Raw genomic sequence first — 60,948 nt, 5'->3', positions numbered from 1 at the left:
AGGGTTTTGAGACATGGTATTAATAAGAATCTGAGTTATTAATGTGTTGTCCCATTATCATGCCTCATTACAGGGGAATTGTGAGGTCTTCTTCGAACTGTGGAATTTAGACAACACCCAATCTGTGAAAAACTTGAAAGTCAACATCACAGCTGAAGTGAAATAGGGGGGGGGGGGGGGGGGGGTGCATGTTAGTGGACATTCTCATCATTTTGTTAGAGTAGTGTAAAATAGGTATAGTTAAGTTTGCATCCAGCTAAGCTTTTTAAATACTACTTCTTTACAATGTATGCTATTCCTGATCAGACATAACTAAGACAAAGTAACTCAAGCTTTCAAAGTTTCTAATTTGGCAAATCCAACCTAACATGCCAGCAAACGTCATATACTTGTGTCAGGATATTAAGTCACAAATGTTTGTGATGACTAAATCCACTAGGGTGCACTGTAAGTCCAGTAAAAGGAGTGAAAATAGAAACAAGCCAGTGTGGTATCCCATAGTCATGAAACAAATAACAAAATATCTTATAGGACTATGTAGCTATGGAATTAGTCATTCAGGAAATGTCATCTTGTTAATAAAAAAATGCCTTTTACTGTTTGGACAAATCGTGGACATACAGTGCCTTCAGAAAGTATTCATACCCCTTTTTTTCTCACCCATCTACACACAATACCCCATAATGACAAAGTGAAAACATGTTTTTAGACATTTTTGCAAATTTATTGAAAATTAAATACAGAAAGTATTCACAACCCTGAGTCAATACATGTTAGAATCACCTTTGGCAGCAATTACAGCTGTGAGTCTTACTGGGTAAGTCTCTAAGCTTTGCATACCTGGATTGTACAATATTTGCACATTATTCTTAAAAAATTTATTCGAGCTCTGTCAAGTTGGTTGTTGATTTGCTAAATAGACATTTTCAAGTCTTGCCATAGATTTTCAAACTGATTTAAGTCAAAATTGTAACTAAGCCACTCAGGAACATTCAATGTTGTCTTAGTAAGCAACTCCAGTATATAGTTGGACTTGTGTTTTAGGTTATTGTCATGCTGAAAGGTGAATTCATCTCCCAGTGTCTGGTGGAAAGCAGACTGAACCAGGTTTCCCTCTAGGATTTTGCCTGTGCTTTGCGCCATTCCGTTTCTTTTTTATCCTGAAAAACTCCCCAGTCCTTAAAGATTACAAGCATACCCATAACATGATGCAGCCACCACTATGCTTGAACATATGGAGTGTGGTGTTCAGTAATGTATTGTATTAGATTTGCCCCAAACATAACACTTTATAAAAGTGAATTGCTTTGCCACATTTTTTGCAGTATTACTTTACTGCCTTGTTGCAAACAGGATGCATGTGTTGGAATATTTGTATTCTGTACAGGCGTCCTTCTTTTCACTCTGTCAATTAGGTTAGTATTGTGGAGTAACTACAAAGTTGTTGATCCATCCTCAGTCTTCTCCTATCACAGCCATTCAACTCTGTAACTGTTTGAAAGTCACCATTGGCCTCATGTTGAAATCCCTGAGCGGTTTCCTTCCTCTCTGAAAACTGAGATAGGAAGGACACATGTATCTTTGTAGTGGCTGGGTGTATTGATTCACCATCCAAAGTGTAATTAATAACTTCACCATGCTTAAAGTAATATTATATGTCTGCTTTTTTTTATTTTCACCCATCTACCAATAGGTGCCCTTTGGAAAACCTCCCTGGTCTTTGTGGTTTAATCTGTGTTTAAAATTCACTGCTCGACTGAGGGACCTTACAGATAATTGTATGTGTGGGGTACAGAGATGAGGTAGCCATTAAAAAATATGTGGAAAAAGTCAAGGGATGTGAATACTTTCTGAAGGCACTGTATTTTCAGCCTGTGAGGATCAGCCAGAAAGGAAAGCCCTGAGACACTACCTCCTCCCTAACTACTCACCCAAGCCTACCAGCCGAACATTTTGGTCCTCCGCTGTGACTCATGGGGATGCACATTATCAGCTGCTGAGTATTGTCATTCATTGAGGAACTGACCTGATACAGATCTGATTTCTGTATGCACTGCTCTAACCAAACATGAAAGGATGGAGCAATATTCAGATATAAAAAACTCCAGGACACACTACTGTCTGGGACCTTTTTGATATAATTGTAATGATCAGTTAAATTGGCTGTGTATATGTTACTGCAAATGTTTGGTATGTTGTGTGTGATTGCTAGGGAACATTGCCACAAATGTTTGGGTCATTGATTTAATTCAACAATGTTTTTGAGATCTAATTTAAGGGCTAACATATCTCTGCTCTTGTCGTATGACATGATTTGAATTAAGCAGTAGCTGCAGCTCCTTCCTCTTGTTAGTAACAATGATAATGATATTCAGCCTGTGTTTATTTAATTGCAATGCTAGAGCCCTTGCCTGCCAGGTGAAACCATATGTAACTGAATGACGTACTTGGTTGTGGCAATCCAACAAGGTGGTCTATATATAAGTGGGCCTTGGCTGTGAGGAACTTGACAGTCTAGCTGGGTTTGAAGTGGCAGCAAACAGCCCGCAGGCAGCCGTTGGGTGGGTGCAATGTTGCGCTGCTGACGGGGAAGAGCAGGTGCCACTGGGCGGACAGGACGACCTCAGAGCGCTGACCCCCTCAATTTAGCTCTATTACACCTGTAATACATGTATTACAGGTGTAACGGCTGCCCTTTTGACCAGGGCATAGTAGATGCAACTTTTTCCGAGCATGGAACACATTCAACTAATGAATACATGTGAAATGTGTGTGTTGATATTCATTTATTTACTTTTAATATGATTTTAAGGTATATATTAACTTGAAATATGAGTGTGTGTATAGTTGGAGATGATTGGGATTTGACACTGTCTCCCATTCACATGCCAGCAACTGTAACCAACACTGTTTATCCTTGTCTATTCCCACAAAAATATATCTGAAATTGCGCACGGACTATACATTTACGACTATACATTACGAGACCTCAGTCGAGACCAAATATCTGATGAGCGCAGTACTATCAAGTAGATTCATTAAGAGATTGTTGGTTGGAAGTGCATTTGGGAAAAATATAACACCTGCATAGGATTTATTGTCTGAAACAGGTCTCCTTCCAACAAAGTGTAAGTGCAATATGCAATTCTGTTCTGGCATAAGTTAATTGATGCAATGCCAGAATCAGCTAGAATCCTACTTGTTTTTTTCCAGTTTCCATGTGTATTTTCACATTCTAACGTGTTCCTTGTGGTTAGTGTATGCACAAATGTATTTTTAATAATACTCCTGTTGTGATATCAGTATGGTCTACCAGTCCAGGCTTATGCTTGGAGTAATGGCGTAATAACTGTTGAGAAAATTGAAGACATAATTGAAAAAAATTGAAAATTAGAATACTATTCTTAAGTGGGAAACGTTGTAGTGCTTCAAAAGCTAATGGACTCTCAGTAGGCTCTCTCCCCTAGAGGAACAGTATGAGTTGCCATGGCTGCAATACATTCATTATTTGGGGCCATTTCCTCTGAACCACTGTCCCTTACAGAGGTTGTCTGGAAACACAAATAGAATGGAACAAAAACAATTTGTCAGTGACGTTCCTTCTATTCACTCATACACACTGCGATGTGAGCAGAGTACATACAGAAAGAAATCCACAACCTCTTATAGGGCTTTCAAATGTGACACTCTACCAGCAGCAGCTGTTGTACACTATTTTAGTCTCAGGATAACTGCAGAAATCCCTCAGACAAGGGACAATTTTTACACTCAGGGAGGTTAGACTGCTCTTAATTTAAATAGTATGCCTGCTGCTATGGCAAATCAATGTAAGCAAATGGGAATTCCCCCTTTCCTCTGACCACCAGTGTTAATAAGAAGTTTAATCATTTGAAGTATTACATCAGTATGCTTGAGTGAAAACAAGAGACAATTCAAAGTGTTATGTCAGGGTGTTGGAGTGAGAACTATAAAACATACAACGTCAGCAACTGACTGGAATATCATTGTCGTTTGAGTATTAACACCTTTAGATCTATGGTCAAATCTGATGTGTCTCTTTTCAGATAACCTCCTTACCTTCACTGATCCAACTTCTGATAAAGAACAGAAAAAACCTGGCCACCACTCACACAAGATCACACAGAAAATCGGACAGAGACAACTGCCCCAAAATTCATTAAAGTCATTGTGGTCAGAAGATCATAAATATCAAAACAAATTGTCCAATATAGCTTAATGTTGTTTATTTTGTATTCAGTTACATTCTTTGTAAGCCTGGCAGCAGTTCACAAATATTGAATTGATATTAAAATCACAAATTAAAAATATCTATCAAATTGTAAGTTACATTTTCCAAAAGTGTACAGGCTGGTTTTCCAATATATAGTTTAGAACATTTTAGAAAAATACAATCATACATAAATAGACTGTTACTTTGCCTTTAAACAGTAATAACAGCTCAGAATTTTGGGCAAAAAATGTATGTAGCATCAGGTACAATTAGTAGAAAATAGCCTTATACATAGCTGTGTGCAAATACAGTTTAGACAAGAAAAATAAATGATTGATCATTCATCGTGGTTATTTCAACTTTGAACTTTGCCTGTGCTCTTTAAAGGGCAACTCCACCCACTTTTCAAGCTCATTTTCATTATCTCCAGCACAATACCAGTGTCTACAGATGTGGAAACGGCACATTTCTATATTTAGTAGAAAAAAATATGAAGTAAAAAGTTCCACCTGATGACATCAAAAGTTAAGACATTTTAAAAACAGTGATTTTCAAACACTATGAGATTTGTTTTGACGTTGGGAGCAAGAAAATACCCTCCCTCTGGCTACAAACTCGTTACAAGTTTTGAAAATCACAGTTTTTCTTACTTTTAGTCCTACCCGGTGATGTCACAGAGAAGCATTTTTTAGGTATTTCCTCTTTTTAAACACGGATCATAGAAATGCACCGTTTTCATATATGTAGACACTGCCCACTGGGCACACAGTGGTTGAATCAACGTTGTTTCCATGTCATTTCAATGAAATTACGTTGAACCAACGTGGAAAAGACGTTGACTTGACATCTGTGCCCAGTGGGTGGTATGGTGCAAGTGATCATGAATATGAGGTGGAAAAGTGACGGAATTGCCCTTTAACTCTGTGCTCTAAATGTTCTTTATTACTTTACATTCAGAAAAGTAGTAATAAACATATCTGGAGCCATTTCCCCTTCTGATGCTTTCTTCTTCCAATCTCACATACTCTCTGTGGCAGTCTGTCTGACCAAACCTCTGTAAAACATCTCAATGTTACTGCCCTGAAATCCAACTGATGCATCCTTCACATCCTCCTCATACCATACTCTCAGCATTGTTGCAATGGAAATGTTACCATAACCAGTGAAAATGCATCTCCTACACCTATCAAACAGTTTACCAAAATGTACAGTTTTATAAATATAATACATTTCATTCTATTTTAACTGAGCAAACAGAACATATTTATTATTCAAAAAATAAAACCGAATATGCATGCTTAGCTAACTAGTCACAACAAAAATAAAATAATATATTGATGACATTGAATACAGTAATTAGACTTTCACATATTTAAGACAATGACTCTCTACTGTCTTATCCAAAGTAAACTGGAACGTCATGCTAATGTTATGACATTTAGCCAACCATTTACTCTACCTGAATGTATTCAACACACATAACAAGGTGTTATTGCGGAGTAGGTTTCGAGCATTGGGCTGCTTTCACAACCGTGCAAGTTAGTAAGTATGAGGTCCAGTGTTGGTAGGCTAGCTGTGGTGTTGGCTTGGCCAAATTAAAGACGCCAAACTATTAAGGAAACAATTTGACATGCATCAACCAACCAACCCGTGCACACAGTTTTAAAAAAATCTAACAATTCCTCAACATTATTCTACCAGATGCAACTGCATATTTTCTAATTAAATTCAAACCAAACAAATCACTTTATTCTTATGTATTCTCTTCATGTGCCAATCTACTGTGTATGTTATATTCATGTGGCAATAAATCAATGTTGGACGCCATATTTCCTACAAAATAGGAAAAAAAATAAGAATTTGGAAAGTCATATGCTTCCATTTGAAAATGAACCATTATGCCTTTATTTCACAAAACACTTTAGACTAAAAAATGTTTGCACATTGATCCTTGATTGCACAAGAAAAACTGGCAAAATCTATCTGCAAGTGCAAACCACTCCCAAAACTACAGTCCTTTGCCTTAAAATCAATCAAATTACAAGCAACCAATTTGGTGCAATATACTGTAGGGTCAGTGTGCATAAAGTACACTGTGTGAATGACTAGCCATGTTAACTAACTTTATCACTGGCTGTATAGATAGATAGATAGATAGATAGATAGATAGATAGATAGATAGATAGATAGATAGATAGATAGATAGATAGATAGATAGATAGATAGATAGATAGATAGATAGATAGATAGATAGATAGATAGATAGATAGATAGATAGATAGATAGATAGATAGATAGATAGATAGATAGATAGATAGTTTTATTGAATCAGTCGGAAAGTGATTCAATATCCCAAATTTAGCTCTAAATTACTAAAATCTTCAAATGAAGTCTACTTTTTTATCACAGTGTTGGTTAACTATGTCATCTCATAAGTTTGTGTTATATGTAGCCAGCCTCCAGCCAATAGCTGGTTAGTCAAAAACATCTGTGCCTGTATATTGCTAAGATACTTCAATTGCATATAAATTACTCTCAAATTTGACTATTTAGAAATATGTCCTCACAATAACTGGAATTAAATGTTGCAATTTCTTTCAAATGAACTGCTTTGTGTAACATAGGCTTTATGGAAATTCCTTTGAATTTGAAGGATCTTCAAAAAGTTTGAGAAATGCATGGACTAGACTTAAATAAATACTATCTTATCTTAATCATTTGTAATACCTAAGGATAAACAGACAAAGGGAAAAAAATGATGAAAACCTAACAGTTACTAACTAATACATAAAACAGATGCACTTGAAACAGCCCCATGCACAAGCATCTTCTAACATGAGAAGTTAGACAAGGCTTTAGCAGTGGGGAATGGAATAAGACTGGTGAGTGCCACTTCGAAACATGTATGATTTCTTATCGACCAAGTGAATAATATAGTGAACACTGAGACACACCGAGACGCACTCCCAAGGCAGCAAAGTCTGCCGAAACACATTCCTCTGGCAGCCTTGTGCACTGCATCTCCCCACTAAAACGTCAGATGGTAAAATAGTAAGGCAGCTGTTAGCTTCTGTCAACTAAAAGTGCATCTCTGAACATATCCCCCCCACCCACCCCCCTCCACATCCCCCCTGTCAGGGCATATGAAGTGGCAACGCACTTGACTGGTAACAGCTTGGATCAGCAGATTGTTTTTTTGTTGCTTTCCCAACGACTGCTTGCATCAGCTTTCACAGAACCAATGCGAGTCACAAATCATCGCCAGCGAAACTGGGCAGCGTCTAGGCCGAATGGTCCTGGTCTCATCTTTCTCCAATGTTTCACTCTATTTACAGTCCTCCTTTGCCTGTGTCTGTGCTTGACCGGCGCCATTTTTAAAGGCCGTTGACGCAAATGCAGAGAGTTAGGGACCTATGCCACTAGTTTTGATGAGTTCACTGAAGGGTCAAAACAGTTAGAGGGTTAATAGTTATGTTGAATCACATTCAGGCTTATCTGTATCTTAATATGTCATGTAAAACTTGCAATTTACACTTTAAAATGTAATGTGAAAAAAACAACTGTATCACAATGCTCTACAATTCATAACATCTGAATAGATGTTATTAAGCTGACTCTTACCTCAGTTCAGATTCCGTCAGGTTAAAAAATGGACAAAAATTATTGCTAGACCAATATTCAACAGCATTACAAGGGCAACCAGTATTGAGTTAGGACCCTGTGAAGTAGGAAAGACAAAGCTTCAGGAGAACATTTCAATAACAGCATTTGAAAGTTAGCTAGGCATTATCACAGAAAATATGAGACTACCTTTGATGTTTCATACGTTGTTCTGAAATGACACCTTTCTTTCTCTTTGCTTCAGTTTTCCCATTTTCATCATCATACAGTATGAGTTACTTACTGACTCTTCCTCTACGAAATCCGTGGTGATCTCCAAGCTGGCTTGTTTCCTAGTTTCTGCTAGGCTTTTTGGCTTATACGAATCTTGTTTCTTAAGTGTTAGCTCAGGTTTGCTTTCTTTGGCTGCTGACTTTGGCGCTCCAGGTTTTGGGGTGGGTGTCCTGTATTGCGCCATAGGTTTTGCGGGCTGTGGCATCTGGGCGAAGGTCGACGGGGTAACATGCTCCTCCTCTACTCCCTCAGGTTCATCTGGGGGGATCTTCACGTCTGCCTTCATGTAGTAGCCGTGGTACTCAGTGTCAGTGTGCAGCTGTCCATTGCCAGGGCTGACGGGGACCGACTCCGCCATCTTGAACGTTTTCGGTTGAGGAGGCACTTCTTGTCTTACTTCCTGTTTCAACGATGTCTTAGACACTGCCTTTGTGATTACCGGGGCCTGGCTCTCTGCTGAAGGGGTTTTGTTCTCTTTCCCTGGCTTGGGGGTGAGCTTGCTGAATAAGCTCTTCTTGGGCTCTGGGGCTGGCGCTGGTGGGGGTGTTGGTGGGGGAGAGGGCTGGGGAGTCGCAGTGGGAGAGTGGTCTGGGGTTGTGCCTTTACGGTAGAAATGAGGGCTACTTGAGGGGGACTTCTCTTTCTTCTCCTCTTGGACAATAGGTTCAATAGGCTCATTGAACCTCTGCTTTATATAATCAGGGCCTAGAAAATGGAAGGACATTATTATCATACAGTCTTTAGCTATACTAAGTCCATGTAAACAGTGATCTAATATATCACAATGTTTGAATTAATGCCATGTGTTTATATCACAATCAACACAAATTCGTTTTTTCCCCCCTCAACAAGCACTTAGGGCTGAATCCCAATTTCAGATACGGATATAAACATACACCTAAATATTATTTTGTGTTGCTTTTGGTAAATCATAAATTCACATTTATTCACTGTGAGTTATATCATGGTTAGGATGCCTTTTCTGCGTCCATGATTTAACATATGGAGTATTTGTTCCTTAATAAGGATCTGACCCTTTTTTTCAATTTCTGCCTAGAATGACATACCCAAATCTAACTGCCTGTAGCTCAGGACCTGAAGCAAGGATATGCATATTCTTGATACCATTTCAAAGGAAACACTTTGGAGTTTGTGGAAATGTGAAATTAATGTAGGAGAATATAACACATTAGATCTGGTTAAAGATAATACAAAGAAAAAAACATGCGTTTTTTGGAGGTTTTTTTTGTACCATCATCTTTGAAATGCAAGGGAAAGGCCATAATGTATTATTCCAGCCCAGGCGCAATTTAGATTTTGTCCACTAGATGGCAGCAGTGTATGTTTCATGGTTCATAATATTTATTATACTATTAATAGCATCAAAGTGCTATGATCCCTTACTAAATCTCTACAAACTCAGCAGTTGGTCATGAAAAGCCAATCAAATCACAAATATAAATCATTGTTAATAAGACATTTATATGGCATTAACAAACAGTACTAAGAAATTATTTAAATAAAAGAGAACAGCGCACATAAAAAAATACTATAGTAGGAATGCTATAGTATTCACTGTAGTGTTTTTTGCTGGCTTTACTGTAGTAGTCACTGTAGTGTTACAGAATACTATAGTATAAATACTGTAGCAAAAAAAATAGCAGTATATAATATAGTAATTTCTGTAGTGTTTTCTGGACTGTAATATACTGTAGTTTTTACTGTTCTGTTTTTGTGGACTGTAGTATTTACTGTAGTGTTTTGGGGGACATTACTGTATTTACTAAAGTGTTTTTGTTTGATCATCTTTGACATAGAAGTGGGGGGCTTTCTCCTTGAGGAAACCTACTGGAGAAATACTAAAGGAGCACATTTTGTAGGTAGGTAGGACTAGAGTCTGAACGGAGAGTTTTCTACAACCATAGGGAACACAACATGTGGTGTATACTTGGCATGTAAGTTTCTCACTTATGGGTAGCACAAGTTGGGATATGGGGGAGGGAAAAGGGCAGGGTATATGCAAAGGAAATACTGTACTATTTACTACAGTAAAAAAAACAGTGTAGTGCTTTTGCTGATATTTCATTAATATTTACTACAGTTTTTCTGAGGGGGATAATACTGTAGTATTTACTATAGTATTCTACAGTATACTACAAAATGCTATACTAAATATTACACATGATCGAGGGATACTACAGTGTGTAGTATAGTATTCAACAGTATAGTACAGTTTACTACAGAATTCTATAGTAAGTACTGTAGTATGCTATAGTAAACTGTGAGCTTGCAAGCTGGCTGGCTATGGAACATGTTGGCTGGTTATGGAACATGATTATTAATAGTCGGTGATATACACTATCCTGGTGTCAGGTCAAGTGTATAAGGTTTAAAGAGCCTATATGGTCCAGACCTGAGCAAGACCATGTGGTAAAAAGAGGAATGCCCAACGATGACATAAGACCACAGACCTACATGCATACAGGAGTTAAACATGCATGAGACCATAACACGAACACTACAGTCTCTGATCACACTGAAGAACCACCCTCTTACAAAACTAAGCAGGCTGACAAAAGCTGAAAAAATATTTTACATTTGTACAAGAATATGCTGTGCCGTACGATGTAGACATTCAGCCAGATCCAAAATGATTGGCACCCTTGATGAATATGAACATTTAGAAATGATATTATTTTATTTTACAATTGCTCAGAGAAATAGATTTGTTTAACAAGTAATTTAAAAAGCTTTAAAAGATAGGGGTCAAAATTATTGGCATCCCTGTTTTCAATACCCTCACCTTGTGAGGATAGCTACACTGAGCCTTTTTCTTAAATATTTTATGAGATTGGAGAACACACTGGGAGGGATCTTAGACCATTCCTCCATATATAATCTCTCCAGATCCTTGATATCCTTCATCTGTGCTTATGGACTGCCCTGTTCAATTCAAACCACAGGTTTTCAATGGGTTTCAAGTCCGGAGACTGAGATGCAAAATGTTGATTTTGTAGTCAGTTAACAATTTTGATTTGTGCTTGGGGTTATTGTCTTGCTGGAAGTACCACTTGTGGCCAAGTTTCAGCCTCCTGGCAGAGGCAACCAGGTTTTTGGTTAAAATTTCCTGGTACTTGGTAAAGTTCATGACCCCGTTGACCTTAACATGGGCCCCGAGATCAGAGGCAGCAAAATAGCTCAATAACATCAAAGATCTACCACCATATTTTACCGTAGGTATAAGGTATTTTACTGCATATGCTTCTGTTTTTCAACACCAAACACACCACTGGTATGTGTGGCCAAAGAGCTCTATTTTCATGTCATCTGAGCATTGCACCAGTTCCAATACAAGTGCCATGCAGTTTAACTCCAGGCGGTGCTATGGTCAGATGACATAAAAATAGAGCTCTTTGGCCACACACACCAGTGGTGGATTTGGGTATATCAAGGATCTGGAAAGATTCTGTATGGAGGAATGGTCTGAGATCACTCCCAATGTGTTCTCCAATCTAATAAAAACATTTTTTAGAGAAAGGCTCAGTGTTATCCTTGCAGGGGGAGGGTGCTGGAGTATTGAAAACAGAGGTGCCAATCATTGTTAACCCTATCTTTTGTAGATTTTAAAAAATTCCCTTGAAACAAAATCTCTTTCTCTGAGTAATTGTATGAGTATAAAATTATATAATTTCCCCTTTTCTTATACAGTACATCATAGTTCAGTATTTGTATTATTTATTTTATACAGTCTTTTTTAGTATTTTTTGCACAAGGGTGACAATAATTATGGACCTGACTGTACATCGATGCCGCAGAAACATGTTCACTGTAATATAAAATATTGTACTCATAAATATGTGACACTTGTTATCCCAAAAAACACTGACCTTGTATTTTTCTGAGGATGAAAAAGACCCCAAGGTAAATTATGCTAATTATATTCCTCCCTAAACAGATTTTCATTTACATTTGGTACATTTGCATATACATCTGCCCCAGACGGAAAATAAAGAAAAACACACAACCCAGACACAAAAGGCATTGGACAAAGGCGATTATAACAAGGGGCTGTGAGATAAATAGATGCTGGGGTCTGGTTGGGTAGGTTGGGTATGTTGGTTTACCTGGCTGATGGAAGTTGGGAGACAGTTCCCTGGCCACTGCCCTGGCGATGTCTGAGTCCTGACTGGCTGACTGACCGGCCTGGTCAGCAGCATCACCTTTAGTCCTGGCGTGAGCCGTTCTGGATGAAGGCAAAGCAGAATTAGAGCCGGTTAGACTTGGAAGGGTACATACCTGGGTTCAAATACAATTTGTTTACTTTTAAATACTTTTAGCATTTGTTTGAGCATGTTGTTTGAGAGTCCAAGAGCGACAGAGTTTGCACTTTTGGGACTGTTCCATTGGTTTTATTTCTCCAGACAAGCCCAATCAGACACAGCTAAATTATACAAAATATTTCAAATACTACTTGAAGCCAGGTCTGGGAGGGTGAAGAATGACCTACATGGCTCTGGGCCTTCCAGATAGACACTGTCTTTAGTGTCTTATAGGGTTGAGACTGGAGAGATCAGTGATGCTACAGTGTTCCCAATAAATATTGTTGGAGCCAAAGGTTTTGCCAACATGAAATAATATTAGAAGTAGAGAATGAAATAATAAAATAGTATGGTTATCGTGCAGTTTCATGCTCTTAGCAGTAAAAGGCATGTTGCAAACATTAAATGGCTTGACATGCATATCCACTGTGTGATATTCAATAGCAGGCATTGTGTCATTCATCACAACCATCATTTTTGTAATTTCTGATTAAACTTTTTTTCAAGTTAGATATTTCTGTTGCATTTACATCCTTTCGCTCAAGTAAAATTGTTTTCAAAACAAACTATTTACATGCATTAACATACAGAATACTTTGATATACATCTTTATACTTATCAAGATGTACAGTATTTCAATGGTACAAGATTAATTCAATAGTGTTTCTTTATAAACAGTTCAATAAGAGGTAGTTGGTTATACAACTGTCTGTATGAGTGTCATCCAGAGCCTCTGAATACAGAGGAGTACAGGAGGATTTACATGGTGTCTCTTGAACTGAATGTATCCTTTCAACAACTTTGAGAAAGTCTTAACTTTTCAAATGAAGGTGGATAAAAATGAGTATTTGAAACCGATTAAGCTGACAAGGGCAAAAAATGTGGTCCTTGTCTGCAACTGAATAAAACGTATGCTTTTTTAACCTTAATTTGAAGTGTGGACGTTCTCTTTTTTTCAACTACTGACTATGCAGTTGCATTTTAACAACTTTAGGGGGCACATGACTACAGAAGCTTACATTGTGCATTGAGGAAAGTCTTTATTATGTGCAATTGGCTTTGTCTCATGTAGACATCTGACAGTTTCGCAGTCAGTGAATCACTGTGAACCATGTGAACTCCATATGCATATAGTGCAGATGTGCTGTTGAATGAATCATGCCATTAATCTGTTATAGAGAGAATTTGACAAATATTTGATTGAGTCATCGTGCACTAACCCGCCCATGGGCTCACATAGCTACAGTACTGTACAATGAGGAGTACAACAAGTTATACTTATATCATCATACGATTTCATGTAGGCTTCCTGAAAGCTTTCAAACCTGGGGCCATAGGCTACACCAAATCACATGGCTCGGGGAGAAAAGAGAGCGAGCGAGGGCACATTCGAAAAATGCGACTTGAACCAAGTTTAAGAAGCTTAAATGGGAGCTTGTTAGCAAGTCTAGGAGAGCTCGGAGGGAAGATGAGCAATAAACCACCTACCCAACACCTATTCCCAGCCAGATAGACTGACTGGGTAATCCAACAGATGATAGTGGATGGTGGGACAGAGAAGGGCTACAGTATCAGCTCAGCTGCTGCTGCTAGGCTGTATTCCTGTCAGGTGTTGATAAGTCCTGCCTTGCCTTATTTAGTCAGAGCTCAGTGCTGACTGACACACTAGAGGCTGCTGGCTTTACATGTGAGGAGAGCAGAGCTAGCACACACCGTCCGGTCTGGTCTAGGAACTGCTTGCCCTCCTTCGTCTCTCCCTCTTTCTCTCTCACCCCCTCCCTCTCTCATTCGCTCCCCTGGGCTTCCACCCAGATGACGGGAAAAATGACGCAAGCCGAACCCGGTCCGCACGTTCCAAAGCTCTTACCACACTTATCAACTCAGCCACATAACAGTCTTCAAAGGCAGAGACATTCATTTTAGACATTCTGCCGCTGCAGGGACATATTTCTATCTCATGACAGGAGGAGTTGCTGTGATGGTGAGCCTAGATATGAGAGCCCTCATTAAAATGTATACAGATGCCAGAAAATCAGGATAAAGAACATGCTAATGATGGATTCTCATCCAAGAAGATTACAAGGAAAGGGGGATGGGTGGGCATGATACGGCAATGAAGTGACTATTTTGATACTGTAAAGAGATAGGGGGTGGGTGTTTCACATGGTAGTATATCTCTGTGCATTGCATTCAAAGGACAATAGCGCAGTTTAATTAATAGTATTGTTTAATGAAGCATTGAAAGAAGTGATAGCCTACTAACAATATGGTTGCAATTTCTTCTCTCTTGAGTCTTTATTTCTGATTCAACTTTAACTTTATTTGGAATAATTCTAAGTCCAACCCATGTCATAAGGACTTCATAGACCATGACTTTGTACTTCATATTAGCTATCTCACATGTTCTAACATGAACCAGAGATATTACTTGGCTGGCTCAAGTTGATGTGGGTGTCTAAGAGAACTACCACTTCAAAAGTTCAACAGCTTTCTCCTTGCTATTCCATGCCCTGGCAAATTACTCATTGCCACCCCTTGCTTTTGAAAAGGCAGTAGGCACAGAATGTAGGCCTAAGACGAGGAGAACAATATTTTCTATGTAGTTTTCCAGCAAAGAACTCGACTTCGTCCAACAAGCAGCTGTGTATGGTTTCGGTGTTCCACCTGATCGCAATCAAATGTATTTCAGACGAGCCAGATTTCCATGCTTATAATACACACTCAGTATTCTGGTCTGAGAGATCTTTTTTAAGACTGAGCTATCTCTGAGATTTATGTCTTGAATATGTTTAAACAAGAGCATGTGGCTCAATCAACTATGAACACTGATTAATAACCTAATTCTTTATAGAACTCTTGCAATTGTTGACAGTCTCTCACCTGCCAATATTCACAATTGCATGTGTCACAGGGTCACACCCTCACAATGATGTGAACAATATGGTTGTACCATGATTTGTCTTGATTTGATCCTCACTATTTGGATCACTACAGTGTGTTTCAAATTGTTCCATTGTGTCATTGGGCCACTGTCTGAATTTACCATGTACTGAAGTTCATCATCTGAACTTTAAGTCTGTAACATGTGTTACGTGTGCCACATGTATGTGCAAAACATGCTTTACTGTGTGTGTGTGTGTGTGTGTGTGTGTGTGTGTGTGTGTGTGTGTGTGTGTGTGTGTGTGTGTGTGTGTGTGTGTGTGTGTGTGTGTGTGTGTGTGTGTGTGTGTGAGAGAAAGTGAAAGATGGAGAGAGCGTTGGAGAAAGTTGGAGAATGTTGGAGAGAGGTAGGATAAGGTGACACCAATAAAAACCTGACCCTAGTTGAGAATCCCAACCTGTCAGCCATTCAACCTAACCCAATCAGCAGACCTGACCTGGAAGCCCACGCAGCAGTAGGGTCCATCACCACCAACACCACCACCACAACATGTGCTGCGTCCGAAATGGCACCCTATTCCGAAAATAGTGCACTACTTTTTAACAGGGCTCTTGAAGCTCTGGTCAAAAGTAGTCCACTGCATAGGAAATAGGGTGTCATTTCAGACGCAAGCATGCACATTGAGAAAATGATTACCTTGAAGTGGCTATTTCTACTTTTGTTTTGGCAATAGCTGCTGCCCGTATGGCTCCTTCCACAGCCCGATCCACTTTCTGTTTAGTTTTGGTGTTTTTGAGAGGAATGAGCTGTTTCTTGATGCCTCGCGCCAACACATTGTTTTTATATTTCCCCTCTTCTTTGGTGCCGTCTGGGAACATTGTGCATCCGTAGCCGTGGCGTTTGTTGTTCATCCACTCTCCCTCATACTTCATCCCATTGGTGCGCTCGCTGACACCAAAGCCATTCCGCTTGTCGTTTTTCCACTCCCCCATGTAGGACTCAGTGGTGGTGGCGTCTACATTGTCCTCCAGGGTCATGTACTCATCAACTCCATCTCCAAAGCTGATGGTGGAATTGGCATCGCTGGAGCTGATTCGGCTGATGGAGCTGGCGGCATCGCTGCGGGCAGAGCTGCGTTTGCTTGATATGGATGACCTGGAGTCAGACTTTCTGAGGTTTCTGAGGCTGCCGAACAGGGACCCTCTTCTGAACAGGCCCTTTTTCTTCTCACCTTCGCCTTCGCTGTGGAAGTTGAGAACAAAGCCTCCTCTGGTGCCGGCAAGGCTGTCTGACAGGTCGAGGTTGGCATGGAGGACGGTGCCGTTGCTCTGTTCGCTGCGGAGCGAGGCCAGCGAGGTTCGAAGAGGCGAGCGAATAACCGTAGCCATCCCGTAAGGTACACTTTGCCGCACACCATATCCGTGTCGCATTCCTCCTGTCCACTGCCCCTGGTACGTACCTGTTAGGACAACAAGAAATTGCAAAAATTAATACAAAGGTTAAAAAAAGCCTGAACACACATTTTTGTCATGATCACAAAATAACCATTTGGGGAACAAAATTAGAATATTACAGTTGTTTAGAATCTCTTTACACTAGACCAATGTCAATTCAAGCAATTGAAGTGGAAACATCTTTAAAAGTACATAATATCCTTATTATATTGGAAACTTTCATTGAATGGGTTGAAATCATATACAATACCTAATTTTACCCAGGTAAGGTGATTCTGCTGTCAGTCAGACAGACCTGTATGTATTTCAAACCACATTCAAGATACCACGTCCATGACGTGATTCATATTTCAGTATTTGTTTGTATCGTGATTTACTATCACTTCATCATTTGCTATTCATATACTCTTGGCGTTATGCCAAACCAGACAGTCTTTATGGCAGTAGACATACTCGAAAAGCATAGGCTACCTGTCACGCCCTGACCTTAGAGAGCCTTTTTATTTCTCTTTTTGGTTAGGTCGGGGTGTGATTTGGGTGGGCAATCTAGGTGTTCTATTTCTTTGTTGGCCGGTTATGGTTCCCAATTGGAGGCAGCTGATTATCGTTGTCTCTGATTGGGGATCATACTTAGGCAGCCTGTTTTCCACCTGAGTTTGTGGGATCTTGTCTTTGTATAGTTGCTGTTTAGCGCTACAGAGCTTTACGTTTGTTTTGTGTTTTGTTGTTTTTTGTTGTCATTTTAAAAAATAAAGTAAAATGTACGCCTACCACGCTGCACCTTGGTCTCATTCCAACGACGGACGTAACAGAAGATCCCACCACCAAAGGACCAAGCAGCGTGGCCAGGAGGAGCAGAAATCCTGGACATGGGAGGATATATTAGACGATAAAGGATCCTGGATGTGGGAGGAGATCCAGGCCGGAAAGGATCGCCTTCCATGGGAGCAGGTGGAGGCAGCGAGAGAGGAACGGCAACGAAACCAGGAATCAAGGACACGACGCAAGCACGAGAGGAAGTCCCAAAAACATTTTTTGGGGGGGGGGGCACACGGAGTGGTCGGCGGAGCCGAGGGGTGAACCAGCCAGTCAGGGAGTTGAGTGAGGAACTCGACGAAAGATTCCGGAGAGAGGTGTTGGCGTTGAGAGCGCTGCAGAGCGGGCGTGCTGAGGAGCGTGACACCAGTCCGGTGTCATATGCACCAGTTTCACGCATCTGGCCTCCAGTGCGCCAACCCAGTCCGGTAAGTCCTGTGTCTCCTTCACGCACTCGCTTTAAGGAGCATGTGACCGTTCAGGCACCATGTTATGCGGTTCTACGCACCGTGTTTCCAGTGCGCCTTCACAGCCCAGTGCGTCCTGTGCCAGCGCACCGCACTTGCCGGGCTAAAGTGAGCATCCAGCCAGGACGGGTTGTGCCAGCTCTACGCTCCAGACCTCCAGTGCGCCTCCACAGTCCAGTACGTCCTATGCCTCCTCCCCGCACTCGCCCTGAGGTGCGTGTCATCAGCCCGGTGCCACCTGTACTGGTCCCACGCATCAGGCCTCCAGTGCGCCTCTACAGTCCAGTACGTCCTGTGCCTCCTCCCCGCACTCGCCCTGAGGTGCGTGTCATCAGCCCGGTGCCACCTGTACCGGTCCCACGCATCAGGCCTCCCGAGCGCCTTCATAGTTCAGAGCTTCCGGCGACAGTTCCCAGTCCAGAGCTTCTGGCGACAGTTCCCAGTCCAGAGCTTCCGGCGACAGTTTCCAGTCCAGAGCTTCCGGCGACAGTTTCCAGTCCGGAGCTTCCGGCGACAGTTCCCAGTCCGGAGCTTCCGGCGACAGTTCCCAGTCCGGAGCTTCCGGCGACAGTTCCCAGTCCGGAGCTTCCGGCGACAGTTCCCAGTCCGGAGCTTCCGGCGACAGTTCCCAGTCCGGAGCTTCCGGCGACAGTTCCCAGTCCGGAGCTTCCGGCGACAGGTCCCAGTCTGGAGCTTTCGGCAACAGTTCCCAGTCCGGAGCTTCCGGCGATGTTTCACAGTCCGGAACCTCCAACGACGTTTCACAGTCCGGAACCTCCTGAGACGGTCCACGGTCCGGAACCTCCTGAGACGGACCGCGGTCCGGAACCTCCAGCGACGGTCCGCGGTCCGGAGCCTCCAGCGACGGTCTGCGGTCCGGAGCCTCCAGCGACGGTCTGCTGTCCGGAGTCTACAGCAACGGTCTGCAGTCCAGAGCCGCCTGCGAGGGTCCCCAGTCCGGAGCCGCCTGCGAGGGTCCCCAGTTCGGAGCCTCCAGCGACAGTCCCCAGTGCGACGATCTACGGTCCGGAGTCCGTGACGATCCACGGTCCGGTTCCTCCGGCGACGATCCACGGTCCGGTTCCTCCGGTGACAATCTACGGTCCGGAGTCCGTGACGATCCACGGTCCGGTTCCTCCGGCGACGATCTACGGTCCGGTTCCTCTGGTGACGATCCACGGTCCGGTTCCACGGAAGCGGAGGGATCAGCGAGCAGAGAGGGGTCTACGTCCCGAACCGGAGCCGCCACCGAGGCTAGATGCCCACCCGGACCCCCCCCCCCCCCCCCCATGGAGTCAGGTTTTGCGGCCGGAGTCCGCACCTTTGGGGGGGGGGGGGGTACTGTCACGCCCTGACTCCATGGGGATCTTGTCTTTGTATACTTGCTGTTTAGCGCTACAGAGCTTTACGTTCGTTTTGTGTTTTGTTGTTTTTTGGTGTCATTTTAAAAATAAAGTAAAATGTACGCCTACCACGCTGCACATTGGTCTCATTCCAACGACGGACGTAACACTACCACTGGTACATAATTAAAGTTAGTGGCCTTCTCTTGTCATTGTAAAGACATGTGCTCCAATGTTTGTTTAGGTTTTGGAAAGTTGGCAAGGATCAGGGCCGGCCCTAGCCTTTTGGGGGCCCTAAGCGAGGTTTGTTTGGGAATTACGATTTTGCCATTTTAAAGCTAATTTCATGCAATTTTACACATTGCCATGACTTCCCACTGGTCACAGACATCAGTTCAACGTCTAGTTTTTAATTTCCATTTGTTGAGTTGTCAACTAATGTGAATTCAATGTGTAATCAACAACGAATGCCACCATGTCATTGGATTTAGGGTAAAAGTTGGGTGAAAAAAATATGAAATGCCCTTATGTTGATGACTTTTTGCAAGTACAATCAGTTTTCCACGTTGATTCAACGTCATCACATAGATTTTTGGGGGTTGAAATTATGTGGAAATAACATTGATTCAAACAGTTGGTTATGGCATGTTAATATGATATCTGAGTGAGAATGACAAAATCAAGGGGGACATATTTCATTTTTGTGGTCGTGGGCCCCCTAGCGGCCGGAGGCCCTAAGCGACTGCTTATGTCGCTTATAGCTGAAGCAGGCCCTGGCAAGGATGAAGGCATTACTATGGAGTATCCTTATCTATGATTAGATAGGGCCAAGTGAGGTTACAACAAGTGCAGTGGTCCAAATCTGTTAGCCTACTTTTCAAAGATGAGCTCCCACCCAGTAACAACCTGTCCTGAAACAGGCTGTGGCATGAAGGAGGGCCTGGGAACTTTAGGCTATGGCCACTCATTCTACGGCCCAATCCCAAATTAACCACTAGACCCTATGCCCTATGCACTTGTGGAGATCTGATACACTTTGATTGGTATAAGCAATAGAGTGAAATTTCCACCTAGCCTATCAGAGGGAAAGTTAGACCTATTATCATATCGCTTACACCTTTCAAATCCTCTCAGATCTCCACAAGTGCATAGGGCATTGGGGTTAATTTGGCTTTCCTTATGCTCCTGCACACAAGATCCATTGGAAAGCCTGCAGTTTGGCAAAAGTCGCTAATTTCAAACCACGAAAAGGTGGAAGTTAATTCTAAAAGAAAACAATCCTGCGACACTCTAACAGTAATGTTGAATCCCACAGTAACACTGACTGACCTTACATTATCACAACTTCAGTTGACACTCCAACTGTGTTTTTGTCATTCAGATATTTGCTTGAAGGGGGAAGCGCAAAATGCCAAGAAACCACACATCACAAGCCTTCCCACCATTTCAGCAGCTACAGGGGGTCTACATTTCTAAATACATACTGCATTCTGGTGTGCACTCAAGGCGATATGCCACTCTGTCCATCATTATTGCTTCCAAAGAGAAGAATGTGCTATTTTAAAGAGGTAAGTAACTTGAGACATTGGGAAGTTTGTCAGTCAAGCCAAACATAACTCCATCTGTCTTAATATGTGAAATAAATCAGCCTTAACACAATTAAGTTACTGAACAAAATCCATCTTAACACATTAGGAGGATAGATTAGGGCACTTTTGAAAGGCAGTGACTAGTATTTATATTTTGTTGAGTGACACTGTCCCACTGATTCCTAAACTGACTGATCCTATTATGACTCGAGTACCTTTTAATTGCCTGCCTACCTTAACTCCTTGCTCCTGCCAAACGCTACGCCACGCCCACAAACGTTAGTTTTCTCCGCAATGAAGTACAGCATGTAGCAAAGGATAAAGCAGCTAAATTATTCAGTTTGAGTCGTCAGGCAAACCTTTCACTGCTTCAGATTGTCTGATTCACAGACTGTGTTTTTTTGCTTTATAAATTGAACCAGTGAGTGATATGAGAGTACTAGACAACTCCAAGCACAAAAGAAAGCACTCGAAGCCATGCTTGCTCAGGGGGAACCGGCTAATACCGTTTGCGCAGGTTTTGTTGGATCTGGCCCTCAGACAATGCTCACTTTATCTTCTGCAAATCTAATTATTATGTTGTTATTTGTGTATTATGCTACCGTATCTATTGACTATCACACTGCATGAAGTAAGATATTGTGGTGTGTTTAATTATCTACTAATGTCTATTGACTTTCCTACAATCCATTATTGCTTTCACCTGTAATCAATATATAAAACCCTATCAATCGATGCTATGAATCAGCAAAAAGTAGATTTCTCTCTCTGGAATAGATATAACCTACAAGTTATATGCAACTGTGTGTGTATGACTATGCTTGTGTGCCCTGGCACAGCCTGGTCTCAAAGACTAGACTTAACATAGTAGATGTAAATCTAGAACACAGTCAAATTACTATGATAATGTACATTTGGTATGGTTACTTAGTAGGGTGATTGGTTGTTTGGGGTGGATGGGTGGCTGTATAATGTGAACAAGTTCAAATCTCATCACGGACAATTTTTGCTAATTAGCAACTTTTTAACTACTTACTACTTTTTAGCTACTTTGCAACTACTTAGCATGTAGCTAATCCTTCCCCTAACCTTAACCCTTTTAGCTAATCCTATCCTAACCCTAACACTTTAACCTAAGTCCTAAACTTAACCTTAACTCTAACCCCTAGCCTAGCTAGAGTTAGCCAGCTAGCTAACGTTAGCCACCGAGCTTGAATTCGTGACATATACATCTAGCAAATGTATAACATGTAATGAATTTTGCAAATTCGTAACATATTGTATGTTTTGCAAATCAAAACATTTAATACAAATTGTAATTCGTAACATATCATACGAAATGAGGTGTCTCGGATTTTAAGTACAGAATAATATGAAATGCTCTGAGACCAGGTTGCCTGACATTACAACTTCATGACCACCTGCGCCTCCAACACAATCTTTGAAAACAACAACAACCACAACTCTAAAACGACTTTCTATAGAAACTACTGTACACTAAATTCCATACTGCAACAAATGAACAAAGATCAATAGTTGTCTATAGATCTGTGATTAATAGTTGTCTATAGATCTGTCCTGGGTAAAAAGCACTTTGATTTTCAAGTGTGTCTGAGTGATATTTCTATTTTTAGCCATGACCTCTATGGGAGTATGCCTTCAACGTTAGGTTATGGAAGAGCTCAGCGCTGACTGAACAGTACAGTCCTATATCAATAGAGTTCAGTGGTGTGGCACTGGCTATAGTTCAGGCAGGCTTCTCTACTCTAATCTTTTGCAATTAATGGAAATAGTGAACTCTTATACTACAACTGTACTATAAACATACAACGAAACACTTGTGGAAACATGTGCCCCCTGCTACACTGTAACAAGTGAGACTGCCTTACATGTAGCCTACTAACCACAAACTGTTACTGGCACGCTTACCTCCATCACCATACGTTTCAACTCCATATCCATCTTGCAGACCGTTACTCCATGTCCCATCGTATCTGGCAGGCGTGTGGAGACTTTGCCGGACCCCATATCGACCTTTAAATCCATGAGTCCATTCACCACGATAAATCCACCTTCCCTTCGATTCCACACCGAATCCGTGTCGTTTCCCCTGTGCCCAGTAACCCTGATACACGTTTCCACTGGGCCAGGTGTACACCCCCACTACCTCAAAACCATTGTTCCAGGACCCGGAGTATTCGCCTTGGCCCTTGGGCCCGGTACAGACGCCATGCCCATGGGCTTTTCCATCCTCCCAGCCACCGCAATATGTGCCACCATCGTCAAAATCGAACCGTCCGCCCGTCATTCAGATTATGAGGGGAGAAGAACGAGTCGTGGTAGCCCCCGGATATTGTGCTGTCCCTCGCTAATCCAGAGCGTATTTCAAACGAAAAGTAGTAGCACTGAAGCGAGAGTCCGGTAGACAGTGTGGTGTGGTGTTGTGGTTGCAAGCAGAGATTAATTATTGTCACTGTGTGGATTTGTGGTGGTCGGCTAAAACGGTATGTGGGAAGAAGAGAGAGAGCGCCACTACCGCTGCCAGAATCGCTCCTGGTTTATTTTATGATGATCTCCTCTCCTCCCTCTCTCACAACAGAGAGATAGAGAGAGAGAGATAGAGAGAGTGGTTGGGGGGGTAATGACATGAAATGCCATGACGTTATGTAATTCAAAAATATAAATGATATCTGCTCTTATATTGGTTTCAAAGTTAAATCGATTATAATTATAACCCTGCTTGATATGTCCGTATTGCTTATAGTATTGGTATCTTTAGGTAGGCTAATCAAAAATAACATAAGGTTTTCTGTGTGTAAACTCTATCAGAGTGTTAAACCCATAGAAATAGAATCACTCATTATAGTTCTGTGGTTACTGGTTAGACTCATAATAATTCAGTTTAGGGTGTGGAATCAGTGTTCATTGACTATTATTAGATGACAATATGATTATATTAATCTCAACAGTCAAATAACGATGTTGAACTCGCCAGTTGTGTTGGTGGCAAACATGAATTAAAAGCTAGGACTTTTATCAGCACAGAGATGAAACTCATGTACTGACAGATTTCAAGAGAGCAGGGACATCTACTGAGCACTGCTAATATCCTGCAGCATTATACATGAATCAGGACATTGATGGGTGTTGGACTAATGTTTCTGGGTCAGAAGAAGACATAGACTAAATCATTATTTAAAAAAAATCTCAAATACACTATTAATAGGTTACAATACCTGCTATAATTTTTGAAGGAGATTGTAGCCTAGAAACTACAGGACATGGCAACAGGCAGCCTCTAGGTCTTACCACTGGGTGTCAGTGTGCACATAATTCATCTGCATTGCAAAGACAGTAGATTTTCAATAGAAAATAAAAATTGGACCATACATATGCCACTGGGTAGAGATTAAGGGGACTTTTCTTACCAGCATCCCATTGACAGGTTAACCCTAACCTTAACCAAATCCTTATATTTCCCTTTGCATGTCAACCATATCCCCTTTTTTCCCCTGCCACAGTCTACAATATATACAGTTGAAGTCGGAAGTTTACATACACTTAGGTTGGAGTCATTAAAACTCGTTTTACAACCACTCCACTAAATTCTTGTTAACAAACTATAGTTTTGGCAAGTCGGTTAGGACATCTACTTTGTGCATGACACAAGTCATTTTTCCAACAATTGTTTACAGACAGATTATTTCACTTATAATTCACTGTATCACAATTCCAGTGGGTCAGAAGTTTACATACACTAAGTTGACTGTGCCTTTAAACAGCTTGGAAAATTCAAGAAAATTATGTTATGGCTTTAGAAGCTTCTGATAGGCTAATTGACATCATTTGAGTCAGTTGGATGTGTACCTGTGGATGTATTTCAAGGCCTACCTTCAAACTCTGTGCATCTTTGCTTGACATAATGGGAAAATCAAAAGAAATCAGCCAAGACCTCAGAAAAATAATTGTAGAACTCCACAAGTCTGGTTCATCCTTGGGAGCAATTTCACAATGCCTGAAGGTACCATGTTCATCTGTACAAACAATAGTACACAAGTATAAACACCACGGGACCATGCAGCCGCCATACCGCTCAGGAAGGAGACGCGTTCTGTCTCTTAGAGATGAACGTACTTTGGTACGAAAGTGCAAATCAATCCCAGAACAACAGCAAAGGACCTCGTGAAGATGCTGGAGGAAACAGGTACAAAAGTACCTACATCCACAGTAAAACGAGTCCTATATTGACATAACCTGAAAGGCCGCTCAGCAAGGAATAAGCCACTGCTCCAAAATCTCCATAAAAAAGCCAGACTACAGTTTGCAACTCCACATGGGGACAAAGATCGTACTTTTTTGAGAAATGTCCTCTGGTCTGATGAAACAAAAATTGAACTGTTTGGCCATAATGACCATCGTTGTGTTTGGAGGAAAAAGGGGGAAGCTTGCAAGCCATAGAACACCTTCTCAACGGTGAAGCACGGGGGTGGTAAGCTCATGTTGAGGGGGTGCTTTGCTGCAGGAGGGACTGGTGCACTTCACAAAATAGATGGCATCATGAGGATGGAAAATGATGTTGCTATATTGAAGCAACATCTCAAGACATCAGTCAGGAAGTTATCGCAAATGGGTCTTCCAAATGAACAATGACCCCAAGCATACTTCCAAAGTTGCAGCAAAATAGCTTAAGGACAACAAAGTCAAGGTATTGGAGTGGCCATCACAAAGCCCTGACCTCAATCCTATAGAAAATGTGTGGGTATAACTGAAAAAGCATGTGCAAGCAAGGAGGCCTACAAACCTGACTCAGTTACACCAGCTCTGTCAGGAGGAATGGGCCAAAATTCACCCAACTTATTGTGGGAAGCTTGTGGAAGGATACCCGAAACTAGTGACCCAAGTTAAACAATTTAAAGGCAATGCTACCAAATACTAATTGAGTGTGTGTAAACTTCTGACCCACTGGGAATGTGATGACAGAAATAAAAGCTGAAATAAATCATTCTCTCTACTATTATTCTGACATTGTAACGGTTTCTCTCCTCCTCTTCGTCTGAAGAGGAGGAGTAGGGATCAGACCAAAACGCAGCGTTGTATGAAGACATGATGAATATTTATTAAAGCAAAGAGGAAACGTAAAACACCTGTCCCTGATTGAGAACCATATCAGGCCAATAGACAATTAACCTAAACATAGAAACACATAACATAGAATGCCCACCCCAACTCACGCCCTGACCAACTAAACACATACAAAAACAAGGAAAACAGGTCAGGAACGTGACAGACATTTCACATTCTTTAAATAAAGTGGTGATCCTAACTGACCTAAGACAGGGAATTTTTACTAGGATCAAATGTCAGGAATTGTGAAAAACTGAGTTTAAATGTATTTGGCCAAGGTGTATGCAAACTTCCGACTTCAACTGTAACATGTGAAATGGCATGAGACACAAGCTTTACAGATCCAATCAGTATTGTACATTACAACAATAATATTTTATATAATATTATTCTGTGTAAAATATCACAAAGAATACTCTAGTAATATACATACAAATTGATTGAATTATCAAAACATTTACTGTGGTGTCCATTTAGCAAAACAAACCTTTTTCACTTTCTTCAGTGGTGTTGGCTTTAGTTACATCATGAGAATTGAATCCAGACTACTTTGTAGGGTCTACAGACCCCTACAGACCGTAGTACAGAGTGCAGCTCTCTACATCAGGAGGTGAAGACATGCTGGCCAAAAATAACACCAGCTGAGCGATTATGAGAAAATGACAAACTCTGTGTAACTGATATGAGCTTGGCAGAACAACGTTATTATTATTATCTTTATGGTTGGATTAATGGTCTAAGAACATATAGAAATGAACTCCTTATATCAGCATAAAGAGTGTCATCTATAGTATAGGCTGTTTGACAATTCAAAACAAAGTTTATTGGTCGCATACACAGTTTATTTATTTGGGACTCCTGTGTGGTGCAGCAGTCTAAGGCACTGCATCTCAGCACAAGCGGTGTCACTGCAGTCCCTGGTTCAAATCCAGGCTGTATCACATCTGGCCGTGATTGGGAGTCTCATAGGGTGGCGCACAATTGGCCCAGTGTCGTCCAGGTTTGGCTGTCATTGTAAATAAGAATTTGTTCTGAACTGACTTTCCTAGTTAAATATATATATTTAAGGTTTATTTGGAATTGTTCACATTTGCAGCTAAAAGCTGAATTGCAGTGTACATAAGCCCAACGTAAGTAAATAACAAATATGAGATGTAGTATACAATATTACAGTTCAGCAGCATGAAGCAGTCTCACAAACTATGGCATAGGGCTGTTGTAGAACCTGTCAGTCAGAGTAGGGGGAGGGTTCAGTTTGTGAATGGATCGGGCAGATCTGCCACATCTGCCACTGACATGGCCTCTCGTCTGAGGCAGCCATTTGTTGTAATCCTGGAACTTTGCAACCTTCTGGGCAAAGGATCTGCAGAGGTGGGTGCGGCGGGACTGCAAGCCCAAGTCATTGCATGCAGAGGTGTAGATGGGGCGCGTGATGATTTTGGCTGCATGTCGTTGGATCTTCTCAAGATGGTTGTGTTGGTGGGCTGTGGGGACCTGGGTGCCATACTGGAGCGGCGTAGGCTACTCGAGCACTGGACGGACAAAGCAGGTGTAGAGTGTCAGAATGTTTAGCAGATGTTAAACAAAAATGTCAAACAAGTACACAACATTATCAAAAACAATCTAGTTAACAACCCAAATCACACTTTATCACTAATCCAAATGCAATCTAGGTGTATATACATTAAAAATATATACTTAGAATGATATGTATAGCAGTAGATTTGACACTCATCATATTAGTATCAGCTGATACCAGATCAAAATTTCACACTGTTATTATTACTACGTAGTTATGGGTTTTTGTGTGATTTAATGTAAAATTGGACTGAGCAGGTACTAAGTCTCCATTCTGTAGCTCTCTAATTATTCAGATTATTATGACACATAACTTTATAAGTATATACACTGATTGTACAAAACATTAGGAACACCTTCCTAATATTCCATTGCACCCCCTTCTGCCCACAGAACAGCCTCAATCATTAGGGCATGGACTCTACAAGGTGTCGAAAGCGTTCCATAGGGATTCTGGCCCATGTTGATTCCAACGCTTTTTCAAATTCAAATCAAATCAAATTGTGTTACTTACAAGCCCTTAACCAACAATGCAGTTCAAGAAATAGAGTTAAGAAAATATTTACTAAATAAACTAAAGTACAGGTTAGTCGAGATCATTTGTACATGTAGGTAGGGGTAAAGTGACTATGCATAGATAATAAACAGTGAGTAGCAGCCGTGTGAAAACAAAGGGGGGAGGGGGGTCAATGTAAATAGACCGGGTGGCCATTTGATTAATTGTTCGGCAGTCTTATGGCTTGGGGATAGAAGCTGTTAAGGAGCCTTTTGGTCCTAGACTTGGCGCTCCGGTACCGATTGCCGTGTGGTAGTAAAGAGAACAGTCTATGACTTGGGTGACTGGAGTCTTTGACAATTTTTTGGGCCTTCCTCTGATATCGCCTAGTACATAGGTCCTGGATGGCAGGAAGCTTGGCCCCCGTGATGTACTGGGCCATACGCACTACCCTCTGTAGCGCCTTACAGTCAGATGCAGAGCAGTTGCCATACCAGGCGGTGATGCAACCAGTCAGGATGCTCTCGAGGGTGCAGCTGTAGATCTTTTTGAGGATCTGGGGACCCATGACAAATCTTTTCAGTCTCCTGACAGAGAAAAGGTGCTGTCGTGCCCTCTTCACAACTGTTTTGGTGTGTTTGATAGTTCGTTGATGATGTGGACACCAAGGAACTTGAAACTCTCGACCAGCTCCACTACACCCCTGTTGATGTTAAATCCAGTTCAGTCAGTGTAGATGAAGGTAGGACAAAGGTTAAAGAAGGATTTTTAAGCCTTGAGACAACTGAGACATGGATCGTGTATAAGTGCCATTCAGAGGGTGAATGGGTAAGACAAAATATTTAATCACCTTTGAACAGAGTATGGTAGGTGCCAGGCGCACCAGTTTGAGTGTCAAGAACTGCTGGAAAAAGCTTTTATAGGAGTGATTAAGAATATCTTCATAACAATCACCATGCAGTTGAGACTACAAATGTGTCATTATCCTTAAATGTTTTAATTTCATGCCTATTTCATTGCCCGAGATCTTGGAAGAACATGTGTAGTACTGTATGTAGGAGGCAATTGAACTATCGCCCCGTAGCACTCACTTCTGTAATCATTTAACACAAGATTTTTGTATGATTTTTCAATTGTTCAGTTACAAAAAGTATGCGGATAGCAGTTCCTGGAGAATGTTACTGGATATTATTCAATCCATAACGTCATTCACAAAATGCAAAATTCCCTGTATGAAGTGGATAGATACAGCTGGAATAGGTGATTTGCTCTTACTGATACATTTACACAACTCACATGTATCCTATTCTATCAGATAATAGAGCTAAGGCTAAGCTACTGCTGGCTCTCTTTGAGGGACATGGAGTTTTTGTACCCATAAGTGTTGCCATTCTTTTCCTGCCAACGCCAACCAAAGACTGATGGATGTTTTAGGCTGATTTTGGAGAGCAAAGGGATGCCAGATTCTCATGCCTCTATTTGGTAGCCCAAATGTAAAATATCATATTTATTCATAATTAGATCAAATCAGCCATGTTTGACAAATTATCCCAACATTCTAAGGATTCAGTAAAACTTCAGGAATGACATGCATGGAATAATGTTAGAGTGAAGTTAGCTACCAACAAATATATTTTTTTTATATTGCAATATCGCATATTGCAATGCAATTTCTATATCGCATATTGCAATGCAATTTCTACTGTACCTGTATGGTCTTCAAACTGCCTACTTAATAGAAAGTGTATGAGTACTTCCTCTGCCAACAATCCTTACTGACAAAGCAATGCAAAGGTTATGCTGGGACAGCACTGCATTCCAAGTCCAGCTTCAGGCCAAACCAAATTAACTACTGTGAGATAAAACAAGCAATAAATCGATTCTTATGAGTGTGCAGAGGATGTAGTGCAGTGTTTAAACTTTCATTACTTTGACTGTAATTACTGTATCACAAAACCATGAGAACAAGAGCAAAACATTTGTCAAACTCTTCAACACTCCCAAGTTGTCGATATGGATATCTGTCTCTCCAAAATCACCTACTGTACTGTATTTAAAACTATGGTCAAAGAAATGAATAGAGATCTAAAAGAAATGCAATTAACTTTTATGGCTAATGTAAGCTCAGGCTGCGAACTCAGGAGGCTCGGAGCCAGAGCACGCTGCTTCTCCCACTGCTCTAAGGCAGTTTCCAATATTATCGCAAGCACTAAGAATACTATGAATACTGATGATACATATGCCCGTCGTTTTTAATTATTTTGTTTTAAGCCTTCCCTAAACCATAGCACTAATCAAATTAATGCCTAAAATGTTCACCTTTGAGTTGTTTCTGTTTTAATCACGTGGAATTAATGCGTCAAAAATAGACAGTCATCCATGGGAGTAGATGTGTTTTTTCATTAGGGAAAATCCGTTTTTTTTTAGTTTAATTGCTTTACTATGTTGAAGACAAGGAATAGGCACTATAAGTTATTGGTTTACTCAGTGCCTGTGTGGTCCAGTGCTGACAGCCACTGATCTCAGCACACATATTCCAGAGTCGGCATATGCTCGAATCCGGCCCTTTGACTCATGGACAGTGGCGATTTTAGCATGTAATTCTTGGTGGGGAAAACAAACAAAAAAATTGAGATGCATGCCAACAAAGCCACTACACAACACAGCACTAAACAATACATGAATTGCACTATAACGGTGACAAACGGTGCCCACAAATTGTTAGGGCCTATATGAAGCTGTCCCAACAGCAGAGCTTTCTTTTCAGCACCTGGCTATCAGCGGAGCCTTGTCTGGCAGCGGAACAGTTCATTGAGCCTCATTTACTGCCTTTTTAAAAAACATAGCTGACCTGCTTAAATAAATTTGGTTCTACTGACAATTCAAATGTACATACTATGGCATAAGGGAACGATGAGCAGATGAGAGGCAATCCATAATTTTGATTAAAAATGAGAGAGCTAAGACAGATGTAGTCAATATAACTATTAGTTCAGCACTTTTGAAATGTACAGCTACAGAATTCGGAACATAAGACGTTCTTACAGTATTCTCCCTGTACACTGTGATAGAAAAATTACATATTTACCTGATTTGTTTGATATTAATAGTTAGCAATTAATACTTAACAAAACTGAGGATATTTCTGTGCTGTTAGTGTCTGTGTTTTTATGGTCTCCACTCTAGTTCCCTGCAGCTAATCTGGGCGTATGGTCACCAGAGATGGCTTGAGCTGACAAATGAGTTAAAGACTGCATTACAGAGACAATAATGTTTTACTAGAGATAGCTTAGGAGTAGAACAATCTCTCATTATCTCAAAATCATCCTTGCATCTGGGAAACTAAGCCAGGGTGGGGTTAAGACAACAACCCATGTGCAGATAAGACAGGATGAACCCAGAGTGGATTATGATGCTCCTTGGTCTGTATGAGGGGGGTTGAACCAACCATGACTGAGCATTGTTAGTGTCAGCTATATATAGTACTCTGCATTTGTGTAAAGGTTAGGTTACTCTGTCCAACACTCAAGGGTGGGGGGTCAACCAGCCTCATTATTGCAATAGTTAATCAATGTTAAATAAGATGATTGTTTGAAGAAATTACCAAATCTCTCTGAGTACTGAATTTCCACGACAACACCAAGTCAGAACCATAGGATAAATAAAGGGGATAAACAGTGCATTCGGAAAGGATTCAGACGCCTTGACTTTTTCCTAATTTTGTTACGTTACAGCCTTATTCTAAAATGTATTAAATCATTTTTTTCTCTCATCAATCTACACACAATACCCCATAATGACAAAGCATAAACAGGTTTTAGAAATATTTGCTAATTTATAAAAAATAAAGGCTGAAATATCCCATTTAGTATTCAGACCCTTTACTCAGTACTTTGTTGAAGCATCATTGGCAGCGATTACAGCTTTGAGTCTTCTTTAATATGACGCTACAAGCTTGGCACACCTGTATTTGGGAGGTTTCTCCTATTTTTCTCTGCAGATCCTCTCAAGCTCTGTCAAGTTGGATGGGGAGCATCACTGCACAGCTATTTTCAGGTCTCTCCAGAGATGTTTGATCGGGTTCAAGTCCGGGCTCTGGCTGGGCCACTCAAGGACATTCAGAGACTTGTCCCCAAGCCACTGCTGCGTTGTCTTGGCTGTGTACTTAGGGTCGTTGTCCTGTTGGAAGGTGAACCTTCGCTCCAGTCTGAGGTCCTGAGCGCTCTGGAGCAGGGTTTCATCAAGGATCTCTCTTTACTTTGCACCGTTCATTTTTCCCTTGATCCTGACTAGTCTCCCAGTCCCTGCCGCTGAAAACATCCCCACGGCATGATTCTGCCACCACCATGCTTCACCGTATGGATGGTGCCAGGTTTCCTCCATACGTGACGTTTGGCATTCAGGCCAAGGAGTTCAATCTTCATTTCATCAGACCTGTTTCTCATGGTCTGAGGGTCTTAAGGGGCCTTTTGGCAAACTCCAAGTGGCTTGTCATGTGCCTTTTACTAAGGAGTGGCTTCTGCCTGGCCACTCTACCATAGAGGCCTGACTGGTGGAGTGCTGCATAGATGGTCATCCTTCTGGAATGTTCTCCCATCTCTTCAGAGGAACTCTGGAGTTCTGTCAGAGTGACCATCGGGTTCTTGGTCACCTCCCTGACCAAGGCCCTTCTCCCCCGATTCGTCAGTTTGGCCGGGCGGCCAGCTCTAGGAAGAGTCTTGGTGGTTCCAAACTTCTTCCATTTCAGAATGATGGAGGCCACTGTGTTCTTGGGGACCTTCAATGCTGCAGATATTTTTGGTACCCTTCTGTCTCGACACAATCCTGTCTCAGAGCTCTACGGACAATTCCTTCGAGCTCATGGCTTCATTTTTGCTCTGACATGCACTGTCTACTGTGGGACCTTATATAGACAAATCATATCCAATCAATTGAATTTACCACAGGTGGACTCCAATCAAGTTGTAGAAACCTCTCAAGGATGATCAATGGAAACAGGATGCACCTGAGCTCAATTTCGAGTCTCATAGCAAAGGGTCTGAATACTTAAGTTCATTTAAAAAATATATATTTAACCTTTATTTAACTAGGCAAGTCAGTTAAAAACAAATTCTTATTTACAATGACGGCCTATACTGGCCAAACCTGGACGACACTGGGCCAATTATGTGCCGCCCTATGGGACTCCCAATCACGGCCGGTTATGATAGAGCCTGGATTCGAACCAGGGTGTCTGTAGTGACGCCTCTAGCACTGAGATGCCGTGCCTTAGACCGCTGCGCCACTTGGGAGCCCAAATAAGGTATTTCTGTTTTTTATTTGTCATACATTTGCAAAACTTTCTAAAAACCTGTTTTCGCTTTGTAATTATGGGGTTTTGTGTTTAGATTGATGATGATTTTTTTATTTAATCAATTTTAGAGTAAGACTGTAACGTAATAAAATGTGGAAAAAGTCAAGGGGTCTGAATACTTTCAGAATACACTGTAAGCAGACAATGAAATCTCTTACAATATTCTTACAATGTCACACCCTGATCAGTTTCACCTGTCCTCGTTATTGTCTCCACCCCCCCAGGTGTCGCTTGTTTTCCACAGTGTATTTATCCCTGTGTTTCCTGTCTCTCTGTGCCAGTTCGTCTTGTAAGTTCCAAGTCAACCAGCGTTTTTCCCGTACTCCTGCCTTTGCTATTCTCTTTTTTCTACTCCTCCCGGTTTTGACCCTTGCCTGTTCTGGAATCTGTACCTGCCTGCCTGACCATTCTGCCTGCCTTGACCACGAGTCTTTCTGCCACTCTGTACCTCCTGGACTGATCTGGTTTTGACCTTTTGCCTGACCACGACTATTCTCTTACCTACTCCTTTTGCATTATTAAACATTGTAAGACCCCAACCATCTGCCTCCTGTGTCTGCACCTGGGTCTTGCCTTGTGTCATGATATACAATATGATGACATTTCTCTAAAACAAGCTATCGGCTAAATGTACACCAACAAATCAGAACAGTAGGCTAAGTTATGAGGGGGAAAGGGACCAAATTATTATGGTGAGGCACATGGGCTACTAACAGTTTACTACACAACATACACTTAGTATAATTTTCTTAGCTACAGTATTGTCACGCCCTGACCTTAGAGCGCCGTTTTATTTCTCTATTTGGTTAGGTCAGGGTGTGATGTAGGGTGGGCATTCTAGTTTCTTTATTTCTATGTTTTCTATTTCTTTGTTTTTGGCCGAGTGTGGTTCCCAATCAGAGGCACCTGTCTATCGTTGTCTGATTGGGAATCATACTTAGGCAGTCCTTTTTCCCTCTTTCATTTGTGGGATCTTATTTTTGCATTGGTTGTTATTTTGCCCTGCAGAACGTCACGTTCGTATTTTGTTTTGTTGTTGTCGGTGTTCATTAATTAAATAAATAGAATGAACACGTACCACGCTGCGCTTTGGTCCACTTCTTCCCATGACGATCGTGACAAGTATACATATCTCCTTGGCATATTACATAATTTATGCAGCACCATACAAAACATTTTTGGACTCGTCTAGTTATTGGTGTTGAAAGCTCAAACCATGATTTGAAGCACCCAAAGTCGGTAAACTTTGCTTATTGGTTGTGTGGTGCATTGGTACAGAAACCTGTTGGTGGAAAATTTGTTGCATATATTTTTTATAATTATAAATATAACATACACATTTTGAAAATCTGATTTATCCCTGTCTGTAGACGGCTCTGATTGTAGTGTAATGAAACAGACAGGAAGAATGAGCTCGTCTGTGGTGGCCCTCAATCTTCTGGGTCCTGTAGCCCTGTGTGGCATTGCCTACAAAAGTTGGGTCTGTTTATAAACACAGGCTCCCTACAGTTATTGTTATTTGTGGTTGAAAACATTATTTTGAGTTAATTCTATGAGGAGGGAGGGTGCGCAATTTTTTTTTACAGTACAAGGGGAGGGACATGTGAAACTATTTTGAACTTTTTTTTACACATGGAGTTGGACCAGCCCATGAGTAATGTAGGCTACCTGTTTTCTTTCCAACAAGACTGTTATTTTTTCTCTCGACAGTGTGTGACTAAACTGAAGAAGAATGAAAGGCATGTGCTATTTTACCAATGTGGTCCTATTCTGCATAGCCAGTGGAACAAGTGGATGGCTCATCTATTGCTCGATGGATTCCACATCAATAGCCAATGTCACTGACATGAACTCAAAGTTAAAACCGCAGGTGTCTTCGCTCATACCAAAGTCTAGACGGAAATGTTGGATTTCACAAAGCGAAATTCTTGCCATCTTTGACTATCACAATAAAGTCAGAGCAAACGTCTTTCCACCTGCTGAAAATATGGAGTATAGAGCAAGTTTTATATGATAAAATCATTGGCTACTTTTAATTTTAAAGTTGTTGGTGTAATGTTGCCTTTGTGATTTGATCAGATAACTTACTGTATTTAAAAAAAAAAAGCCAATTAAAATGTAGGTAGTTACCTCATCATAAGCCGTGTTATGTGGTTTGGTCCATGGCTCACTGTCCCGTTCTGACCATAGTTCTTTTGTGTTTTCGTTGTTTTAGTGTTGGTCAGGACGTGAGCTGAGTGGGATTTCTATTTTGTGTGTCTAGTTTTCCTATTTCTGTGTTTGGCCTGATATGGTTCTCAATCAGAGGCAGGTGTTTTGTGTTGTCTCTGATTGGGAACCATATTTAGGTATCCTGTTTTGTTGGGTTTTGTGGGTGGTTGTCTTCTGTCTTTGTGTCTATGCACCAGAAGGACTGTTTAGTTTTTTTTCCACATTTGTTGTTTTTGTATTTTGTAGTGTTCACGTTTATTGTCTTAATTAAAGTCATGATGAACACTAACCACGCTGCGCTTTGGTCCGATCCCTGCTACACCTCCTCTTCACGATGCATGGCTTTTGTGCACTTTTTAGTGCAATCCCAATTAAATGCATTATTGTGTCTGCAACACATACAGGTGTTGGATGAAGGTCTTGCTAGATCTTCAGAGACTTGGGCAGCCACGTGTCTCTGGGAACATGGCCCACCATTTCTACCGAGATACCTGGGACAGATCCTATCTGTCAGAAGAGGCGGGTATCATTTCTACTGAGATACCTGGGACAGATTCTGTCTGTCAGAACAGGGGGTTATCATTTCTCAACTGACCACACATGGGCTGATAACATCTTTTATTTGTTTGTAATTTGTACTTGTCCTCTTGCTCAGTTGTGCACCGGGGCCTCCCACTCCTCTTTCTATTCTGGTTGAAGCCAGTTTGCGCTGTTCTGTGAAGGGAGTAGTACACAGCGTTGTACGAGATGTTCAGTTTCTTGGCAATTTCTCTCATGGAATAGCCTTCATTTCTCAGAACAAGAATAGACTGACAAGTTTCAGAAGAAAGTTAGTTTCTGGCCATTTTGATCCTGTAATCGAACCCACAAATGCTGATGCTCCAGATACTCAACTAGTCTAAAGAAGGCCAGTTTTATTGCTTCTTTAATCAGAACAACAGTTTTCAGCTGTGCTAACATAATTGCAAAAGGGTTTTCTAATGATCAATTAACCTTTTAAAATGATAAACTTGGATTAGCTAGCACAACGTGCCATTGGAACACAGGAGTGATGGTTTCTGATAATGGGCTTCTGTACGCCTATGTAGATATTCAATAAAAACCCTGACGTTTCCAGCTATAATAGTCATTTACAACATTAGCAATGTCTACACTGTATTTCTGATCAATTTGATGTTATTTTAATGGAGAATTTTTCTTCTTTATCTTTCTTTCAAAAACAAGGACCTTTCTAAGTGACCCCAAACTTTTAAATAGTAGTGTATGTCTGAAAGTTGTCCAGAACATTGATAACATGTACTTTACCTACAGGATGCAACATATTTTTACACCATTGAATTCCATTTAGTTTTGTGTCCATATAAATGCTATTGCCTTTTACAAATGTTACAGAATAATGACTGGTATATACTGTAACTGAGTGTATAAGAATCATGAACTTGATGTCTTGCTAGAGAAAGTGTTTGGGAAGTCCAAATGCATGAGCAGAGATTTTAGCAGCAGTTGTAGTGAGGAAAAAAAACACCAGAGGGCGAGCCTGACAAAGTAAACTCAGCCTGCAGTGGAATATTCCTTTGTGAATATTCATCTATGTCTCTATTTGAAGACTGGTTATGATATACATTTTGCAAATAAGCAAGTCCTATAAAGACAAGGAATGAAAGGAATAATAGGGGAAACAACATAGGATAAAGTTACTTTGACACAATGTCGACTACCTGCTGAAATGTTTTGTACACTGCTAAATATGATGAGAAAGTATGTCCCTGGTCAACCTCATCACAGATCATTTGTATAGGCCCAGACATAAGCCAATTATCTCTTGGACCTGTTCGGTTCCACACTGATTTGGAGTCTTGCAGTGCTAGAACCTAACTGACCCCTAGCATGGGAGTGTCTGCCTTTCTACTATAAATCACTGAAGAGAACTATCAATGCGATTTAATTTCCCCTAGTAGGCAACTTTAAATTGGCAGAGGTACTCAGGCACCCAAAATGTCTTTGCTTGTACAAGTTTCCCCATCAATGCAGTCACCTGGAAGCAACCATGGCACTGTACAGCAACTTGTTACCTCTGTTAGATGGGCACTGGCTTCATTTCCAGCTGAGTTTACATTTCTTGGTGATGTGGGTTGATTCATCTAGAAGTCTTAGTAGGAATGTAGGATTGAAGTCAGCATGACCTAAGGTTCTGAGAATCTGATCCCCAGGAATACACTCATAAAGCAGGGAGCAAAGCTTGCCCTCTACATAGAGGATGCCAGCTTTCTCCTGTGAAAATGCTCATTATACCCACCTGAGGAAAATAACTTGTGTCTGGAACTTGGGTTGATACTGACTGAAGTGTAAAAAGCCTTACCAGTTCTGATGGTTTTGAACACAGTTGATTTGATCTGCAGAGCTCAGTGGGGTCATGCTCCATAAAATGGCAGGGAGTAGGTCTACAGGAGGAGAACAAGGACAGTGCAAAACTTTTCTTAGTGTAATGGATGCAGGCACAAAGCTATTGAGGCTTGTAAGAACATAGACAGTGATTTTTGGGGGGTTGGAAATCTGCTTGAACAATACAGTAATAGATCATTCAGCGAAAAATAATTAAACTCACAGTAAATGTGATAATAGAAAAAAATCACATCTTAAAACAAACAAAATACAGAAATACTGTTCTAAAGAAATACTGAATTTACATTTGAGTGGGCTGTCATTGCTCAAAGTTTACCTTGCAGTCACTTTGAGTGGGATGGCTGGAATCAGAACCAGAGTCTTTAAATAGTTCAACCTGCGAACGTTCTGGAGGAGGCGTGGTCTGCCGCGTAACGTATCGCTAAATCCAAATTTGGCATATAAATGCAGGGAGCGCTCGTATTTGAGATATTATACAGGTAACTCTCTCGACTTTTTGTTGGATGTACGATACTTTACCCGGGCAAACTTTCTTATTACGAAAGTTTTGGCTCCTGTTATGAGAGATGTCATAAATCTTAGGATGTATGAAGAGTAGCTTTCATTCGGCTGCAATAAAACTTTTGGAGTTGGACATTGTTTCCTGAGGATAGTTGACCAGATTTAACAACAGTGTTCGGTGAAAGGTAAATCATTTGTAAATGTTATATTCGTCATTGGGATAACGAAAATACTGTTTTGTATTATAACAGGAATAGCCTGTCTAGGCAGACTTGTTGCCTCCAACAATGTATCAACGCTACTACGGTGGGTCGGTTTACTAGACTATAACAGGATCAGATGAGACTTACCTTATCAGCCTGTGAGAGAATTTCACATGCAATATGCATGGTCATGAAATATTGCATGTGCTTGGCAAAAACGTACATGTTTTCCTTGTGAGAAATTGTGCGAACAGTTCAATTGACCTACTATCATGCACTTAAAATACACCAAAAATATATATGTACAGTATCAGTTCTAGTGTATGATATCCATGTGCCAAAGATGTGATAATTCATCAGTACTCACATTCAAGTGAATGTATTAATCAATAACAAATAGCATACAATGGATTGCAGGTCTCTGAATGCTTGTATTTTATTTTGTCTCTTGTTTAGCCAACAGAATACAGATTTTTGTATTGAAGGCTTGAGAGGCTGATCAGTCATTATGAAGTGTGGAACTCAGGACTGGCTACGAGGGTTTGGGCTGCTATTCTTTGTGCAAACAGTACTTTCTATGGTGATCCCTAACTCTACTCACCTGGAGATGTTACTGGAGAAGTATATGAACAAAGATGATGAGTGGTGGGTGTCCAAACAGCGAGGGAAGAGAGCCATCACTGAGGGTGATATGCACCTCATACTCGATTTGCACAACAACCTGAGAGGTCAAGTTTATCCTCAAGCTTCAAATATGGAGTATATGGTAAGCTAAACCAGGACCTGCTGTGTCTGCATCACACATTTCTGTTATATTTAGGTCATCCTAAGATGAACTGTAGGCAATTGGAATATGACTTGCCCATACTGGAGAATGTAGAAGGAGATTGTACAGTACTACAGATTGAAGCAAGTGTTAGTTAGTTATTTTGCACTGATACTTCATCTTAGCTAATGATACTTGCTCAATGACTCAAGACATCTAGGCTTGAGAATCGGGAACATTTTCAAACCAATTCAACCATCCATGGGTTTCAGCAGAGCACAACTGCAAAGTCAGGGCCAACTCGGAGGTTTCACACCAAGTTCTGGGAGCACAGAGTGCTCAAATAGATCAAAACCTAAAAACAAGCCTGACCGACAGCCAAGCAATAAAGCCAGTGTGTTACTGGCCCTGCCAAACCTCAAGCTCTGCCCCCTGCCTTGGTAACCGGCCAGCTCTCACCTCCGCTGTTATCGTGCACTCTGCCTCAACCATTTCAACTCACATCTTCAAATATTAGTCTTTATCTTTGCATTTCATTTGGCAACAAAGCTGGATCTGTGTTGATTCAAACATGTAACAGTTGAGCATCATCCTTTGAAGTATGGTGGTTAATTTGGACGATTTCCCATGCATAAATGGAGATTTGTATCCTGTGTGGATACACTGTGGTCCTGTGTGGCTCAGATGTTAGAGCATGGCGCTTGCGCTGCCAGGGTGGTCAGTTCGATTCCCAGGACCACCCATATGTAAAATATATGCACGCATGACTGTCAGTCGCTTTAGATAAAAGTGTCTGCTAAATGGCATATATAGTATTGCCCATTGCTTTAACCCTAAGCAGTGCAGAATGCAGATATCACTAATGTAATGTTCTACACATGGAAGACATTAGGACTGTACAGGGCAGCCGGCTGGCACATTTTTCAATTAACCTTGATGGGTGTTAGTGCAGTTAAACTGCAGAACAGCAGCACACTACACCTATTCTTCTAATGGGCAATTTTACTACAACTTGGCTGAAACGTTAGAATTCCTCAAGTCATATCTACGTAGTTCTTTGTAAGAAACAAGTGGTGCACAAATAGATGATAGTTTTTAACTTCACTTGACCCGTTTATAAGATCTCGATCATGTAGGTTGTTGCACTTTAGTGCAGACCCACTGGGCACACACTGGTTGAACCAACGTAGAATAGACATTGAATTGACGTCTGGGCCCAGTGGAGAGTTGATGCAAAGAGACCAGTAATACTAAAAATGCCATCAGGGCCCCCCAAGACTTTCTGTGAAGAATGTTAGAATTTGTATTTAAAATTTGTTTATCAAGAGTTTTGTCTTTCAAGAGTAATACTAATACAAGCTGTATTAAGTGTAGCACTAGCACCAATCTGATGTGCCTGCAGATATGTCTTTATCTTATCAGAACAACTCTGAGTTTGGTATTTCAAAGGTTTGGGATACAGATCTGGAGAGGAGTGCTGAGCACTGGGCACACACCTGCCTGTGGGAGCATGGACCACAACACATGCTAACTCAGATTGGACAAAACCTGGGTGCCCACTGGGGAAGGTCTGTATAGTATCTGGAGAGATGACCAGTTTGATTATATCATTATACAGTTATTCTCTATGCCCATTTCCTAACATGTTGCGGGGTCCTATAAACTAATGAGGCAACCAATGTGAGATTAGACTGTACAGTGAGTACTGATACTGTATAATGCTGTGGGTTGTGTCTAGTTTAGGGTTTCCCAAACTCGGTCCCGGGGCCTCCCATGGGTGCATATTGTGGTTTTTGCCCTAGCACTACACAGCTGATTAAAATAATCAACTCATCATCAAGCTTTGATTATTTGAATCAGCTGTGTAGTACTAGGGCAAAAAACTAAACACTCAACCCTGGGAGGCCCCAGGACCGAGTTTGGGAAACCCTAGTTAGTTAAATTGTTTAGTTTCTACTTTCCTCAGAGACCGACCACCAACATTTCACGTCCAGGCCTGGTATGATGAAGTGAGAGACTACAGCTATCCCTATCCACAGGAGTGTAACCCACACTGCCCTTTCAGATGTTCTGGTCCTGTCTGCACTCACTACACACAGGTAAGAGTGTCCTATAACAATATCATAAAACCTTATTTAAGGTCAGAGAAGTCTAAGAGGACTACTAACTGAAGGTAGCTACTCTGTTTGTCTTTGCAGATGGTTTGGGCAACAAGCAGCCATATTGGATGTGCTATTAATGTGTGCTACAACATGAATGTGTGGGGCATGATTTGGACTAAAGCTGTGTACTTGGTTTGCAACTACTCACCGCCGTAAGTTTGAAAGGTTTTTTAATTGTTCTATGTCCCCCCCCCCCCCCCCCCCCAAAAAAAGATTAAGTTCAGATTCTTATTTTCAACTGCTGTATGTTATGTAGTGTATGGGAACTGGGAAGGATTGGGTCAAAAGGTTCAGTGTGTTTTATGATGTCATTTGTGTGCAGGGGAAACTGGTGGGGGCATGCCCCATACAAACATGGCAGCCCGTGCTCTGCCTGTCCGCCCAGCTACGGTGGAGGCTGTAGGGATAATCTCTGCTATACAGGTCGGCTGCTTTCAGAAGTTGTGCCATAACAAATTGGTTGCTTTCATGCATTTTGTTTTGCAGAGTATATTACATGTGATGTGACACTTGTTCTTCTTCAGAGAATGGAGTAGACCGACGTCCTGCCCCTGAACTAGAGGAGACAAACTACATCGAGCCGAAGGCCCAAGAGCCAAGGTCGAGACCGCAACCCCCAATACCATCACTCAATGACAACATGGAGAAGAATGAGGTGGTCAGCACAGTGCAAATGTGTAAGAATTTATCACAAATTTGACACTGTTTCTAATACACAATGTCATTATACAGTAGGATAAAAGTCTATATTTGGTATCACTGCCAGAAGGTCTAAGTGAAATTGTTTTTCTTATTTTCAAAGGTCAACAGATGGACTGTGAGACAAAGCTGCGTGATCGTTGTAAAGAAACCACTTGTAATAGGTAGGCCTAAGTTGTTCCTAAAGTGGATGTTGTCACTTACCTAGGTTTACAAATCACATGTAATTTGTCACATGCGCTGAATACAACAGGTGTAGACTTCACAGTGAAACGCTTACTTACAAGCCCTTAACCAACAATGCCGTTTTTTTGTAAAAATTAAATGTAACCTTTAAGAAAATACCCCCCAAAAAAGTAAGAGATAAAAGTAACAAATAATTAAAGAGCATCAGTAAAATAACAATAACGAGGCTATATACAGGGGGCACTAGTACAGAGTCAATATGCGGGGCACCGGTGTTGAGGTAATTGAGGTAATATGTACATGTAGGTAGAGTTATTAAAGTGACTATACATAGATAATAACAGAGTAGCAGCAACGTAGAAAGGGGGGGCAATGCAAATAGTCTGGGTAGCCATTTGATTAGATATTCAGGAGTCTTATGGTTTGGGATATAGAAGCTGTTAAGAAGCCTCTTGGACCTAGACTTGGCGCTTCGGTACCGCTTTCCGTGCGGTAGCAGAGAGAACAGTATATGACTAGGGTGACTGGCGTCTTTGACAAATTTTAGGGCCCCGCCTCTGACACCGCCTGGTATAGAGGTCCTGAATGGCAGGAAGCTTGGCCCCGGTGACGTACTGGGCCGTACGCGTCACCCTCTGTAGTGCCTTGCGGTCAGAGGCCGAGCAGTTGGCATATCAGGCAGTGATGCAACCCGTCAGGATGCTCTCGATGGTGCAGCTGTAGAACCTTTTGAGGATCTGAGGAACCATGCCAAATCTTTTCAGTCTCCTGAGGGGGAATAGGTTTTGTCATGCCTTCTTCATGACTGTCTTGGTGTGCTTGGACCATGTTTGTTTGTTGGTGATGTGGACGCCAAGGAACTTGAAGCTCTCAACCTGCTCCACTACATCCCCGTCGATGTGAATGGGGGCATGCTCGGTCCTCCTTTTCCTGTAGTCCACAATCAACTCCTTTGTCTTGATCACGTTGAGGGAGAGGTTGTTGTCCTTGCACCACATGGTCATGTCTCTGACCACCTCCCTATAGGCTGTCTCATCATTGTCTGTGATCAGGCCTACCACTGTTGTCATCTGCAAACGTAATGATGGTGTTGGAGTCGTGCCTGGCTGTGCAGTCATGAGTGAACAGGGAGTGCAGGAGGGGACTGGGCACGCACCCCTGAGTGGCCCCCATGTTGAGGATCAGCGTGGCGGATGTGTTGTTACCTACCCTTACCACCTGGGGGCAGCCCGTCAGGAAGTCCAGGATCCAGCTGCAGAGGGAGGTGTTTAGTCCCAGGGTCCTTAGCTTAGTGATGACCTTTGAGGGCACTATGGTGTTGAACGCTGAGCTGTAGTCAATGAATAGCATTCTCACATAGGTGTTATTTTTGTCCAGGTGTGGAGTGCAATAGAGATTGCATCATCTGTGGATCTGTTGGGGCGGTATCCAAATTGGAGTGGGTCTAGGGTTTCTGGGATAATGGTGTTGATGTGAGCCATGAACAGCCTTTCAAAGCACTTCATGGCTACAGACGTGAGTGCTACGGGTCAGTAGTCATTTAGGCAGGTTACCTTAGTGCTCCTGGGCACAGGGACTATGGTGGTCTGCTTGAAACATGTTGGTATTACAGACTCAGACAGGGAGAGTTTGAAAATGTCCGTGAAGACACTTGCCAGTTGATCAGAGCATGCTCTCATGCATGTTTCACTGTAACTTGCTTCGACGCGAGCATTATTTAGCTCGTCTGGTAGGCTCGTGTCACTGGGCAGTTCTCGGCTGTGCTTCCCTTTGTAGTCTGTAATAGTTTGCGAGCCCTGCCACATCTGACGAGCGTCGGAGCCATTTTAGAACAATTCGATCTTAGTCCTGTATTGACGCTTTGCCTGTTTTATGGTTCATCGGAGGGCATAGCGGGATTTCTTTTAAGCTTCCGGGTTAGTCCCGCTCCTTGAAAGCGGCAGCTCTACCCTTTAGCTCAGTGCGGATTTTGCCTATAATCCATGACTTCTGGTTGGGGTATGTACGCACAGTCACTGTGGGGACGGCATCATTGATGCACAGTGACTGATGTGGTGTACTCCTCAATTCCATCGGAAGAATCCCGGAACATATTCCAGTCCGTGCCTTCAAAACAGTCCTGTAGCTTAGCAACTGCTTCATGGTGCTTCCTGCTTTAGTTTTTGCTTGTAAGCAGGAATCAGGAGGATATACAGTGGGGCAAAAAAGTATTTAGTCAGCCACCAATTGCAAGTTCTCCCACTTAAAAAGATGAGAGAGGCCTGTAATTCTCATCATAGGTACACTTCAACTATGACAGACAAAATGAGAAAAAAAATCCAGAGAATCACATTGTAGGATTTTTAATGAATTTATTTGCAAATTATGGTGGAAAATAAGTATTTGGTCAATAACAAAAGTTTATCTCAATACTTTGTTATATACCCTTTGTTGGCAATGACAGAGGTCAAACGTTTTCTGTAAGTCTTCACAAGGTTTTCACACACTGTTGCTGGTATTTTGGCCCATTCCTCCATGCAGATCTCCTCTAGAGATCTGGCCCAGTACATCACTGCGGCCGAACTCACTGCCATCCAGAACCTCTATACCAGGCGGTGTCAGAGGAAGGCCCAAAATATTGTCAGACTCCAGCCACCCAAGCCATAGACTGTTCTCTCTGCTACTGCATGGCAAGTGGTACCAGTGAACCAAGTCTGGAAACAATAGGAGCCTGGACACTTTAACCCGACCTATATGTACATAGCTACCTCAATTACCTCATACCCCTGCACATCGACTCAGTACTGTTACTCCCTGTATTTAGACATGTTTTTTTTATTCATTATTCACTGTGTAATTATTCCTCGTCACTATTTCTGTTTACATTTTTTCTTTAACTGTGCATTTTTGAAAAAGGAAGTAAGCATTTCACTGTTAGTCTACACCTGTTCTTTACGAAGCATGTGGCAAATAACATTTGATTTGCAGAGTTATTTGAAAATAATGCCATTGTTGATTTGATTTTTGTTTCATTAATTAGGGTATTTTATCTTGAACCATATGGTCTATCAAGTAGAAACTCATTGACAATATGGATACAGATATAAAAAATGAACTTTATGAATACATTTTTTTTGTTATTCTAGTATAAATTACCAAAGTTACTATAGCTTGCCATGGAATACCTTTTAATTACCAAAATTACCCTACACTTAACCATTCTCACTAATTTCTGTGAATGGGTCAAAACTGAGTTTGAAATGTTATTTCTTCCTACAGGTACGAGTGTCCTCCTGGATGCTTGTCCAGCCCAGGAAAAGTCATAGGGACTGCGTATTATGATATGGTACGAACTTTTTTTTACATTTTTTTTTAAACTTCTATTACTTTTTAAAATGTATTCCAACTGCAGGAGTTGTGGGATACTAGATATAAAATAACAGTACAACTTCAGTCATTTTATTTATGTATTTTTATTATCTAATTAAAATAATTAGGGAAAGCCAAAACCTTCCCTCTTTAGGGCTCCTAAGTGGCGCAGCGGTCTAAGGCACTGCATCTCAGTGTAAGAGGTCCCTAGTTCAAATCCGTGACTGGGAGTCACATAGGGCGGTGCACAATTGGCCCAGTGTCATCCAGGTTTGGCTGGGGTAGGCCATCATTGTAAATAAGAAGTTGTTCTTAACGGACTTGCCTAGTTAAATAAAGGTTACATGAGCTATGCAATTGACTTTGTACTACGTCAAACATCTGGGTCCTGTCCCCACAGTAATTTAAGATGTATATAAAATTGTGTTTGTAGATGAATTTACTTCTACCAGATGCCTTTTTATTCTTTTTTTTTTTTTTGCGCTGAAGACCATTGGGCTGCATTTTTGCCCATTGATGACCATTCAAAAAGCCTACAGAAGTTCAAAAACCGCAAGGCATGGAAAATGCCATGTCCCTTTCATAGCGTATAAAGAGTAGTGAAACGTGTTTCATTTTTCAGCAATCAAGTGTTTGTGGAGCTGGTTTACACGCTGGAATAATAGACAACGATGGAGGCTGGCTGGATGTTACAAGACAAGGAAGAAAACCACATTTCACAAAGTCATACAAAAATGGAATTCAGTCTCTTGGGTGAGTTAATTTTACACAGCTTTGTCTCAACTGGCACCCAATTCTGTATGTAGTACACTACTTTTGACCAGGGCCCATAGGGCTCTGGTCAAAATAATTACACTTTATAGGGAATTTGATGCCATTTGGTATGCAACTTCACTCTATTATGTTTGTTTATAATAAAGCAGCAAGTCACGTTTTCACACCATATTATTCAAATTTACAGGATGAACAGGAGTGCAAATGCTTTCAAAGTATTCTCTGTACCAGGTATGTCTGATCTAGTTTCACCTTTGTCTCAATATGCATGTATTTTTCAAATGACATTGTGGCATCTTTGCTTCTCAGTAAAGGCAGTACCGTGTGAGACCACTGTTGCACGGTTCTGTCCCTACAAAAGACCTGCACGGCACTGTCCAAGGTAAAGAAAGAGTTCACTCTAATAAACCAAACGTGATACTCTTCTTCTGTAAAGTTGATTGGTTTGGATAGGTATAGACAACACCTGCATTGCTTGCTGTTTGGGGTTTTAGGATGGGTTTCTGTACAGCACTTTGTGACATCAGCTGATGTAAGAAGGGCTTTATAAATAAATTTGATTGATTGACTACTGTGATCATGGCTATTTTCCTTCACCAGGTTGTATTGTCCCCGCAATTGTCTGCATGAGACCCGTGCCAGAGTCATTGGAACACAATATTATTCGGATGTAAGTCTGGCTGACAATGGCCTTCTATACAGATTATATTTCTCTCCATAGAACTGACGTTTGTGCTATGCTAATCTACCTTATTTTTTATAGAAATCCAGTATATGTCGAGCAGCCATCCATGCTGGTGTAATTCAGAATGACTCAGGAGGCTACCTGGATGTGCAACCCGTGGACAAGAGGAGACAGTACAGCGGTAGCTATCAGAATGGAATCGCTTCAGAAAGGTACGGGATTTGGATAAGGGAAATACAGGTCAATTGTGGGGTTTTGACTTTGTTCCAAATGCTTTTGGATGCATAATGGCTAGGGACCAGGAGTTTTTCCTAGTCAGCTATTGTGATCAGAAAAAACTCCTTCCCTTTGCTGATACAGTATGGAGATGTAGAATAGTATACCTTGGCTTGATGGTGTAAACTGTTCTTAGCTGAATCCAAACTAACACCAGTGTTCATTCTCCCCCCAGCCTACAGAATCCCTCAGGTGGCAAAGCATTCAGAGTATTTGCAGTCATTTGAATTCACATTGCAAGGACACTGGCAATGAAAAAGAGCACTTGTCATTTCACGGCCAGTAATCACATTGCTTATGGTTTCCTTCTCTTGCCAAGCTGCACAACCTATTTAAAGATATACATTTGAACAGTGTATCTTTAAGCTTGTTTATTTGATGTATATAATATGTTGTAAATAAGTTGAATGTAAAAATGTTAAAGCAATCTCTCATAGATATTTGTATCAGAACAGAAAAATATGTATGGTAATGTGCATGCATAGTAAATGTTTTCATTCTATGATATTTAAAATGTATTGTTTTTATTTTATTTTGTATGCATATTTTTTTTTAAGTATTTTATACGTTTTGATGGCTGATGTTGTATTTCATGATACAAAATGTATAGTCTTTATTCATAGATTTTTACAGTTCAAGCCTGGCTGGCCAGGAGTGTGTCAGAAAATGTCATAGCCTGAACCGAAAAGGGTGTGAGACAGCCGAAATATGCATTATTTATTTACATTCATGAATAAATCAATGGTAAATTCTGAAAAGACAGAGCATTCATTCATTCAAGAAGGGCTTTATAAATAAATGTGATTGATTCCTATGTCTTGTTGCTGAACATACACGATCGCCATGATCTGTTCCAAGAAAACCTTAAATATCAGTTCTCCGTTGATTGCTGCTGTTCATAATACAGGAGTGTATAAAGTGCTACCTGACGTTGTTAGAAAAGCTTTGTCCTATCACTGTCAATGTTCTGGAAAATACTGCTATTCTGTGATGGATGGCCAAGAGGGTACGTTCTTACTGTCCTGGATCAACATTTGTTTGTAAAGGCATTACTAATCTTCAGGGTATTCAGTAGTAAAGCTTTTCATATTTCTATGCTCTAGAATGCCCTTCAAGTCAATCAGAAAGGAGTATTCAACAATACCATGGTATATACATTATACAACTGTTACACATGTTTAAGGTTGTAAAATGCCCAGGTTTTCCGGAAATCCGGGTTGGAGGATTCCCAGAATAAGCAGGAAATACAGAATCCTCAAACCAGGGAATTTATTGAAAGTTCCTGGAATTTTGCAACCCTACACATGTTCATCTTTCCACAGAATTCAGGCACTCATATTCAATATTTCAAAAACAATATTTGCAGAAATCTTTTCCAGCCAGGAGCAGTAAAGAATGAAAGCTGAGCCAGCCCTTATGTTAAACTACTTGGGCCCACTGGCTGTGTGCTAGGTAGAGCAGACAGAGTGACTTTGTGTGTGTTGATCTCAATCTCACTTCCTGGGATGCATTTCCCTCATGCCTGCCACAGATGTGGTCAATCCCAGCTGAAAGGTCTCTGTCAGTCACCCTTACTTACCCTAATGTAAACATACCCTCTGTGGGGTGCTTTATGTAAGTGGTTGAGATTTAGAAACAAGTTAAAATTCAGTATATTTTCCTCAATAGTTTAGTCTGAAAGGAGTTTGCTTTGGATAACTCATTTTAATTAATGCTGGTCAACTAATGCTGCTGGCTAACCTATGGTCAGTCAACATACAAGGAGATTGTTGAATATTATAGCTCTGAGTGGTACAGACAAACTTCAATATGGAACAGAAACAGGGGAATCTAACATGACAGATTGACCTTTATCCATAAAATTATTTATTTTGAAATATACAGTTCACGCTAGCCTCCTTTGCTAGTGCAAAGCCATGGTTAATAAACTGTATACACTGTAGTGTAGTGGTGACCCATTATAACACACAACCCCCACTATCACCACCATTCTGTGTAAATAAGAATTTGTTCTTAACTGACTTGCCTAGTTAAATAAAGGTTAAAATATATATATATATATTCTGCTGAGTGACCAGTAGGGCTGGACTGAAAGGAAATTTCCAGGAAGAGGACCAGGGCTGATATAGAACTAGCTGCTGATGGCCTTGTTGAGTTCTGCACTGCTCTCCAGAGAGGAGAGGCATGCATCAGAACGCTGTCAAAATTCACAGGGCAGTGTTGCAGAGGAGTCTACTGGCAAAGACGCCAACTGTTCACTACTACAGGAGTGTTACACAACATGAAAGACCGCACTGTTACAGACCCACACAAGAATCAATACATTGTCATCTCAGAGGTGCTGGTTTGTGAAATGAGATTTGTAGCTACAGCTAATATTATACCTGCTACTGAATAAAATAATGAGTAAAAATGTGTAGAAATCAGTTCCACCAGATGAATGCTGTTATAGTATAACCCTCTTAAATTTGACACACTGTAGTACAGTACAGTATGACTAATCTGCCTTCAGTGAATGGTGATCTGTGTAATCTTTATAGAATAATTCCCATTGATCCATACTGGACGCTGTTCACAGGAAATGAATAAATAGAACATTTATTTTTGTAACTCCTGAGCCTCTAATGACATAATTTATGTTACTAGATATAGTCAGAGAACTCAATGTTGGTTTATTGTACAGTACAGCTATGTAAAATATAGTCAGTAATTATAAGGTTTTTGAAGTATGTTTGACATTTCAAGGCAGCTCACCGCTAGAGAAACATTAGCCGGTGTATAGAGGTGAGTGGTTTCTAAATATAACTTGTACAATCATTCTCATGCTTTATAGCTTGTTCCTGAGGTTGACTTCTGGGTGGACATATATGATGTACTGTTTATGGGCCAACAATCAGTAACTCCAGAAAAATAATTGTAGTGTCAGTTAGTGCCTCATTCCTTTACTCCCTGAGAGAGTTAATCATTACTTTGTTAACATAACTGTAGTTTCCAGCTGTGTTTAGTTTGAGGAGCATAATCATCTTTGCATTGCTGGCTTTATAATGATAATGCGTTATTTATAACAGTGGCAATTTCATTTCACTTTCACATGCAATAGATAGGATACATCTCACGGAATTCCCTTAACATTAGTTTTTAAGAATTACAGTAAATCATTTCCAATTCTGCTTCCTGCGGAGTGTTCAATTCAAATTCAAATGTGTTATTGGAACTAAAGAGCAATTCAGAACTCAATTCAGATTGGCCCTAAAAGATTGGCCCAACTCAATTGGCCCTAATCCTGCACTTCAGAACGTTCTCAATATCCATTTAAAACACATTTTTATTTACAACATGATAATATAACAGTCAAATCTGTTTCTCATGCAGCTCTACACAGTGGATCAAACATCCTGCTCTAACTTCATCACTTTCCATCCACACACACCCACCCAGTTGTGATTTTGGCAAGCCTCTCTCTTACTTGCCCTATTTGTTGATATCCCACACAGAGACTTCCACTGCCAATGTGGCAACTGTATTTCCCCACAACCTCACACTCCAATAGTAAAGCAGTCAACTCTTTATGGAGTCTTTTCATGCTCCTACTGTTTGTCCCTAAAGATCCCTATAAAAATGTTCTGCAACTCTCAAAATAGTTGTCTGATGTCTTGGCACACTTTATTGGTGCCCTCCTGTCACTGACTGGAGCAGAGTACAAATAAATGATGAGACTCGTTAAAAATATATATATTTATGAATCTCATTAAATCTGTTTTTTTTTACTGTACTGAATGTATGTCCTGTGTTTAACATCTGTAATTACCTCTAATGCAGCATATGATATTGGAACAAAAACACTGCAGGATAAGTGTTACTATACAAGTAGTCATTAATTGGCCACTTGTGTACTGTATACAGTACATGTCTACAAACATGCAGAATTGCATCAGTTAGCACCTCTGTGGTTTTACTGGTTTACGGGTTACTTCTTTTGGCACGCACAACATGCATCCCGACTGGAAACCTGCATTGTGAATGTGTACATGCAGTTGAAAATTATTGTAGATGTTGTGCACTACACAGATATAAAAACATGTAAAATAAAATACACAATATATCACCCAGTTGCTTTTTCAGTGCACAGTAGAGACACAAAAATACCACTGTAGTGACATAAGAGGTCGTCCAAGCCTCCATATTTATTTAGTTTCTTGGGTTTGGAGTGTAGAATGTAAACAACAAGAAAAGCTACAAATAGAATTTACCCACTTAAGAATATAGTCACTCCCTCACTCCCTACGTCATCTCTGACCTTTTTCTGTTTGCAGAAGGGATTTGATTTCATCTCTTTTTTCACACTTAAACCACTGTAGCATCTTGGAGTATAAAATAGTAGATTTTTGTCTTGATGAAATGGGGGTGCAGGACCAACATGCAGCTGCCAAGCCATAAAAGAACGGCAAACATCCAGCACCAATCACCAGCTCCAGCCCTCACCTGTTTTTTATTACGATTGTCAGCCTACATATGGACCCCAGCTAGCAAACAGACCTGAGTTTATGTACTTTTATTTCACAACTTGAGTTCCTTAGAACCACTGTAAGGTCTATCTGGAGGGGTGCATACAAACTGTTACCTCTGTTCAGATGAACAAGTTTTATCAAATGTTAAGTTGAATCCAGTCCCTTGTGGAAAATGTGATTTAATATTTTTATATTCATACCAGTGGAGGCTCCTCAGAGGAGGAAGAGGAGGACCATCCTCCTCAGTGAACTTAATTTAAAAAAATAGTAAAACATGTAAAAAAGTTATCATTTTTAGATAAAACTATACTAAATATAATCACGGCATCAAATAATTTATTAAAACATGCTGTTTTGCAATGAAGGTCTACAGTAGCCTCAACAGCACTCTGTAGGGTAGCACCATGGTGTAGCCGGAGGACAACTAGCTTCAGTCCTCCTCTGGGTACATTGACTTCAACGCAAAACCTAGGAGGCTCATGGTTCTCACCCCTTCCATAGACTTACACAGTAATTATGACAACTTCCAGAGGACATCCTCCAAACTAATGGAGGTCTTACAGTATGAACTGACATGTCCACCCAATCAAAGGGTGGACAACGGAAGCAAACGGAACAAAATGAGGATAAAAATACCTGATTTTGTCCAATAGAAACTCTTGTTTGAAACTGTTGGACTAATGATTACATTACACCCTAGAACAATTAGATGCAGGCAAGAGTGTGCAAGGCGATATTGAATGTGTTACTGTCTGTCACCTCAAATCTTTCTCTCGACCTGTGTGCACCTATGTAGTACATAACTACATATGACAAAACATGTATTATTTTTACTGCTCTAATCATGTTGGTAACCAGTTTATAATAGCGATAAGTCACCTCAGGGGTTTGTGATATATGGCCAATATACCACTGGTAAAGGATGTGTCCTAGCACTCTGCATTGTGCCGTGCGTAAGAACAGCCCTGAGCCATGGTATATTGGCCATATGCAGTACCACACCCCCTTGGGCCTTATTGCTTAAATAGAAATAAGGCCATACTCATAACAAAACAGTAATCCTTAAACGGCACCAACCGCCACTGATTCATACTGAATCAAAAGGCTACAATAAAATCCTGACTGTCACAGCACATACATATTTTCTCCAAATAGGCACATCTGCATGGACTTAACCGAACAACCAATTTAATTTTCTATTTATATATTGAAGTTGAATTTATGATTTAAATAATTTAATCATAAGAGACTCACTTTATTGTTTTGCTAGAAGCAGTAGTAGTAGACAGTGTTTGAGAGGGGTCTAGAGAGGATGTGCAAACTAACAATAACAATGCTGCCCTCTGCAGTATAAAAGTTCAATCCAAGTAACAAACATAGTATGCTACCTTTAGGGGCACATACAGGGCACAGAGAAAGGTCTCTATGGAATAACCCAAATATTGTCTCGGTTTGATAAAATTTCCCAGAAGATATAATGTTGATTGGTAATTAAAAAGAGCAACAAAAAAACAGCTCAATGTAAACAGCTACATTCTGGGGGTTCTACAGAGTTTAAATGTCTGCTGTTATTTCAATCTGAATTACTATAATTCAGCATTCCCTGAATGACTTGAATATTTAATGTTTTAGCGGAGATGTCATTGCACCTCTTCATGGCAGCATCCCACTTTGCCAGGATGCCTTTCTCCAGCAGTGGGTGGCAGGCCTGGGGACGAGAGAACTAATGGGGAGGAAGTGGATAGATGAGAGGGAAGAAAAAAAAAACTACTAGGACTGGGTGAGGAAGAGATGAGACAAGAAATCAGCCCATTCTGCTGACGTAAGTTCCTTTCAACAACTCCCCTTAAGCAGCGAAGTGCACAAAATGTTCAAAGGTGAGAAGTACAAGTAATGAAGTGGATAAATAAAAGAGACACTTGAAATCAGAGAGAGAGAGATGGGGAAAGATAGAAAGAGGTAGAGGGAGTTGCTCTTAATTTGACTTACATATTTGGACTAAACTTTTTGTAATCATTATCAGTGGTGTAAAGTACTTAAGTAAAAATACTTTAAAGTACTACTTAAGTATTTTTTTGGGGGGGGGATCTGTACTTTACTATTTATATTTTTGACTACTTTTACTTTTACTTCGCTACATTCCTGAAGAAAATATTGTACTTTTTACTCCATACATTTTCCCTGACAACCAAAAGTACTCGTTACATTTTGAATGCTTAGCAGGACAGGAAAATTGTAAAATTCAAGCACTTATCAAGAGAACACGTGGTCATCCCATAATGCCTCTGGCCTGGCGGACTATACACATGCATCTTTTGTAAGAGTGGAGTGTGCCCCTGGCTATCCGCAAATTTAAAAAACAAGAAAATAGTGCCGTCTGCTTTGCTTAATAGAAGGAATTTTAAATGATTTATACTTCTACTTTTACTTTTGATACTTAAGAATATTTTAGCAATTACATTTACTTTTAATACTTAAGTATATTTAAAACCAAATACTTTTTGACTTTTACTCAAGTAGTATTTTAATGGGTGACTTTCACTTTTACTTGAGTAACTTTCTATTAAGGTTTATATACTTTTACTCAAGTATGACAATTGGGTACTTTTTCCACCACTGATAATTATGATGAACACTTGCGATAATGATGCAATCAAAAGAAACTGACAGAAACTTGCCTTATTATTTTTATTTACTGTAAATACTCTCCTAATCTTTTCTGTCTTCTATTCTTACAAGGTCAAGAAGTATACACTAAAGTTAACCATGTTCCTCAGTGCCCTCAGACAGTGATCAAGATTTTAGTGACCCTGGGACAGAAATGAGAAATTCTATGAATAGAGCTGGCATGATTCCTTATTCTACATGTTGGAGAGGCATGTTTGTTCTACATGGCATATTTCTATTTGAACATTCCAAAACATTTGTTCTTAACTGACTTGCCTAGTTAAATAAAGGTTAAATAAATTAAAAATTCAGGTGTTTCAGCCTAGCTCAGTGCTTTCTGTAGGGGTTTGTAATGTTCTCTAGTTGCGCTGTGATTGGCTCAGTGTTCTGTCACTCATGGGGACACTATGTCACCGCAAAATCTACAGGTAGAGGTCGAAAATGTAAGCCCCTTGCGTTCTTCCATAGACTTACATTAGAAGTGCCCATCCAAGAAGGCTCAAGGTCATTGGCCAAAGATAAAATGACTTCAAATCACATTACATCTACTGTAGCTTTGATTGGACTGATCATGTCAACATAATACTTTCGAAATCTTAGCTAGCAAGCTAGACAAGGCGTCATCATCATGCAATCTACTGGCAAATCCGTTTCAATCCTTGTCATATGAAAATAAATTATAGATAAAACGTAACAGTGGTCATCGCCCATTGGACATAAACAAGACTCAAACAAGTTGGAAATCGAAAATTCAACAGTGAGTGCTAAGGCACCACTGCAGCCCCGGGTTCGATCTTTGGCTGTGTCACAGCCGGCTGTGACCAGAAGACGCAAGAGGCGGCCACAATTGGCCCAATCGTCCGGGTTAGGGGAGGGTTTGGCCGGCCAGGATGTCCGTGTCTAATCGTGCTCTAGTGACTCCTTGTGGCGGGCCGGGCAACTGCAAGCTGACCTCGGCCGACAGTGTTTCCTCCGACACATTGGTGCAGCTGGCTTCAAATCAAATTGTATTTGTCACATGCACCGAATACAACAGGTAGACCTTACCATGAAAGGCTTAACCAACAACGCAGTTCAAGAAATAAAGTTAAGAAAGTATTTACTAAATAAACCAACTGTATATTATCCGTGTCGTCGTTCAGCCACGATTCGGTGAAACATAAGATATTACAGTTTTTAATGTCCCGTTTTTAGGATAGTCTTAATAGCTTCCGGGTTAAGCGAGCAGTGTGTCAAGAAGCAGTGCAGTGCAGCTTGGCACTCGACCTTTGCCAAATCCGTAGGGGAGTTGCAGCGATAAGACAAATTCGTAACAACCAATTGGATATCACGAAAAAGGGGGTAACACCATGGGCCAGAAAAGCTTGAATAGATTGGCCATGCTGTCAATCCAGCATGACTTCTGCCGCAAACAACTGGAAACTCAGAAATGGGAAATCTCAGACTTTAGTGAGTTCAACTGGGAACTCGACTAAAACTAGCTCATCCAACTCGGAATTCCAGGTCTGGATTTCGGGCCACCTTGTAAAGCCCATAAGAAGGACCGCTGTGCCAACTTCCTGTTCAAGTGAGCGCAGCATAACAAGGTGAGTCCAAAAATGTATTGTATGCTGCTGCATAAATTATGTCATATGCCAGGGAGATATGTACACTGTAGCTAAGAAAGTAATACTAAGTGTATTTTGTGTAGTAAGCTGTTAGTAGCCCATGTGCCTCACCCTAATATTTGTTCCCTTTCCCCCTCATAAATTAGCCTACTGTTCTGACTTAGTGGTGCATCCTATAGCCTGTTTTAGAGAAATATATTAATTGAATATTGTAAGAGCTTTCATTGTCTGCTTATATGCCCCTTTATTTATCCTACGGTTCTGACTTGGTGTACAGGGAGAATACTATCAGAACGACCCATGTTCTGAATTCAGTCGCTGTACATTTCAAAAGTGCTGAACAAATAGTTACATTGACTATGTCCGTCCTAGCTCACTCATTAATGTCTTAATCCAAATTACGGATTGCCTCTTATCCGCTCGTCGTCCCCTTATGCCATAGTTTGTACATCTCAATTGTCAGTAGAAACCACATTTGTTTAAGCAAATCAGCCATATCAGCTATGTTTTTTTTAAGGAAGTAAATGAGGCTGAATGAGGGCCTCCCGAGTGGTGCAGTGGTCTAAGGCACTGCATCGCATTGCTTGAGGCGTCACTACGGACCCGGGTTTTATCCCAGGCTGTGTCGCAGGTGGATGCCACCGGGAGACCCATGAGGCAGCGCACAATTGGCCCAGTGTAGTCCGGGTTAGGGGAGGGTTTGGCCGGTCGGGATGTCCTTGTCCCATTGTGCTCTAGCGTCTCCTTGTGACGGGCCGGGCGCATGCACAGTGACTTCTGTCGCCAGTTGTACAGTGTTTCTTCCAACACATTGGTGTGGCTGGCTTCCGGGTTAAGCGAGCAGTGCGTCAAGAATCAGTGTGGCTTGGCAGAGTCGTGTTTCGGAGGACGCATGGCTCTCGACCTTCGCCTCTCCCGAGTCTGTACGGGAGTTGCAGTGATGGGACAAGACTATAATCAAATCAAATCAAAGTTTATTTGTCACGTGCACTGAATACAGCAGGTGTAGACCTTAGAGCTTACTTACAGGCTCTAATCAGTAGTGTAAAAAAGGTGTAAAACTACTACCAATTGGGGAGAAATTGGGGAGAAAAGATTTTTTAAATAAAATAATGAGGCTGAATGAACAGTTTTGCTGCCAGACAAGGCTCCGCTGATAGCCAGCTGTAGCAGTGGTAAGGATTCACTCCATGGTGCTGAAAAGAAAGCTCTGCTGTTGGGACAGCTTTATGTAGGCCCTAACAGTTTGTGGGCACCGTTCGTCACCGTTATAGGGCAATTAATGTATTGTTTAGTGTTGTGTACTGGCTTTGCTGGCATGCATCGAAACAATTTTTGTGGAGTATACCCCACCAAGATTTACATGCTAAAATCGTCACTCTATGAGGTACCCTTTGAGGGAATTTATCCCAAGGGTAATGCAGTGTCCCAACTGCAAAGAATTTGGTAATGTGTCAAATGTGTGCAGACAGTTGGACATAAGTGGCTATTGTTATATTGGAGAAGATGAGGAAGTTAAATATTGCAATTGTGCTGGGAAGCATAAACATGAGTCCCTGGAATGCCCCGCAAGAATAAAGCAGGTGGAAATTTCTCAAATAAGAGCTGTTCAGAGTGTCTCATATGTCAAAGCAGCGTATAAAGTAAAATAAAGTGCTGGTGTGTCACGCCCTGACCGTAGAGATCCTTTTTATGTCTCTTTTTGGTTGGTCAGGGCGTGAGTTTGGGTGGGCATTCTATGTCTGGTGTTCTATGTTGTCCTTGTTTTGTATTTCTATGTGTTTGGCCTGGTATGGTTCTCAATCAGAGGCAGCTGTCTATCGTTGTCTCTGATTGAGAATCATACTTAGGTAGCCTGTTCCCACCTGTGTTTGTGGGTGGTTGTTTTCTGTTTTGTGTGTTCACCTTACAGGACTGTTCTTTTATCGTTTTTGTTGTGTTGTCAAGTGTTTCATATTTTAATTAAAATAATGAACAATTACCACGCTGCACCTTGGTCCTCCTCTCCTTCTCCAGACGACAATCGTGACATGGTGAGTCGGTTACTGTGGAGAAACAGAAGTACAAAGATGTGGGTGCCGATTGCAAGGTACAGGATCCACATATCCTTGTCATGAGAGGGTGACTTTTTTGGCATTTACGGCAATAGTAATAAACTGCACTGCTGGAGTTGACAAGAATTCAGGAAGGATTGCTATCATATCTGCAGTTGAGCGATTCTTGGGACTGAATGATGTCAAAGACAAGGAACTGTGTAGGGCTCAGAGTGAATTGTGAATGAATTAAGATTAAAACAGAGATAGCCAGACTAGTAAATTGGGCTAAGGAACAAGGAAGGTTGGTATAGAGAAAGGCAAGCAGTACAGAGGATGAAGGCACGGTATGAGCGTGGTGAACGAATAGCTGTGGTTATGGACAGCAAGGAAGGAGAAGTACCGAGTGCAGTAGGAAGATGTGTTGAGGAAGAATGGCGCCAAGTACAAACCATTTATGATGGCTCAGGAATGTTACCTGACGAGAGTGAGGATGAATTACCTGTGGTGGCAGATGTGATGAAGACCTCAGAGTCTGAGCCTCGCCTCGATGGTCATGCAAAGGATGAGAGGAGTGATATTTTTGGAGAAAGTGGATCGCTGCCTTTTGGCTGACACATATGTAGTCTCTGGCAGGGTTGAAAATCGGTAGAGGTAGCTCGAAGTGGACTTGTGATGATTTTCTGTGTTTCTTCCGTCCAGAGTGGAAGCTCCAGACTGAAGGGCGCCTCTGGAAGCTCCGGACTGAAGGGCGCCTCTGGAAGCTCCGGACTGAAGGGCGCCTCTGGAAGCTCCGGACTGAAGGGCGCCTCTGGAAGCTCCGGACTGGAGGGCGACTCTGGAGGCTCTGGGCTGGAGGCCGTCGCTGGAGGCCGTCTCTGGAGGCTCCGGGCTGGAGGCCGTCTCTGGAGGCTCCGGGCTGGAGGCCGTCTCTGGAGGCTCCGGGCTGGAGGCCGTCTCTGGAGGCTCCGGGCTGGAGGCCGTCTCTGATGGCTCCAGACTGGAGGCCGTCTCTGGAGGCTCCGGGCTGGAGACCCCCGTTGGAGGCTTTGTGCCATGTCTCACCCCTGGAGGCTTCTTGCCATGTCTCACCCCTGGAGGCTTCTTGCCATGGATCATCACTGGAGGCTTCTTGCCATGGATCATCACTGGAGGCTTCTTGCCATGGATCATCACTGGAGGCTTGTTGCCATGGATCACCACTGGAGGCTTCGTGCCATGGATCATCACTGGAGGCTTCGTGCCATGGATCATCACTGGAGGCTTCGTGCCATGGATCATCACTGGAGGCTTCGTGCCATGGATCACCACTGGAGGCTTCTTGCCATGGATCATCACTGGAGGCTTCGTGCCATGGATCCCCACTGGAGGCTTCTTGCCATGGATCATCACTGGAGGCTTCTTGCCATGGATCATCACTGGAGGCTTCTTGCCATGGATCATCACTGGAGTGGAGAGACACACAGGAGGCCTGGCTCTGGTAGCAGGCACAGGACTCACCAGGCTGGGGAGACATGCAGGAGGATTCGTTCTTAGCACAGGAATCACCAGGCTGGGGAGACATGCAGGAGGTCTTGTCCTTGGCCGAGGCACCGGAAACACTGGGCCGTGGAGGCGCACTGGAGGTCTCGAGCTAAGAGCCTGCACAACCGTCCTGGCTGGATGGCGCAGGCACAGGACGCACTGGGCTGTGCAGACGCACTCTAGACACAGTGCGCAGAGCCGGCGCAGGATATCCTGGGCCGTAGAGACGTACTGGAGGTCTGGAGAGCAGGGCTGGCACAATCCTTCCTGGCTGGATGCTCACCCTAGCCCGGCCGATGCGAGGAGCTGCGATGTAGCGTACCGGGCTGTGAACGCGCACTGGAGACACCGTGCGCTCCACCGCATAACACGGTGCCTGACCAGTACGACGCTCCACCCGGTAAGCACGGGGAGTTGGCTCAGGTCTACAATCTGACTGAACCAAACTCCTCGTGTGCCCCCCAAATTTTTTCCGGGGGGGCTGCCTCTCGTGCCTGCTCCGCTGTGCCACCTCCTCAGGACGGCGATGTTCTCTCGTCTGTCCCCAGGGTCCCTTGCCTTCCAGGATTTCCTCCCATGTCCAACTCTCCAGGTAATCACGCTGCTTGGTCCTCTTTTGGTGGTGGGTAGTTCTGTAACGGTCATCTGTTGAAGAAGAGGTGGACCAAAGCGCAGCGTGGTAAGTGTTCATGCTTTTATTTCAACTGAACACTAAATACAAAAATAACAAAGGGAAGGAACGAAACAGTCCTGTCAGGTGCAGAAACACAAAACAGAAAATAACTACCCACAAAAACCATGTGGGAAAAAGCTACCTAAGTATGGTTCTCAATCAGAGACAACGATAGAC

At 41.5% G+C, this 60,948-nt stretch overlaps 2 protein-coding genes and 1 non-coding gene across 3 annotated transcripts; 1 reads left to right on the top strand and 2 right to left on the bottom strand.

Annotated features, from left to right (window-relative positions):
• Positions 1-7,868: 7,868 nt before the first annotated feature.
• LOC120020759 (junctophilin-1-like) lies at positions 7,869-23,302 on the bottom strand. Its single transcript, XM_038964501.1, has 5 exons — positions 22,924-23,302; positions 16,022-16,784; positions 12,250-12,368; positions 8,136-8,830; positions 7,869-7,949 (listed from the first exon to the last, which is right to left on the bottom strand). The coding sequence occupies exons 1-5, from the start codon at positions 23,300-23,302 to the stop codon at positions 7,869-7,871; spliced, it is 2,037 nt and encodes a 678-aa protein (XP_038820429.1).
• LOC120020785 lies at positions 9,948-10,000 on the bottom strand. Its single transcript, XR_005472472.1, has one exon. It is a non-coding gene; the product is annotated as a U7 small nuclear RNA (small nuclear RNA).
• A 15,302-nt stretch (positions 23,303-38,604) lies between the features above and the next one.
• LOC120020341 (cysteine-rich secretory protein LCCL domain-containing 1-like) lies at positions 38,605-48,517 on the top strand. Its single transcript, XM_038963923.1, has 15 exons — positions 38,605-38,845; positions 39,320-39,629; positions 41,079-41,197; positions 41,596-41,728; positions 41,828-41,943; positions 42,114-42,214; positions 42,316-42,468; positions 42,594-42,654; positions 45,935-46,001; positions 46,647-46,777; positions 46,986-47,029; positions 47,108-47,180; positions 47,399-47,468; positions 47,562-47,695; positions 47,935-48,517. The coding sequence occupies exons 2-15, from the start codon at positions 39,372-39,374 to the stop codon at positions 47,984-47,986; spliced, it is 1,512 nt and encodes a 503-aa protein (XP_038819851.1). The 5' UTR covers positions 38,605-38,845; positions 39,320-39,371; the 3' UTR covers positions 47,987-48,517.
• The last annotated feature ends 12,431 nt before the right edge of the window (positions 48,518-60,948 follow it).

Source organism: Salvelinus namaycush, chromosome 25 (assembly GCF_016432855.1).
Source record: "Salvelinus namaycush isolate Seneca chromosome 25, SaNama_1.0, whole genome shotgun sequence".
Lineage (NCBI taxonomy): Eukaryota > Metazoa > Chordata > Actinopteri > Salmoniformes > Salmonidae > Salvelinus > Salvelinus namaycush.
Note: the sequence above shows the minus strand (reverse complement) of the source record. Positions and strands in the feature narration are given on the sequence as shown.

Coding starts and splice junctions, on each gene's coding strand:
- LOC120020759 (XM_038964501.1), bottom strand. CDS start 23,302: ATGACGGGCGGACGGTTCGATTTTGACGATGGTGGCACATATTGCGGT. Junction 12,369..16,021: donor GTAGAAATAGCCACTTCAAG/GTAATCATTTTC, acceptor GCCTTCATCCAG/AACGGCTCACGCCAGGACTA. Junction 8,831..12,249: donor TCCCAACTTCCATCAGCCAG/GTAAACCAACAT, acceptor TCCATTTTCTAG/GCCCTGATTATATAAAGCAG.
- LOC120020341 (XM_038963923.1), top strand. CDS start 39,372: ATGAAGTGTGGAACTCAGGACTGGCTACGAGGGTTTGGGCTGCTATTC. Junction 46,002..46,646: donor GGACTGCGTATTATGATATG/GTACGAACTTTT, acceptor TTCATTTTTCAG/CAATCAAGTGTTTGTGGAGC. Junction 46,778..46,985: donor AATGGAATTCAGTCTCTTGG/GTGAGTTAATTT, acceptor TCAAATTTACAG/GATGAACAGGAGTGCAAATG.